Source organism: Pelobates fuscus, chromosome 6 (assembly GCF_036172605.1).
Source record: "Pelobates fuscus isolate aPelFus1 chromosome 6, aPelFus1.pri, whole genome shotgun sequence".
Classification (NCBI taxonomy): Eukaryota; Metazoa; Chordata; class Amphibia; order Anura; family Pelobatidae; genus Pelobates; species Pelobates fuscus.
Genome location: NC_086322.1, coordinates 97,498,967 through 97,571,055, shown reverse-complemented (window position 1 = coordinate 97,571,055; position 72,089 = coordinate 97,498,967). Strand labels below are relative to the sequence as shown.

The 72,089-nt window shown below is 43.6% G+C and overlaps 2 protein-coding genes across 2 annotated transcripts in view; both read left to right on the top strand.

Moving 5' to 3' along the window:
* Positions 1-24,654: 24,654 nt before the first annotated feature.
* FRG1 (FSHD region gene 1) lies at positions 24,655-55,164 on the top strand. The gene is made up of 10 exons (XM_063459988.1): positions 24,655-24,724; positions 25,636-25,735; positions 30,233-30,300; positions 36,075-36,197; positions 39,387-39,444; positions 43,135-43,249; positions 43,431-43,535; positions 48,076-48,167; positions 52,770-52,880; positions 55,037-55,164. Exons 2-10 carry the CDS (start codon positions 25,677-25,679, stop codon positions 55,071-55,073), a joined length of 768 nt encoding a protein of 255 aa, XP_063316058.1. The 5' UTR covers positions 24,655-24,724; positions 25,636-25,676; the 3' UTR covers positions 55,074-55,164.
* A 16,618-nt stretch (positions 55,165-71,782) lies between these two features.
* ASAH1 (N-acylsphingosine amidohydrolase 1) overlaps positions 71,783-72,089 on the top strand; it is a 22,661-nt gene continuing 22,354 nt past the window's right edge. Inside the window, exon 1 of the mRNA XM_063458081.1 lies at positions 71,783-71,921. Within this exon, the coding sequence (XP_063314151.1) occupies positions 71,844-71,921 (78 nt within the window). The 5' untranslated portion in view covers positions 71,783-71,843. The remainder of the gene's footprint in view (positions 71,922-72,089) is intronic.

Sequence of the window (72,089 nt, the reverse complement as noted above, 5' to 3'; positions counted from 1 at the left end):
TTATTTCTACCAATAGTGGGAACATTCTTAATTCTAAAGCCTCTAGGGATTTTCTTCATACGGTAGTAGTCTGATAAATAGATTGCATGCAGTTCAAGATCTATTTCTTTCTGTTTAAGTTTTTGTAACTCCTGGATAATATCTTTTGCATCCGATGATGCTGGTAAGTCAGCGTCCGTCTGAGACCACAATATAGCTGTGGCTTGTTCATCTGTGATCTGTATAACTTCAGCTTGTTCCAGGTAAGCTCCTGCTTTCGTCACACATATATTTATGATCTAAGTACTTTTTATTTAATTTAAAAACTGTTTTATAACTTTAATAAACGTTAACAAACTTTTTTACAGGCATGAGGGGGGCAGCCTGAGAGCTCAGGCTCTCCCCCTGCAAGCACTGCACAAGCCGGCTATTCCGCCCATGTGCCAGGCAAGTCCTCATATTGTGATCGCCTGCGGGGATCGCCAGCGATCAGGTAAGTGAATAATTTGGCACAGATGTTAACGACCATTTTTTTGTGGGACGTACATGGTACGTCGGAGGTCGGGAAGGGGTTAAGGGAATTTGCAACCCCTTTACCCAGAGATCTGTTGGTATGTCTGCCTGCCCTTTATTACAGGGGCAATGTCAGCTATGACCAGTAATAATGAATGTCATAGACACTGTCACCCCTTCAATGTAAAGTGTTACTTAAATTAACATGATTTTGGAAGCAATAGAACTTCTAAGGCATTAGATGTGAAATGCATAGCATGTTTGGTATATAAAATTAAGCAGAAGTAACTGTACAAACAATATATAGCTATTGCATATTTTCATCATGAAGAGTGGATACGGATACAGGAGAGTGGAGCTATCATCAGCACCTACTCTACATGGAAGACTTCAAGTTGTATGCCAAAAGTGAGCTGGACATTGACTCACTGATCCACCTAAATAGGATACACAGATACAAGGACATCGGAATTTTCAGACTAGATAACTGTGTGTGGATGATAGCCAAAATGTAAAAATTTATCAGGACAGAAGGAGTTCAAAAAAGAGTGGTATTCAGGGCCGGACTGGCCCACCGGGATACCGGAAATTTCCTGGTGGGCCGAGGCACCTGGTGGCTGCACTGGGAATGTATGTGCCACTGGGTGGCCGGTCCGGTGGCACACACTCTGAGGGGGGCGGCCGCATTGCACGCTGAAGCCGCCGGACCGGGTGGCAGCCTCGCCGGTCCGGCGGCACTCCTGTCACTAATGCTGGGGGCTGAAGGAGGAGGGAGGAGCATGTCTCTCTACCATGCTCCCTCGTGGTTCCCACAATTTCCAGCACAGGAACCGTGAGGGAGCATGGTAGAGAGACATGCTCCTCCCTCCTCCTTCAGCCCCCAGCATTAGGAGTGCCGCCAGACCGGCGAGGCTGCAGCGTGGAACGCGGCCGCCCCCCGTGACTTCTCTCAGGTGGGTGGGGGGGATGGGGGGGAGAAAGGTAGAGGGTACAGAGAAGAAAGAGACAGTAGGAGAATAGAGAGACAGAGGGGGGAGAATAGAGAGACAGGGGGGGAGGGAGATTGCCACAGGGAAAGGAGGGCACCAAGCGGGCAGCCGGCTCCTCTGCGTCCTTCTCGCACGAGCACAGAGCGTTGCCCTGGAGCTATGGGCTAGAGTTCACTCTCACCACTGAGAGTGACACACTGCCCCCACACACACACCATACACATTCACACACTGCCCCCATGCACACATTGCCCCCCACACACATACACAGCCACCCACACACACATTCCCACCCCCCCATACACACATTTGCCCACACACCCTACACATTCACACACTACACCCCCCCACACACACATACACTGAACCTTTCACACACACACTGCACCCCTCACACATTGCACCACTGCTTCTATACCCTACTACAGCCCCATATCCCAGCAGTTCTTAAACGGTTTGACTTCTTACTCTGTGAGGGGGTCCCGGCACTCCTTGCACCATAACCACTACACAGAGCAGTAGTGGTTATTGTGCATGGATTTTTTCTTTAAATAATCTACAAGTGCCCCTCCCGGGATCAGGCTCTGGATCCTCCACTGGTATATGACATGTATATTAATGTGTGTATTAGTTATATACATATATATATACATATATATATACATATATATATATATATATATATGTATATCTACATATATACATATAAATACATATATACATGTCCTATACCAGTGGAGGATCCAGAGCTATATATAAAATTATGCCTTTTATATTTACACATATATTTATGTACATTTATATATGCATAATACACAGAGAAATGTCATTAATATGTACCAAATGTAATGAGCAGATATTGGCCCAGTCTTGTTGCTAGGTGCATACTCCAGCACAATAACATATTTAAAGTGAAGAGCGCACCCACAGGACTTCAATATAAATAAGATAACGTCAATTTCTTTACAGTTTTGCCCTACATACATTCACCATTTCAGTCCCATTACCAAGCTTTCCTTAATATGTCAAGGTAGTTGGACTGAAACATTGATTACTAGTGATGTCCCGAACTGTTCGCTGGCGAATAGTTCCTGGCGAACATCGCTTGTTCGCGTTCGCCACGGATGGCGAACACATGCGCTGTTCGGTCCGCCCCCTATTCGTCATCATTGAGTAAACTTTGACCCTGCCTGTACCTCACAGTCAGCAGACACATTCCAGCCAATCAGCAGCAGACCCTCCCTCCCAGACCCTCCCACCTCCTGGACAGCATTCATTTTAAATTCATTGTGAAGCTGCATTCTTAGTGAGAGTAGGGACAGTGTAGCTGCTGCTGATTTGATAGGGAAATTGATAGCTAGGCTAGTGTATTCAGTGTCCACTACAGTCCTGAAGGACTCATCTGATCTCTGCTGTAAGGACAGCACCCCAAATAGCCCTTTTTAGGGCTAGAACATCAGTCTGCTTTTTTTTTTCTGTGTAACGTAATTGCAGTTGCCTGCCTGCCTGCCTGCCAGGCTGTGTGTCAGGCTCACAGCATATACTGTGCCCACTTGCTCAGTGCCACCACTCACTCACTGGTGTCACAATAGCTTGCATTTAAAAAAAACAAAACTTTTTTGACTGTAATATAATAGCAGTCAGTTTCCTTCACTAGTGTGCATTTCAGGGCCTGCCCAGTGCCACCACTCACTCACTGGTGTCACAATAGCTTGCATTGAACAAAAAAACAACTTTTTGCACTGTAATATAATAGCAGTCAGTTTCCTTCACGAGTGTGCGTTTCAGGGCCTGCCAGGCACCGTGTCACACCAGTGCAACTCATATCTGGTGTAACAGTAGTGTACATTTAAAAAAAAAAAATTTTTGACTGTAATATATTGAATAGAAGTTAGTTGTCTGCCAGCGTGTGTGTCAGGCTCACAGCGTATACTGTGCCCACTTGCCCAGTGCCACCACTCATATCTGGTGTCACAATAGCTTGCATTTAACAAAAAAAGAACTTTTTTGACTGTAATATAATAGCAGTCAGTTTCCTTCACGAGTGTGCGTTTCAGGGCCTGCCCAGTGCTACCACTCACTCATATCTGTTGTCACAGTAGCTTGCATGCATAGTACCACTAATCCAAAAAGAAATTACAGGCAGAGGCAGGGCACCCCGCAGGGGCCGTCGTGGTCGTGGTGCTGTGATTCCCTTTGACCCTAGAATAATGCCCAGTGTTCAGAGGCCACGTACCCTAAACTTGAAAAGTTCTGAGGACATAGTTGACTGGCTAACACAGGACACCCAATCTTCTACAGCTTCCGCTCGGAACATCGATGCACCATCCTCCTCCAGCTTAGCTTCGGGCACCTCTCAAGTTACCACTCACCCGCCTGCCGCCACCACCAACACTAGCACCACAGCCGCTTCACTTGGTATGTCAGAGGAGTTATTTACACATCAGTTGGAAGAAATGAGTGATGCGCAACCATTATTGCCAGAGGATGCAGAAAACAGGGATATGTCTCAGTCAGGCAGCATTACACATGTACGGTGTGATGATGATGATGTTGTACCCACTGCTGCTTCCTTTGCTGAGTTGTCAGATACAAGTGAAGCGGTTGATGATGACGATGCATCCGTGGATGTCACGTGGGTGCCCGCTAGAAGAGAAGAAGAACAGGGGGAAAGTTCAGATGGGGAGACAGAGAGGAGGAGGAGGAGACGAGTTGGAAGCAGGGGGAGGTCTTCAGCCACGTTAACCACTGCTGTCCTCCTTGCCCCCTCTCAACCATCCGCCCCTCCGTTTCTCGACTTGAGCAGTTCCTGCTCATCTGCCCACAGTCAGGTGTCTGTCAAGGACATGTTTGAGCGTAAGAAGCCAATGTCACAAAGTCACCCCCTTGCCCGGCGTTTGACAGCTGGCTTGACTGAACTTTTAGCCCGCCAGCTTTTACCATACAAGCTGATGGAGTCTGAGGTGTTCAAAAAATTTGTAGCTATTGGGACACCGCAGTGGAAGGTACCCGGCCGAAATTTTTTTGCACAAAAGGCAATCCCCAACCTGTACTCGATTGTGCAAAAGGAAGTAATGGCATGTCTGGCACACAGTGTTGGGGCAAGGGTCCATCTGACCACTGATACCTGGTCTGCAAAGCATGGTCAGGGCAGGTATATCACCTACACTGCGCATTGGGTAAACCTGCTGACGGCTGCCAAGCATGGAATGCGTGGCTCTGCAGAGGAGTTGGTGACACCACCACGACTTGCAGGCAGGCCTGCTGCCACCTCCTCTACTCCTCCTACTCCATCCTCTTCCATAACCTCCTCGGCTGAGTCGTCTTCTGCTGCTGCGTCTTGCTCCACATCAACGGCACCCCCCCCAGCTCCCCAGGTACTGTTCCACATCCCAGATACGGCAGTGTCACGCCGTCTTTTGGTTGACTTGCCTGAAAGCAGAGAGTCACACCAGACCAGCACTCCTGTCCGCCCTGAACGCACAGGTGGATCAGTGGCTGACTCGACACCAACTGGAGATCGGCAAAGTGGTTTGTGACAACGGAACAAATTTGTTGGCGGCATTGCATTTGGGCAAGTTGACACATGTGCCGTGCATGGCACATGTGTGTAATCTGATCATACAACGCTTTGTGCATAAGTACCCAGGCTTACAGGACGTCCTTAAGCAGGCCAGGAAGGTGTGTGGCCATTTCAGGCGTTCCTACATGGCCATGGCACACTTTTCCGATATCCAGCAGCGAAACAACATGCCAGTGAGGCGCTTGATTTGCGACAGCCCGACACATTGGAATTCAACACTCCTAATGTTCGACCGCCTGCTCCAACAAGAAAAAGCCGTTAACGAGTATTTGTATGACCGGGGTGCTAGGACAGCCTCTGCGGAGCTGGGAATTTTTTTGCCACGTTACTGGACGCTCATGCGCAATGCCTGTAGGCTCATGCGTCCTTTTGAGGAGGTGACAAACCTAGTCAGTCGCACCAAAGGCACCATCAGCGACATCATACCATTTGTTTTCTTCCTGGAGAGTGCCCTGCGAAGAGTGCTGGATCAGGCCATAGATGAGCGTGAAAAGGAAGAGTTGTGGTCACCATCACCACCAGAAACAGCCTTATCAGCATCGCTTGCTGGACCTGCGGCAACGTTGGAAGAGGATTGTGAGGAAGAGGAGTCAGAGGAGGAATGTGGCTTTGAGGAGGAGGAGGAAGACCAACCACAACAGGCATCCCAGGGTGCTCGTTGTCACCTATCTGGTACCCGTGGTGTTGTACGTGGCTGGGGGGAAGAACATACCTTCAGAGAGATCACTGAGGACGAGGAACAGGAAATGAGTAGCTCAGCATCCAACCTTGTGCAAATGGGGTCTTTCATGCTGTCGTGCCTGTTGAGGGACCCTCGTATAAAAAGGCTGAAGGAGAACGACCTGTACTGGGTGTCCACGCTACTAGACCCCCGGTATAAGCAGAAAGTGCCTGAAATGTTACCGAATTACGGCAAGTCGGAAAGGATGCAGCAGTTCCAAAATCAATTAAAAAGTATGCTTTACACAGCGTATAAGGGTGATGTCACAGCACAACGGGAATCTAACAGGGGAAGAGGTGAAAGTAATACTCCTCCTCCCATGACCACGCCGGCAAGGACAGGACGCTTTACAGACGTGTTGTTGATGGAGGACATGCGGAGCTTTTTAAGTCCTACGCATCGCCACAGCCCTTCTGGGTCCACCCTCAGAGAACGACTCGACCGACAGGTAGCAGACTACCTCGCCTTAAGTGCAGATATCGACACTCTGAGGAGCGATAAACCCCTTGACTACTGAGTGTGCAGGCTTGACCTGTGGCCTGAGCTATCCCAATTTGCGATAGAACTTCTGGCCTGCCCCGCTTCAAGTGTCCTGTCAGAAAGGACCTTCAGTGCAGCAGGAGGTATTGTCACTGAGAAGAGATGTCACCTAGGTCAAAAAAGTCTAGATTACCTCACCTTTATTAAGATGAATGAGGGATGGATCCCGAAGGGACTGACAGTGGGCGATACATTTGACTAAAAAAGGCCTGATGAGGGGGACTACTTAACACACCACTCCTATCTGGTGGCACATTAGATTGCACGCGCAGTGCCCCAAATTTGAAGTAGGAGGACCGACCAAGCATCTTTTGTCACTGTGAAGCCGTGGAACCCTTACACTACCTGATCGATACAACATCATACCTGATGTTTTAAAGCACGTTATTCCAAACAATTTAGGAATGTTAGGTGATTTATGCCCTTTATGAATTAAAACCAGACTCTGCATCAACTATGTAATTTTCCATGGGAGTTTTGCCATGGATCCCCCTCCGGCATGCCACAGTCCAGGCGTTAGTCCCCTTGAAACAACTTTTCCATCACTATTGTGGCCAGAAAGAGTCCCTGTGGGTTTTAAAATTCGCCTGCCCATTGAAGTCTATGGCGTTTCGCCCGGTTCGCCCGTTCGCGAACATTTGCGGAAGTTCGCGTCTGCTTAAAATAAATCAGCACTTTTGTTTATTTTGAAGCCTATGAGTGCTTTTTTTTTACGTTGGAGTAATAGTTTTTAATTTTAAGTTCTCTTTTCTAACTCTGTATCTGCACACTATGCTGGCGCGACGCATTATGGGGCTGGTAAATATTTTTTTCCAGGGCTGCTTTTAATTCCCAGTCCGGCTCTGGTGGTATTTAGGGAATGTAGTGTGTTTGCTTACAGGGGATCTTGTTTGTGCACAGGGGAAACAGAGTGTGTATGCCAGAAATGTAGTGTAGTGTGTGTGTGTGAATGGTGCAGTGTGTGTGTGTGAGTGAAATGTGCACTGTGTGTGTGTATTTGGGGTGCAGCGTGTGTGTGGGTTGCAGTTAGAATGTGTGTGTTTGGGGAGCAGTGTGTGTGAGGCGTAAAGTGTGTGTGTGTGTGTGAGGGGGGCAGTTAGAGTGTGAGGGGTGCAGTTAGAGTGTGTGTGTTTGGGTTGCTTGTGTGTAAGGAGTGCAGTTAGAGTGTGGACATTGACTCACTGATCCACCTAAATAGGATATACAAATACAAGGACATTTTTCTCAGACTAGATAACTGTGTGTGGAATGTAGTGTGTGGCGGAACCCGCCTCACCACTGGACATTGGAGGGGCCGGGCTGCCTGCCTCCTACCTGCTGACTATGGCCCCTGGAAAATTGGTACGTTTTAAAGAACTATATTTGGGCATGTAATATTTTATATTACTGCTACTGGGCCTTTAAGGGCCATCCGTGGACCTATTGGGACTTTTTGGGATACTGTACCTTTAAGACTGTGGAGCATATTACAGTAATACTGCCTTTAATATTATATATGTATTTATGTGTTGAGTTAACCTGGGATATGTATGCAGCATTCATCTGATTGTTTGGTAGAATCACTCCATTCATTATATTGAGTGAAACTACCGAACAGCCAGACCACCCAGGAATAAGTGTGCCTCCAATTACCGTGTGCAACAATGTTGCAAACGGGTAATTGGCAATCCGTGCAGTGTGGTCTTTGTCCTCTGGGTGGCCGCCATTCGGGAAACGTACACGTGGTGGCGGCCATCTTAAACTTCCGAACAGCGGTGTTTTGCCGTCGAGTGTCTGGAACTAAAATCGGACACTCGACTAGGCAAACGCTGCTGAGACCTCCAGACTTCCAGTATTTTGTGTGGAAACTACCGAACGGCGGGCCCCACGAACTAGGGGATTAATTTGAATCCTCCTTAGGCTCCCTAACCCAGGCAATTCGTATGCTTTTATTCCCTTTTCTGTTACCGACCGCAGGGCCAAAATGCATGGAACTGTTTTCGGATACTTTACCCATGCGGTCGGTCAAATCTTTGCCTGCTCCTAACTCCCGAACCCCTGGTCCGTTCTGGGTGATTTTTGAGTATGTTGCTCACCCAGATCAGGGCTATCATATGTATTTGGGGTACATCCAGGAATGGGGGAAAGTGTGTACTGTATAATTGTGTTAAGTGTTAATCTAAGGGGAGGAGATGTGTGGGAGGTAACATCTATGCTATTGGATATTTTACACCTCCCCTGTGGGCAGTCTTATATGTGTAAGATGGAAATAAAAGCCAGGCTGGATGTGCCAGTCCAGAGTTCCTGTTTAACCTTCAAAGTGAAGTGTTGTCTCATTATTGGGGGAGGATTTATTGCATGCTGTTCCAGTTTGACTGCTAGGAGTGCAAACCTATTCGTATGGTTCCTATTCAACTGTCTACAGCATTCAGAGGCTTGAGAGGATTCATATGCTTCTCTGATTCGGTGATTGTGGTGTCTGCCAGAGTGCTTGGAGTCCTCAGGAAACGCCAGGAGCATCCTTTAACGGAGGTACCCAGTCGGGGTGCCAGGCGATCCGTTACATAGTGTGTTTGCTTACAGGGGATCTAGTGTGTGCACAGGGGATTTAGAGTGTGTATGCCAGAAATGTAATGCAGTGTGTGTGTGTGTGAAGGGTGAGGGGTGTGTGTGTGTGTGTGTGTGTAGGGTGCAGTGTGAGTGTAAAAGGCACTGTGTGTGTGTGAAGGGTGCAGTCATTTTGTGTTTGTGTGTGTGTGTGTGTGTGTGTGTGTGTGAGGGGTTCAGTTAGAGTGTGTGTTTGGGGTGCAGTGTGTGTGTGTGAGGGGTGCAGTTAGAGTGTGTGTGTGTGTTTGTCGTGCAATGTGTGTGAGAGGTGCAGTTAGAGAGAGTGTGTGTGTGTGTGTGTGGTGTTCAGTGTGTGTCTGTGTGTGAAGGGTGCAGTTTGTGTGTGTGTATTTGGGGTGCAGTTAGAGTGTGAGGGGTGCAGTTAGAGTGTGAGGGGTGCAGTTAGAGTGTGAGGGGTGCAGTTCTAGTGTGTGTGTGTGTGTTTGGGGTGCAGTGTTTGTGTGTGAGGGGTGCAGTTAGAGTGTGTGTGGGGGAGGTGCAGTTAGAGTGTGTGTGGGGGGTGCAGTTATAGTGAATGTCTGTGTTTGGGGTGCAGTGGGGGGAAGATCATATATATATATATATATATATATATATATATATATATATATATATCCGGGAAAAGAGTAGAGCACTCCAGAGGACTTGTTTAAAGTAGTTTATTCCGTGTAGAAAAAATCGACGTTTCGACCCTCAGGTCTTTATCAAGATCTTGATAAAGATCTTGATAAAGACCTGAGGGTCGAAACGTCGATTTTTTTCTACACAGAATAAACTACTTTAAACAAGTCCTCTGGAGTGCTCTACTCTTTTCCCAGATATATATTTACGCTCTGCAGCACCGAGGCTTTTTTTTCCATTTTGGATCCATTTAAAGGTAGAGTGCCAGACTCTGAACATTTTGTATATATATATATATATAGACTTTGCTGACAGCCCTGGTGGTCCGGTGGGAAATCCATGGTGGCCACAGTGGTGAGTGAGGTCACAGGTCCTGGAGTTCACTCTCGCAAGAGAAACCCGGATGAGCTGTGAGCTAATACCTCCCGGGTCCTCCGCGCTCTCCCTTCCTCCCGCCGGCTGTCCTGTACAGTGCCTGTGGGCCAGTGAGGGAGATCTTTGATCTCCCCATCGGCCCATGCAGGCACATAGCACGGCCGGGGCTCTGATAGCGCGTGCTCTGTATGGACCAGCAGAAAAGATCTTTTGATCTCCCTTGTCGGCCTCGCCCCATGGCCATCGCGTCTCACCGGCATTCTCCGGTATGCCCGATGGCCAGTCCGGTCCTGCCTACCAGTCATCAGGTACCCAGCAGGAATAATAACCTGGCCAAGAGAAGAGCTGGTCACCATGGATGTCAAGACCCAACTACTCACCATGAATAGAGGATTCAAACTGAAATCAAGCACCCAGAGACTGTACACCAGCCAAAAGAAATGAGATTGGGGCCTGATGAGTGTCAAGGCCACAGTCCTGGATGAAACACAGAGCATCCACAAGTACATCACAAAGATGTCTCCGAAAGATGAACTTCTAAAGGAATGCCCGAGACAAGTCAACAACAAAAAAAAAAGAATGGATAAAAGGAGGAGGTCCATGGCAAGACAAATCTCTCCATGGGGTGTACCACCGGCAGATAGTAAATGTGGCTCATATTACACAATTCTACCAGTGGTTGGAAAATGCAGGACTGAAAGATAGCAGGGAAGCACTAATTCTTGCAGCAAAGGAACAGGCAATAAGCACCAGATCAATCGAAGCAGGGGTCTACCACACCAGACAAGACCTAAGGTGCAGAATGTGCAAAGAGGCCCTTTGAGTCAAATCAGCACATAGTAGCCAGGTGCAAGATATTAGAAGGAACAGCATACACTGAGAGGGACAATCAAGTTGCTGTGAAATATCTGCACAGAATATAGTCTGGACCTGCCTTAGTACAGATGGGAGATACCACAAAGGGTAGGTGAGAGTGACAGTCAGTGGCGTACATACCGTGGTCATGGGGGTCGCAACTGCGACCGGGCCCTTCACTCCAGGGGGCCCGGCCGCCCTGCGAAGCCCTGCGAACCCCTGCGACCGGGTTCCCGCCATGTGTTGCGGCCCTGGCCGCGCTGTATAATTGCCGGGGCCGCACGTGAAGGGGCCCATCGGGTGGCCCATGCTGTTAGAATGTCATCATCAGAGTGGGTCCGGTAACAGCGCAACTGGGCCCCCTCTGATGATGTCAGATGCTGGGAGGAAGGGACTGCCCCGGTCAGTGATGTATTTTGGATTTGTGCTGCCCTAGGCATGACTATATTCGGGCACCCCCAAAATCTAAATTTGACCCCCCCAATTCATGTCACGGCCACTTTTGTGACTGACAGGCACATGCCCTCATTGATACATGCACTTATATACACGCACTGACAGACACACTGTTTAACCAACACACACTTTCACTGACAGACACACACTGACAGGCACACACTCTTAAATACACATAAAATGACATACACACACTGACACACACTCACAGGCACACCCATTCTCACTGAAAGACACACACACTTTCACTCACTCACAGACACACACTGACAGCTACACTCACTCACTCACAGTAAGGTGGACAGCCCCAGAACACAAGGCGAGCTTGAGGTGGCATTTTTTGGCGCCCCCGCCCCCCCTGAAAGTGCCGCCCTAGGCAAATGCCTTGTTTGCCTTGTGGTAAATACATCCCTGGCCCCGGTCACTCCTCCCACCATCCACCGGGAGCCACGCGGGAGGAAGGTGTCAGGGTACCTGAAGCCTCTACCTCTGAGAGAGGTAGAGACTTAGAAGTTTATCCGTCCGGACGGCATGTCTCCTCGGTCCCTCGCGGTTCACCCGGTCTTGCAAACGCCGGCCGCGAGGGAGTCACTTCCTTTTATAGCAGGAGGACCGGAGGTCGACGTCATGACGCTAACCCGGAACGCCCTGTCACTCAAATCTCTGGAGACGAATCAGGACTCGCCGGAGGCGTGCCTTCTCTCCCTAACCAGGATACTTAACAGTGGTTCTCTCATTTACTCATTGCCCTGTCGTGGTTCTAGTCTGCCTAGTCACACAGTGCTCTGTTATTCTCTTGTCTTTTGGTTCCGACCCGGCTTTGGTATTTACTCTCCTGTCTTTCTGTTATCCTTGACCCGGCTTGTCTCTCGCTTACCTGTCTTCCCGTTCCCTCGACCTCGGCTTGTCTCTGACCATTCTATACGTAGTTTTACGTTAAGTCCGGCCATTCTAAGGACCGGTATACGTATCTGCTACTCTTTGTACTCTGCGTGTTGGATCCCTGACCCGATCCTGACATTACGACAGGGCCATGGATCCTGCAGGTACAAATTGTCAGCTTGGTTCTCCTGATCCTAGGTTTGACGCCATGGATCATAGGATGGATCAGATGGCTCTAGCACTACAGGCGCTGCTATCACGTCCTATTAATCCACCTGAGGAGATGCGTAATACGTCTGCTTCTTCTGTGGGTTCAGGGCTAGAGGTAGCTACTGTAGGTGCTTCTTCCCAAGTTACCCCACCTGTACGTTATGCTGGTTCTCCTGAGAGGTGTCGTGGGTTTTTGAACCAGATCAGTATCCATTTCGAGCTACAGCCTCGTTCCTACCCTACTGATAGGGCAAAAGTGGGATTTATTATTACCTTACTCATTGAGAAAGCTCTGAGATGGGCTAATCCGTTGTGGGAGAATGATAATCCATTAGTCTATAACTATAATGCCTTTGTAGCTGCTTTTAGAAGAACTTTTGATCCCCCTGGCAGGAAGGTCAATGCAGCCAGATTACTGTTGCGCCTTAGACAAAACAACCAAACACTGGTGGATTACGCACTAGAGTTCAGGTCTTTGGCGGCAGAGGTAAAATGGAATGAACAGGCCTATATAGACGTATTTTTAAATGGATTATCCGATGTAATACTTGACGAGGTAGCAACAAGAGAACTTCCCGAGAATTTGGAAGACTTAATTTCCTTTATCTCTCGTATTGACGAACGTCTAAGGGAGAGGCAGAATACTCGAGATAGAACCGGTAGATCTTCCTTTAGACTAGTACCATCATTTCAAATTTCTGAAACCAAAACTCCACAGTTTTCAGATCCTATGCAGTTAGGCATTACTCGTCTGTCGGAGGAGGAGAGACAGTACAGGAGAGGGGAGGGACTGTGTTTGTATTGTGGAGCCAGAGGTCATGTACGTTTGAGCTGTCCCAGTCGTCCGGGAAACGCTCGCACCTAAGTTTCTCTAGAGGACAGACCTTGGGTGTTTCAATTTTGTCCTCTACTCATAACTACAAAGAACATAGACTCCTATTACCAGTCTCTTTAACTTGGGAGAAGGGAACCTTAGAGACTTTGGCATTGATAGACTCCGGCGCTGCTGAGAGTTTTATCGACCAAAAGTTTCTCACCAAACACACTATCCCATCCCAGTTAAGGAAGACACCCTTGGCTGTTGAAGCCATTGATGGTAGACCTTTAGTTGAGCCTGTGATTTTCCGGGAGACCACACCTCTTAACTTAACTATTGGCATTCTACACAAGGAGGAAATATCCCTACTCCTCATTTCATCTCCTTCTGTTCCCATAGTCCTGGGATACTCCTGGCTTAAGAGACATAACCCCGTTATAGATTGGAGATCAGGGGAAATAGTTTCGTGGGGTCAGGATTGTCAAGAGAATTGTTTAAAGAAAGTGTCACCTCTCTGTAGTGTCAACGCACTTAATAACGCTACCGACTCTACCAAAGTACAGATACCGTCCTTGTATCAGGATTTAAAGGCAGTATTTGACAAAGGAAAGGCTGATACCTTACCACCACATAGGCCTTTTGATTGCAAAATTAATTTACTTTCTGGTACTATGCCCCCCAGGGGTCATGTATACCCTTTGTCTACGAATGAGAACTTAGTTCTTGAGGAGTATATTCGTGAAAACCTAGACAAGGGGTTCATTAGAAGATCCTCCTCTCCTGCTGGGGCTGGATTTTTTTTTGTTAAAAAGAAGGATGGTTCTTTAAGACCCTGCATTGACTACCGAGGTCTTAACAAGATAACCATTAGAAATGTATATCCGATTCCCCTGATCACCGAGCTTTTTGATCGATTAAAAAGTTCTAAGATTTTCACTAAGCTAGACCTTAGAGGTGCTTATAATTTGGTGAGAATTCACGACGGAGACGAGTGGAAAACTGCATTCAATACTCGATATGGGCACTATGAGTATACTGTAATGCCTTTTGGTCTCTGCAATGCCCCGGCGGTATTTCAGGACCTTATTAATGAGGTTCTTAGGGAGTTTCAAGATGACTGTGTGATTGTATACCTTGATGATATACTTATACATTCCAGGGATATTGAAACTCACCACGGACAAGTCAGAAGGGTTTTACACAAACTTCTTCAGCATGGCTTATACTGCAAATTAGAGAAATGCAGCTTTGACCAATCCCAAACTACCTTTCTTGGTTACGTGATTTCTGGAGAGGGGTTTGAAATGGATCCGGAGAAGCTCCAATCCATATTAGATTGGCCTTTACCTAAGGGTCTCAAGGCTATCCAGAGATTTATTGGTTTCTCCAATTACTACAGACGTTTCATTAAGGGATACTCCTCTATCATTGCTCCCATCACCAATATGACCAAACAAGGGGCTGATACTAAGAATTGGTCTACTGAAGCACTTCTGGCTTTTAAGACACTCAAGGAGCTGTTTGCTTCCGCACCAATTTTAGTGCACCCTGATACTACACTACCTTTCCTACTCGAAGTTGACGCTTCTGAGACAGGTGTAGGTGCCGTTCTGTCCCAAAGGTTGGGTGTAGATAAACCATTACATCCTTGTGGATACTTTTCCAAAAAATTGTCAGGTACTGAAAGCAGATATGACATTGGTGACAGGGAACTCCTAGCGGTTATAATGGCCTTAAAGGAGTGGAGACATTTATTGGAGGGTACTTTGCATCCTGTTACTATTTTGACAGATCATAAAAACTTATCCTATATTGGGGAGGCTAAACGACTATCATCTAGACAGGCTCGTTGGTCCATATTTCTCACTCACTTCAACTACGTACTCACATATAGGCCAGGTTCTAAGAATTCTAAAGCCGATGCCTTGTCTCGCCAATATGAACCTGCTGCCATATCTGAGCCGGTTTTGTCCTCTATAGTACCCAAGTGTAACATTATCGCTAACACTACTCTCAAAGTCCACTCTCCGCTGCTTGATCAGATAAGGAGCTTGCAGCATCTGGCACCTAGACTGACTCCTGCTTCCAGACTTTTCGTTCCTCCTGAACTCCAACTGGAGCTCTTACAGTGTCTTCACGAGAGTAAGGTGGCTGGTCATCCGGGTGTTCGCAAGACGTATTCTTTGATCTCCAAAGATTTCTGGTGGCCTTCGTTACGGAAGGATATTAAGGATTTTATCGGAGTTTGTGAGGTCTGTACTAAAACTAAACTTCCGCATTCACTTCCTTGTGGTCTTCTACAACCTCTGGAAATTCCTGACAAACCTTGGTCCTGTGTGGCAATGGACTTTATTGTGGATTTGCCTGTTTCTAAAAGGCACACTGTTATCCTCACCGTAGTCGATAGGTTTACCAAGATGGCACATTTCGTACCTTTGCCTAAACTTCCGACTTCTCCTGAATTGGCGGAGATATTTGCTAAAGAGATTTTTCGTTTGCATGGGATTCCTTCGGAGATCACTTCTGATAGAGGCTCCCAATTTGTTTCACGTTTTTGGAGATCATTCTGTTCTCAATTAGGCATCAAATTGAATTTTTCTTCCGCCTATCATCCTCAGTCTAACGGAGCTGCCGAACGAACCAACCAGAAGATTGAGCAATACTTACGTTGTTTTGTTTCCGAACACCAGGACGATTGGGTCGGTTTGATTCCTTGGGCGGAGTTTGCGCACAACAATCTCGTTTGTGACTCTACGCATTCAAGCCCCTTCTTCATGAACTATGGTTTTCATCCATCTATTCTTCCCTCGGTTTCTCCTTCCCAAGGAGTGCCGTCGGTTGATGTCCATGTGGCCAATTTGAGGAAGTTGTGGGATCAGACTCGACAGATTCTTCTACACAATTCTATGCTGGTTAAGAAACATGCTGACAAACGTAGAAGGGCGGCTCCGAATTTTGTTCCAGGCGATAGAGTTTGGTTGAGTACTAGGAACATTCGCCTTAAAGTTCCTTCCATGAAATTCGCTCCTCGTTATATTGGTCCCTACAGGATCTTGACTCGAATTAACCCGGTAGCGTATCGTCTAGCTCTCCCAGCTACTTTACGCATTCCGAACTCCTTTCACGTGTCATTGCTGAAACCTCTAATCTGTAACAGATTCTCCTCCACAATCGCCCCTCCGCGCCCTGTTCAGGTGGAGGGTCAGGAGGAGTATGAGGTTAACTCCATTATTGATTCACGTGTCTCCCGAGGGAGAGTACAATATTTGGTTGACTGGAAGGGTTATGGTCCTGAGGAGAGGAGTTGGGTACCACAAGAGGATGTTCATGCTCCTCGCCTTCGCAGGGCATTTCACTCCCGCTTTCCATCTCGCCCCGGCTCCTTCCGCCCGGTGGGCGTATCTGAGAGGGGGGGTACTGTCAGGGTACCTGAAGCCTCTACCTCTGAGAGAGGTAGAGACTTAGAAGTTTATCCGTCCGGACGGCATGTCTCCTCGGTCCCTCGCGGTTCACCCGGTCTTGCAAACGCCGGCCGCGAGGGAGTCACTTCCTTTTATAGCAGGAGGACCGGAGGTCGACGTCATGACGCTAACCCGGAACGCCCTGTCACTCAAATCTCTGGAGACGAATCAGGACTCGCCGGAGGCGTGCCTTCTCTCCCTAACCAGGATACTTAACAGTGGTTCTCTCATTTACTCATTGCCCTGTCGTGGTTCTAGTCTGCCTAGTCACACAGTGCTCTGTTATTCTCTTGTCTTTTGGTTCCGACCCGGCTTTGGTATTTACTCTCCTGTCTTTCTGTTATCCTTGACCCGGCTTGTCTCTCGCTTACCTGTCTTCCCGTTCCCTCGACCTTGGCTTGTCTCTGACCATTCTATACGTAGTTTTACGTTAAGTCCGGCCATTCTAAGGACCGGTATACGTATCTGCTACTCTTTGTACTCTGCGTGTTGGATCCCTGACCCGATCCTGACAGAAGGAGAGGGAGTCAGGTGGGAACTCTGACTCCCATCAACCTGAGCCACTAGTCCCCAGGGAAGTCACCCTCCTGCACCTAAAAGGTAGGTAATAGGAGGGTGACTAAAATATTTAGCATGTGTGTGTTAGTGTATGTGTGTGTGTCTCTGTATGTATGTGTGTGTATATGTGTGTGTCTGCATGTATGTGTTTGTGTGTGTCTGTATGTGTGTGTCTGTGTGTCTATGTATGTGTGTCTGTATGTATGTGTGTCTGTGTCTATGTATGTGTCTGTATGTATCTGTCTGTGTGTGTGTGTCTGTGTGTCTGTGTGTGTCTATGTATGTGTCTGTATCTGTCTGTGTGTGTGTCTGTATGTATGTGTCTGTATGTATGTGTGTGTGTGTGTGTGTATGTATGAGTGTGTCTGTCTATCTGTATGTATGTGTCTCTGTATGTATGTTGGTGTGTATCTCTGTGTGTGTCTGTATGGGGTGGCATGGGGGTGGGTGGGGGCCATCGATCAGTTTTGCACCGGGGCCCCATGGATTGTCTGTACGACACTGGTGACAGGGCTAAGATCCTGTGGGACTTTAACATCCAGACAGAAAAAGAAGTAATGGCTACCCAACTGACATTGTGTGGTAGACAAGGAACGGAAAATTGCAGTGGTGATGGATATGGAAAAATCGAGTAACCATAACATCAGAAAGAAGGGACATGAGAAGGTGGACAAATACAAAGGACTGAAAGAGAGATTAAAAAAGATGTGTAAAGTGAAGACAATAGTAGTCCCAGTTGTGATAGGAGCACTCAGCGCTGTGACCCCCAAGTTGGGGGAGTGGCTTTAGCAGATTCCAGGTGGGATATCTGAGATTGCGGTCCAGAAGAGTGCAGAAGATACTCTGGTAAAGGACCAGAGAATGATGAATACACGAAACATACCACTCAGAGTGAGAAAGTAAATTCTTTATACTATATAGGTTGTGTTAAGCCCCTAATTCTCAGTCACCCTTAGCAATACAGTACAGGTTTTTTTGGCATGTTGAGATGGGAATTCTGGCGAAGTTGTGGAATCATGTGGATTTGGAAATAATGTACTTTTTCCAGTTTCTTATTTAAGATATGCAGATGATGAACAACTGGGATTTTTGAATTTGCATAAATGTGTGGTTTTATTGTTTGGTCTTATCGCACATTATTTAGTACTTTGTTAAATACTGAGAGAAATATTTTAACTACGAGACTAAAACTAGTGCCATCCTGATCCAGAAAGCTGACACTGTATATTCCTTGGTTTTGTTTCTGGTCATTTGCCCTTTGGATCATAATTTGGGCTTTAGATTAAAAAGCTTTGTTTAAAGCGAGAATTGTGGAAGCATAATTTCCCAGAGTTGTTGTTCCAGGGTCCTACTTGGGATATGTAAAAGATGCATAACATTATTTTGTTTTATTTTTATGTAACTTGCATTTGTATATATAAATATATATATATATATATATCCATATATATATATATCCATATAATGTGTGTTTGCTTTTATATCACACTATTAATTAAATCCCAAAAACCTTGATGGTTCAAAGTTTTATATATATATATATATATATATATATATATATATATATATTTATAAGTCTGTACATTTACATAGTTGCATAAAAAGGTAGCACATGTACCTGAATATTTAAAGGAAAACTAGAATGTTAGAAATAAAAACCTATATTCCTAACGTTATAGTGTCCCTTTCCTCATCTGATTTAGTGCCCCCACCCTATTTGCCATAAAATTATCATTATTTTTTAATTTGATTTACCTTTTTCCAACACTGAGACTTGCACAGACTGTCCAGAGAAGGGCTGTTGTGATAATGTAATGGAGGGTAGGTCTGCCCAGAAAATGGAAAGTCACATCCAAAAATATCTAATCAAGGGCTTCATTAGATGCATGATTGTGCATGAGCTGGAACACTTGAATACTTGAACTGACTAGGGGTTTGTTGAGTGTTACATTTGACTGCATGTTAGAAATATTTCCAAGTCAAACGAATTGTCCACAAAACTAAGAGAGGAGATCAACGTCCTTCACAAACAAGGAGCAGGATACAAATAGATAGTGAAGGCACTGAATGTTCCTAGAGACACCTGTGGAAGCATAGGTCACAAGTTCAGACTTTAAGGAACATTAGTTACACTACCTGGATGGGGCAGAAAAAGGAAGCTATCAATGGCCGCAACCAGTTTTCTGAGAAGGCAGGTGTGATAAACTCTCCTTTCCATGTATGTTTGCCACAAACTCCTGGAGGAGTGTGGACGCTGGCCTCCTGCCCACCGACTATGGTCAAGGTCTGGGACACGGTTTGGGAGTTACCTTGCCCAGCTGCCATTAGTAACTTTCCCTTAATGCGAATGGAACCGAACGCTAGCTCTCTGGTGGTCGTTCGCATGAACTAAACTCACAAATAGTCCTCAGCGGTACTTAACCGTGACCGCTATGGAACTAATTTCAGCACAAGGACTTTGTGGGTTCCCAGTCACCTCAGCGGGACTTCGCCGTGAATGTTATGGCATTGTTTTCGGCATGAGGTGACCATGCGGTTCCTGGACAACTTGGTTCGCGGTTTTGAACCACTTTGAAATCCTCCAGAAGGGCGCTTTTTGGAGGGAAGGTACCTAAGACTAAGAGGAACAAAGAGGAACAATGCTAAGAGCCCAACGGAGCACCCCATATTGCGGCCGCAGGAGCTCCCGAAATTTGACCGGCAAAGGCACCAAACACCCTGGAACTATTTTGGGTATAGGATCACGTGTGTAGCTGGTCCGAACTTTAACACGGTGGCGTTTCCCCTAAACTGCATGGATCTGAAACTGGAACTTTTTGGCCCAATGGATCAGTGGTATGTCCGAAGGAAGAAGATTGATGCATTCATTGTGTTGAGCTATTTCAAGTGCTGCTGTTTGATGTGTTCATTGCAAACAGCTGAAATTCTGAACATTTTGACAATAAACCTGATTTTGAATAATTTTGATTACAACTGTACAGAGTGCAGATACACACACTGAAACACATGCAAATACAGAGAATTACATGCTGATAAACAGACATACAGACACACAAACAGATACACATGCAGATACATAAATACAAACACTGACACAAATACAGATACAAACACTGAAACACATGCGGCTGTAAAGACACACAGATACAAACACTGACATACATACAGACACACTCAAAATCACACACAGATACAAACACTGACACAGATACAGAGACACACTCAAAATCACACACAGATACACAGACACACACATTGACACACATGTAGATACACAGACACACATATACAAGTACTGACACACATGCAGATGCACAGAAACATAGATACAAACACTGACACACATACAGTTGCACAGACAAACTGCTACACACACTGACATGTACAGATACACATACTGACACACATACAGATGTACAGATACACAGATACATACACTGAAACACATGCAGATACACAGACACACATATACAAACAGTGACACACATACAGATGCAAACAGTGACACACATGCAAATACACAGACACAATTCAGATCATGGCCGGAGCTTCCTATAAGGCGAACTAGGCAGCTGCCTAGGGCGCCATATAGGAGGGGGCGCCCTGCGACCCCATCGCCTGCCCTTTAAATGCTACAGCCGCCTGAGCTCTCTATAGAGAGCGCTCCGACGGCTGCCGCACTGCCTCACCTCCCCTTCCCTGTAGCGTGGCCGAGCTCCTCTCCGGTCCGTGACTCGGCCGGACTGACAGGAAGTGCACACTGAGAGTGTGCACTTCCTGTCAGTCCGGCCGGGTCGCGGACTGGAGAGGAGCTCGGCCACGCTACAGGGGAGGTGAGGAGAAGATTGGAGGGGAGGGTGGAGAATATTACAGGGAGGGAGGGGGGGAGAGTATTACTTGGAGGGAGGGAGGGGGGGATATTACAGGAAGGGAGGGGGAGAGTATTACAGGGAGGGAGGGAAGGGGGAGAATATTACAGGGAGGGAGGGGGAGAGTATTACAGGGAGGGAGGGGGGAGAGTATTACAGGGAGGAAGGGAGGGGGAGAATATTACAGGGAGGGAGGGGGAGAGAGTATTACAGGGAGGGGGAGTATTACAGGGAGGGGGGAGAGTATTACAGGGAGGGAGGGAGGGGGGAGAATATTACAGGGAGGGGGGGCAAGTATTACAGGGAGGGAGGGGGGAAGAATATTACAGGGAGGGAGGGGGGAAGAATATTACAGGGAGGGAGGGGGAGAATATTACAGGGAGGGAGGGGGAAGAGTATTACAGGGAGGGAGGGGGAAGAGTATTACAGGGAGGGAGGGGGAGAAGAAGAGAAGATTACAGGGGGGGAGAAGAGAAGATTACTGGGAGGGGGGGAGAAGAAGAGAAGATTACCGGGAGGGGGGAGAAGAGAAGATTAGGGGGGAGGAGAAGAGATTACAGGGAGGGAAGGGGGGAGAAGAAAAGAAAATTACAGGGGGGAGGGGAGAAGATTTCAGGGGGGGAGAAGAAGAGAAGATTACAGGGGGGGGAGAAGAGATTACAGGGATGGGGGGAGAAGAAGAGGAGAACACAGGGAACACATGCATCCCTATACACACAGAAACACAACATGCTTCCCTTACACACAGAGAAACACACAATGCATCCATTATACACACACACACACACACACACACACACACAATGCAACCCTTACACATAAAGACAATGCATCCTTTGCACATATACACAGAAACACACAATGCATCCCTTACACACATGCAAACACACACTGCTTCTCTTACACATACACAGAAACACACTTTGCATTCCTTATGCATACAAACACAGATTCACACAATGCATCCCTTACACACAACAAGAAACACACAATACATCCCTTATACACAAACACACGCTGCTTTCTATCCCTTACACAAAAACACACTGCTTCCACTACACACAAACACACTGCATCACCTACACAAACTGGTATCCCTATACACTACATTCCATAAGCACACACATTAGATTCTCTACAGTAACACATAGCACATCCCCTACACACTCCACTCCCTGTGAGCGAACTCATGGGTGGAACATGTAGGTGGACTTATGGGTGGGCCTTATGGGCATACTCACCGTCAGGCCCTGGGGCCTAGACCTTGAGCTGTGTAAGGGGCCCCAAAAAATTGAGCTGCTTGCCGTTCTCCCAGAACATTGAATTTTGTGACCACATTTACAAACAGCCTCCAGAGATCCTGTTCTACACCAGACCAGTGGAACCAGACTGCAGCCAGAGCCCATCACCATCCTCATGTGATTGTAAGTAGGCAATCTAGTATATTATTAGTGACACTAATTCTATAATTAGTAATCTATAATTTACCTCACATTAAAGGGACACTATAGTCCCCAGAACCACTGCAGCTTAATAAAGTGGTTTTGGTGTCTATAGTTTGTCCCTGCAGGCTTTTTAATGTAAACACACACTGTGTGCAGCACTGGCGTTAGTTCATATGGCAGATCATATGGATGGGGCATTGCGATGTCACTGGGGGGTGGGTGGGAGAGGGAAGGGGGGGGGTAGGAGAGCGGGGGGGGGGGCGGCAAATCCTTGCACCGGCCCTGATTCAGATACACTGTTTTACATACACTAAAACACATACAGATGTACAGACACACAGATACAAACACTGCCACACATGCAGATACACAGACACACACTGACACACATGCAGATACACAGATACATACAGATGCACACACTGACACACATACAGATACAAGCCCTACCTGCATACAGACACACAACGACACACATACAGGTCAAAATGGGCCACACGATTAACCTTCACCCTGTTGTTCCTAATCTGTGTGGTGCATAGTAGAGCCCCCATTACCGAATTTTTTATTTTATTTTGCGTACCTCTGGGGGAACTAGAATGTACCACGTTTGGGAACCCCTCTCCTGAAGGATTGAAGTGTTCCTTTTAAGTTTATAAGATGCATTATTTGAACCAATGAATTAGGAGATACATGACGTTGTTATAGAATTATTAAAACCCTTATTAAATTTCCTATTAACTCCATTAACTTCATTACATGACAGATTTTCCTAACAGCATTTAAGAATATTAGAAAGAGAATGTATTTTCTAGAAGGATATGAGTAACACCGGAATTGTCAAGTTCCTGTAATATGAAACATTGTATGCCATAGTTAGATCATAAGAACTGTACTAATGAAATGTGTATTCACTAAGCCTGAGAAACTAACCTTGAAGCTAAAAGGTGCCAAGTACTCAAAATGGCTGGCTGCCAGATCCCCCCTCCCATCGAGCGAGCCTCGTGCTAAACAAGAATGGCGCTTGTATCTTATGTCCACTCCCGTGTCGAAGATGACGACATCCCATGATGGGAGGATGCCCAACTGACCACTTAACCCCTAAGCCAATTAATAATATAGATGGGAGGGCATTTAACTTACCACTTAACACATAGACCAATTAATGATGTTTATTTGTTGTTATCTTGATATTCTATGATGATGTAATATTGCCTTTAAAAGGGTCTGCATACCCGCTTTTTAACCAGATGCCATTAAATTTTCTCGAAGTTCTTTTAACCTGAACTCCATGTGTCAGTGTGAATTTACTTCTGCGTATACGCAATTTAATCATCTCAGATTTGGACAGGAACAGATAGTCATTCAAACATATTTGTTTGCTTAAAATAATCTATATCAACGTTATTACAATATTCTCTCTCTTGGATTCTGGAGAAACAAATGTGGGTGAATTGAATTTCAAAGGACAATTGTCACCTCAAAATATTTTAATGCAATAACTGATTCACTGCCTGCACAGAATTAGGGAAGACCACAGAGTCTTTCACTGTTAATGCACTGTCTGACCCAGGGTGATTGTGAATGGCTGAACAATCCTGTCATGTACTTCATTTAAAAATATATAAACTTGACGAAAGGGTCATTAAAAAATATATATTATTATTATTTTAGTACCAACTTATTGCCCAGCGCTTTACAAAAGTATAAAGGGGGACATTTAACAATAAACAAGACGATTACAAAATGTTACAGGAACAATAGGTAGATGAGGACCGTGCCAAGGGAGCTTACAATCTGACTCTACACTTATTAAAATAAACTTTTGCTTTGACAGTTGTCCTTTCACTTATTGTGATGGGAACTATGGACAGTAATAAAGTTTGATAAACATCTTCTCAGTATATAACCAAAGTTCGAACTACTGGCGCTTTGAACTATAATTAATGGTGTAAGTTTAATTAAAAAAAAAATAGAACAGAGAGAAAAGATACCGCCCAGTATGGAAATCAAGGGGCGTGTCTTTCGGGGGTATTCTCTATCCGAGGGATAGGTTATGGTTGTCCCGTGCTCTGCCTTGTTTTTTAGATAATGGCCAGCGTCCTCGCTGTGTTTCCCTGGGAAAGCCGAGAGCCGAGCGCCAGCTGCTTTACTATTCTCCCAGGGTGCGTCGTTTGTTGTCCCGGACGCTTTGTTGTGAAGTCAAACGTGGAATAACCGGAAGCGTGCGTTCCAGGACCTGTGTGTCTCTGTGCAGCAGGCAGGTATTCTCCCAATAATAACCGTGATATTCTGTGTTCTAGAGTGTGTGCACTGTGTACTAGTATGTCTGCTTCACATACAGGGTTTACTAGAGGAGCATGCACGATGCTGTGGTTACACAGCTAAAGACAGTGCAATATACAACATTTTGGTTTTATACAGTTTATGGAAAAGGAGCTGTGCATAAAGTAATTGTATACTGGTGGTGCTGTTGGTGGTGAGGCTGCATGGCCATTATTTTATAATATATGTATATATAATAGTAGGGAGTTGGGGTCTGGGTGGTAGGGGTTTATGAGTACTAGAGGAAAGAGATCTGCTCATAGTAAATACCATTTAATATTGGATAATTTTGCAGCATGGTGCTGGTAGTTACTGAGGGAAAGGCTTGCTTTATGTTGGTGTTTAAAGTAGGAGTGCTACTGCACTAGATGTGACATTTCCTGCGTACACATTTTTTATAAAATATATATATATTCCATTTTTTTAAAAAATATTGAAACGTATAAAGTGCAACATGCAATGCTTTAGGTTGTTTATGTAAGCTATATATGCTTGAAGGGTAACCACAAGCACCATGACCATTTCAATGATTTGCATACATTGGCTAAGAGTGGTCAGTTTACTCTCTCAGCCAATGAATGGCTGTGGCTTTAGGTGTCTGTAGCTCTGCAAAAGCCGGAAGTGCGCCTCTGGACGACCAGGGAGCACCAGAACCCGACAAACTATTGCTAAATGGTTTGCTCCTTTACCGCGGAACCGGGCCAGAATACTCCTGCCATCGTAACCACTGCTGTGGGCTGTATGTTTATGATGCTTGGAGAAACTCTTTAAATCTATATTTGCTACTCCTTTATGATACATTTTACCATGTGATGTTTTTGTAACCCTTACATAACTTTCTCGTCAACAGCTGTATCCCATTGGTCACATTACTCTTACCAAATCTACATTATGGCTGAGTATGCCAGGGTAAAATCCACTAAATTGGTGTTGAAGGGAGTGAAAAAGAGGTAAGCAGTGTCTTCATTTCTATGAGTGAACGTCAGACTTTTTCCACCTAGGATCATGTCTGCAAGAATAGCTATAGCTATTTGTAGTGCAGCCATGAATATACCCGTGAAATATCTTTCCTATTACTGATTTTCAAATAGTTCTCATTCTATTGCAATGAGTCTTTTGTTACTAAGGAACCCCTCATTTCGCAAAAGAAATTACAGCATTAAATGTCTATTTAATTCTGAAGTATACATGCCATAAAAAGAATGCAAATTTTAAAAAAGATACAGTGTTGGTATGTATCGTGTTAATATTTATAAGAAATCTAAAGTAGAGGTAATTCCTATTTGATTGCCAAGCGCATCAGTTACTAAAACAGCCTTACTTGCAAGACATAACATTGCAGGGTCTGTAAAAAGAAAATCCTGCAGGCCACTAGCATACCTAGAGATTTGCCGCCTGGGGAGGTCCCTAAATTTGACCCTCCCTCTCAGCCTGGTATCATCACGAATCCGTCGCCATGCTTTGAGGAATGCAGGGATATGAGGTGATTCATATCTCTGCCCCCTCCACACAGCTTGCAGCATGCTCCAGAGCCAGTGGGCTGGACGTGTTGGTGAAGTTTGGATACGCTAAATGTATTGACGGACAGAAGAGGAGCGCATTGGGCCCCACAGAGACGCAGATACACAGACATACAGATGGATACACATGCAGATATATCTGTCCTGAGGAAAGTTCACACTGGAACTGAAACGTCGACCTTTTTTTATTTTCAACAACCTGAATAAAAGTAAAGTTTTACTTTTTTTTTACCTTTAACAAGACCTTTAAATGCTATAATTTTTCACATGTATATATTTTTGCGTGCAAGCACCAAGCTCTAACGAGAACACATACTGGAGTGCAGGCATACAGACACTTTATAAACCTCAGAATACTGTATGGATATGGATGGCTAAAAATGTACATTTTACATGTTTGTGTCTTGGTGTGTATCTTTGTATCTGTGCATCTTTGTGTGTAACTGTGTCTATATGTGTATCAATCAGTGTGTATGAGTGTCTACTTGTGTGTGTATATCTTTGTGTATCTGTATATACAGATACACACTGACATAAAGATATATATATATATATATATATGTGTGTAGACACTCTTAAACACAGATACACACAGATTGTGTGTGTATATATCTGTGTCAGTGTGTATCTCTGTATGTGTATCTGTATACACATGCAGATATATACACACACAAGTAGACACTGTTACACACAGATACACATATCTGCCCAGATACACAAAGATGCACACCAAGACACAAATCTGTAAAATGTACATTTTTAGCCACCCTCCTGTTTCCTACGTTTAGGGTGCAGGAGGGTGGCTTCCATGGGGTAAGATAAATTGGCTCAGAATAGTGGGAGTCAGAGGATCTTCCAGGATGTGCTCCCCCTCTCACTGTCTTCCTTCTGCACGGCTCTTTGATTCAGAGGATGTCTAGGTTTGAGGATATGGGTTTGGTTGAGAGATGGAAGCAAGAAATTAGAGTAGGCTATGTGTATTCTTATAAATGCTTCCTCCAGCACCAACTTTGCTTAGTATTTTCTGTCGATCAGATTCTGTAATTAGGTCCATCATAATTACAGTACCTGGCCCTGCTCCAGACTACATCTCCGCTGAGGTTTTGCCAGCATTGTTGTCCGTAAGAGCATTAAGGGAGATGTTGTCCACAATATCCGAAGTGTTGAAGGTTTCCTACTCCTATTCTAGATCAGAGGCGGCTCTAGACTTTATGAGGCCTTAGGCGAAACACAAACATGAGGCCCCACTAACAAAAAAGTGTCACATATACACATTGATGCACTGTCTACCTGTGTATGTGCCTGAGAGTGTGTCTGACAGAGAGTATCCTTGTGTGTGCGAATGTATGTCTCTGTGAGCATGTTTGCGTTTTTGTCTGAGACCCTATGTGTATGGGGTAGCTGATGGTGAGAGGGAGCGGGGGGTGTGATGGTGAGAGGGAGCGGGGGGTGTGATGGTGAGAGGGAGCGGGGGGGTGTGATGGTGAGAGGGAGCGGGGAGTGTGATGGTGAGAGGGAGCGGGGGGTGTGATGGTGAGAGGGAGCGGGGGGTGTGATGGTGAGAGGGAGCGGGGGGTGTGATGGTGAGAGGGAGCAGGGGGTGATGGTAATGTGAGAGGGAGCGGGGGGTGATGGTAATGTGAGAGGGAGTAATGTGAGAGTGAGAGGGGGTAATGCGAGAGTGAGAGGGGGTAATGCGAGAGTGAGAGTGGGGGGCTAATGTGAGAGTGGGGGGCTAATGTGAGAGTGGGGGGCTAATGTGAGAGTGGGGGGCTAATGTGAGAGTGGGGGGCTAATGTGAGAGTGGGGGGCTAATGTGAGAGTGGGAGGGCTAATGTGAGAGTGGGGGGGCTAATGTGAGAGTGGGGGGGCTAATGTGAGAGTGGGGGGGCTAATGTGAGAGTGGGAGGGCTAATGTGAGAGTGGGGGGGCTAATGTGAGAGTGGGGGGGCTAATGTGAGAGTGGGGGGGCTAATGTGAGAGTGGGGGGGCTAATGTGAGAGTGGGGGGGCTAATGTGAGAGTGGGGGGGCTAATGTGAGAGTGGGGGGCTAATGTGAGAGTGGGGGGGGTAATGTGAGAATGGGGGGTAATGTGAGTGGGGGAGGCTGAGGGTGGTGACGGAGGGTTATGCTGAGGGTGGTGATGATGAGGGTGGTGGGGGGCGATGCTGAGGGTGGTGAGGGGCGATGCTGAGGGTGGTGAGGGGCGATGCTGAGGGTGGTGATGCTGAGGGTGGTGGGGGGTGAGGCTGAGGGGGGTGATGTTGAGGGTGGTGGTGGGTGGTGAAGCTGAGGGTGGTGAGGGGTGATGCTGAGGGTGGTGGGAGGTGAGGCTGAGGGTGGTGGGAGGTGAGGCTGAGGGTGGCGGGGGTGAGGCTGAGGGTGAAGGGGTAATGGTGAGGGTGGTGGGGGTGAGGCTGAGGGTGGGGAGGGGTGATGGTGGTGGGGTGAAGCTGAGGGTGGTGGGGGGTGATGGTGGTGAGGCTGAGGGTGGTGATGGTGGGTGATGGTGGTGGGGGTGAAGCTGAGGGTGGTGGGGGGTGATGGTGGTGAGGCTGAGGGTGGTGATGGTGGTGGGGGTGAGGCTGAGGGTGGTGGGGGGTGAGGCTGAGGGTGGTGGGGGGTGATGGTGGTGGGGGGTGATTGGTGATGGTGGTGGGGGTGAGGCTGAGGAGGGGTGATGGTGGTGGGGGTGAGGCTGAGGGTGGTGGGGGGTGAATCTGAGGGTGATGGTGGTGGGGAGTGAGGCTGAGGGTGGTGGGGGGTGATGGTGGTGGTGGGTGGTGAGGCTGAGGATGGTGGGGGGTGATGGTGGTGGGGGGTGAAGCTGAGGGTGGTGGGGGTGATGGTGGTGGTGGGGGTGAGGCTGAGGGTGGTGGGGGGTGATGGTGGTGGTGGGGGTGAGGCTGAGGGTGGTGGGGGGTGGTGGTGGTGGTGGGTGGTGAGGCTGAGGATGGTGGGGGGTGATGGTGGTGGGGGGTGAAGCTGAGGGTGGTGGGGGGTGATGGGGGTGGTGGGGGTGATGGTGGTGGTGGGGGTGAGGCTGAGGGTGGTGGGGGTGATGGTGGTGGGGGGTGAGGCTGAGGGTGGTGGGGGTGATGGTGGTGGGGAGTGAGGGTGGTGGGGGTGAGCCTGAGGGGGGTGGAGGATGATGGGGAGGGAGAGCCTACCTTTCCCTGGTGGTCCAGTGGGCTCCCTGGTGGTCCGGTGGCCACTGCTCACGGTCTGCAGCTCCTCAGAGCTGCAGACTGTGTAATCTCGCGAGATTTCAGAGCGTTGCCATGGTAACCCGCGGCAACGCTCTGATTGGCCAATTCTCGCGAGTCACATGGTCTGCAGCTCTGCACACTGCGGAGCTGCAGACCAGTGTCTGCGGTGGCTGGCCGGGCAGCCAGGAGGGGCCTCGCACCCGGCGGCATACCGGGCAAGCCGCCGGGCCCCCTCCTGGTGTCAGGTCCTCGGTCACTGACCGAGGACCTGACACACTCTGCCAACAGGCGGTTTAGGCGGCCGCGAGGCCCCCGCCAGCGCGAGGCCTTAGGCGGCCGCCTAAACCGCCTAATTAGAGAGCCGCCTCTGTTCTAGATATTATAAGGCTGGTAAAAATCAGTGTCATATAGATTACAATTTTAGCCAGTAGTTTTCTATGGGGAAAAAGCACATATAATTTTAACTTGTCTGAATTATTTACATGGATATCAGGATATTCAATCTTGTTAGCAGAAATCATGGAACTGTGTTTGCGGATCATCTTCATTTTTGTGTTGCTTCACCCAAATAAAACATAACACACATTTATTCTAGAATGCATGTTGCATATGTAAAATATGTGAAGTGACCTTTAAATTTGTATAATATTCTTTTGTATGCGACTCAAACAAATGCTAATTTAACAAACATTTAATATAAATCCATCTGTTGCACAGTAAGAAAAAGAACAAAGATAAGAAAAGAAAGCGAGAGGAGTCTGAAGAGGACAAGCTGGATATTGTTGGTGAGTCTCCAAGAACGGAATGTATTAGGGATCGACCGATATTTTAGAGCCGATAACGATAATCTGTGAACTTTCAGGCCGATAGCCGATAACTTGCCGATATTATGTACATTTACCATTTTGAAAAAATAAACTATTTCTAAAGGTAAATGCACAAAATATGCATGCCACATGTAGTGGATGCAGTGTGTTTAAACAGGGCAGCTGTGTGTGTTTGTGTCGTGTGTGTGTGTGTGTGTGTGTGTGTAGTGGATGCAGTGTGTATATAATGAATGCAGGGAGTGTTTGTGTAGTGTGTGTATAGTGAATGTAGTGTGCGTAAACCTAGAATGGACGGTAGATAAGAACCATTCGGCCCATCTAGTCTGCCCAATTTTCTAAATACTTTCATTAGTCCCTGGCCTTATCTTATACTTAGGATAGCCTTATGCCTATCCCACGCATGCTTAAACTTCTTTACTGTGTTAACCTCTACCACTTCAGCTGGAAGGCTATTCCATGCATCCACTACCCTCTCAGTAAAGTAATACTTCCTGATATTATTTTTAAACCTTTGTCCCTCTAATTTAAGACTATGTCCTCTTGTTGTGGTAGTTTTTCTTCTTTTAAATATAGTCTCCTCCTTTACTGTGTTGATTCCCTTTATGTATTTAAATGTTTCTATCATATCCCCCCTGTCTCGTCTTTCCTCCAAGCTATACATGTTAAGATCCTTTAACCTTTCCTGGTAAGTTTTATTCTGCAATCCATGAACCAGTTTAGTAGCCCTTCTCTGAACTCTCTCTAAGGTATCAATATCCTTCTGAAGATACGGTCTCCAGTACTGTGTACAATACTCCAAGTGAGGTCTCACCAGTGTTCTGTACAATGGCATGAGCACTTCCCTTTTTCTCAATCACACAAAAATAAATTCAGCGCGAAAGCAAAGTGATAATAGTCCAAAAGCAGCTGGAACACCAATGCGGAGTCTCTCTTTTCCGATCAGAAAATTGGATAAAAACAGGGGGGGGGGGAGCGCTGCACCTACCCCCTTGTTTTTATCCCACTTCCCTCTTTCTACTGCTAATACATCTCCTTATACAACCAAGCATTCTGCTAGCATTTCCTGCTGCTCTATTACATTGTCTGCCTACCTAATAGTGCAGTGTGTGTGTGTAGTGTGCGTAAAGTGAATGCAGTGTGTGTGTAGTGTGCGTAAAGTGAATGCAGTGTGTGTGTAGTGTGCGTAAAGTGAATGCAGTGTGTGTGTAGTGTGCGTAAAGTGAATGCAGTGTGTGTGTAGTGTGCGTAAAGTGAATGCATTGTGTGTGTAGTGTGCGTAAAGTGAATGCAGTGTGTGTGTAGTGTGCGTAAAGTGAATGCAGTGTGTGTGTAGTGTGCGTAAAGTGAATGCAGTGTCTGTGTAGTGTGCGTAAAGTGAATGCAGTGTGCGCAGGGCCGGTGCTAGGATTTTTAGTTACACAGGCGAAGATGCATTTTGGCGCCCCCAACCCTCATTTAAAAAAAAAAAAATGCATCTTCACCTGTGTGTCTTTCCTCCCAAGCCACAGGCACACAGGCATCATTTTTCAGTCACACAGTCAAAGTCATACAGGTACACTGTCATACAAAGACAGCAATAATCATACAGAGACATACAGTCAGAGACATACATGCATACAGAGACATGCAGGCATATAAAGACATACATGCATACCATCATACAGACACATACATACAGACAGGCATACAGAAACATACATACAAAGACATTCAGGCACATACATACAGGCATAAAGAAACATACATACAGAGACATACAGGCATGCAGACACATACATACATACATACATACATACATACATACATACATACAGGCATACAAAGACATACACACATACAGATGCATGCATACAGAGACATAACGTCATACAGACACATACATATAGACAGGCATACAGACACATACATACATACAGAGGCATACCGTCATACAGACACATACATACATACAGAGGCATACCGTCATACAGACACATACATACATACAGAGGCATACCGTCATACAGACACATACATACAGAGGCATACCGTCATACAGACACATACATACATACAGAGGCATACCGTCATACAGACACATACATACATACAGAGGCATACCGTCATACAGACACATACATACATACAGAGGCATACCGTCATACAGACACATACATACATACATACATACAGAAACATGCATACAAAGGCATACAGAGACACACACATACGTACATACAGAGACATAAAGGCATACAGTTGCATACATGCATACAGAGACATATATACAGACATTCAGAGACATATATACAGACATTCAGAGACATATATACAGACATTCAGAGACAAACATACATCCAGTTACATACATGCATACAGAGACATACGTACAAGACATACAGGCATACGGACACATACATACATACAGAGGCATACCGTCATACAGATACATACATACAGACAGGCATACAGAAAAATACATACACACACACAAACTCACAGACACATACTCGAACACACACACACTGACAGACACACATACTCACATGCGCACACACACACTGACATACTCACACACACCGACACACACTCACTCACACACACTGACAGAGACACACACACACACACACACACACACACACACTGACAGACACACACACACTGACAGACACACACACACACTGACAGACACACACACACACTGACAGACACACACACACACTGACAGACACACACACACACTGACAGACACACACACACACTGACAGACACACACACACACTGACAGACACACACACACACTGACAGACACACACACACACTGACAGACACACACACACACTGACAGACACACACACACACTGACAGACACACACACACACTGACAGACACACACACACACTGACAGACACACACACACACTGACAGACACACACACACACTGACAGACACACACACACACTGACAGACACACACACACACACTGACAGACACACACACACACTGACAGACACACACACACACTGACAGACACACACACACACTGACAGACACACACACACACTGACAGACACACACACACACTGACAGACACACACACACACTGACAGACACACACACACACTGACAGACACACACACACACTGACAGACACACACACACACTGACAGACACACACACACACTGACAGACACACACACACACTGACAGACACACACACACACTGACAGACACACACACACACTGACAGACACACACACACACTGACAGACACACACACACACTGACAGACACACACACACACTGACAGACACACACACACACACACACACTGACAGACACACACACACACTGACAGACACACACACACACTGACAGACACACACACACACACACACTGACAGACACACACACACACTGACAGACACACACACACACACACACTGACAGACACACACACACACTGACAGACACACACACACACTCACACACACTGACAGACACACACACACACTGACAGACACACACACACACTGACAGACACACACACACACTGACAGACACACACACACACACTGACAGACACACACACACACACACACTGACAGACACACACACACACACACACTGACACACACACACACACACACTCACTCACACTCACATATACACACACAGTAATTAATAATAAATTAAATTTAAATGTCCCACCCAGCCTCCCTACCTGGAGTGCTGGCGTGGGTCTCTCATTGGTGGTCCAGTGAGGCTGCTGGGAGGCGTGCGGCTGAAGTTGATTAGGAGGCGTCGAGGGAGCTCTCTGATCTCTCTGACCGGCTCCCTCGCAGGCTGTTTTCTGATGCCGCGGGAGCCGGAATATGATGTCATATTCCGGCTCCCGCGGCATCAGCAAAAGGCGCGCGAGGGAGCCGGTCAGAGAGATCAGAGAGCTCCCTCGCCGCCTCCTAATCAACTTCAGCCGCACGCCTCCCAGCAGCTCCGGGGATCCAGGAGGTGACCAGGCAGAAGGGAGCACTTCCCTCCTGCCGGTAACTGGAATTTTGCGCCGCCAGAGCCGGTGCGCCCTAAGGCGGCCGCCTGTGCCGCCTTATGGACGCGCCGGCCCTGAGTGTGCGTATAGTGAATGCAGTGTGTTTGTGTAGTGTGCGTATAGTGAATGCAGTGTGTTTGTGTAGTGTGCGTATAGTGAATGGAGTGTGTGTGTATAGTGAATGCAATGTGTTTGTGTAGTGTGTGTGTGTTTCTGAACGGATGTAATTTGTGTAAAATGGGGGCCAGGGAAGGGGGCTCTGGCATTCCTTGGTGGTCCAGTGTCATGGACTGAGCAGTGGGGGGGTCCGCAGCAAGCTGTTACTTACCCTCCCTTCAGCTCCCCTGTGTAAATCTCGTGGACTGCGTGCCGCGCGGAGCGTTGCCACGGTAACCCGTGGCAACACTCTGCGGCCGCGGGACTCGCAAGATTTACAGAGGTAGCTGAAGGGAAGGTAAGAAACAGCTTGCTGCGGGCCCCCCAGGACCGCTGGGCTTGTAATGAGCCCGGTCGTCCTGGTTTGTATTATCGGCAATATCTGTATCTCTATTGGCCGATACCGATATTGCCAAAAATACAGAATATCGGAAGATAATATCGGTAAAACCGATAATCTGTCGATCCCTAGAATGTATCTATATATTAATGTTTTATTGTGTACCATTCATGGCGCAGTGATGTCAACTTGACTAATTCGTTCATAAAAATTGGTGGTTATTCTTCAACCGGCAACTTTAACCACTGACTGGTAGCCTACAGCTTCAATGCATTACATTTTATAGAATGTATACTACTCCCTACACTGGTTCGGTCAAGACTGTCTTTAGGGTAATCTGAATAATAGCAATTAGGAGTGGGTTATATTCAATGAAATGCAACTAGAAGTAGAAGCCTTTAGAATCTTACCTTTTAGTATTCTCAGACATTTCTCCTCGAGTGGTAGAGATTATGACAAGGCTAGACAAATTTGCTTTGAATCTAAAACTGGCCCCCTAACTTTCATCTAACAAAGCTTTATCTTCAGTGACAAAAATACAACTCTTAAAGAGATATTAGTCACCAGAACCACTACAGCTTAATGTAGTAGTTCTGGTGTCTGTAGCATATCCCTGCAGGCTTTTCAATGTAAACACTGCCTTCTCAGAAAAAAGGCAGTGTTTACATTGCTGCCTAGTAACACTTCTAGTGGCAGTCACTCAGGTGGCCATTAAAGTGTTTCCTATCGCAGTGCTGCCAATGTACAATGTGCAGCACCTACATTCACCGTCTCCACGCTCTGCATGGAGGCGCTGAGCATCCCCCATAGAGATGCATTGATACAATGCATCTCTATGGGGAGATACTGATTGGTGCAGCGTTTTGCACAATATCCTCCCAATGCTTTACTGCTGGAAAGCACTGGATTGGGCGAGATCAGCAAACTCTTTAGAACTGGTACTTTAAGGGAAAACTCCACATATATTTTTGCAGGTAAGCAACGTGTAAACAGAATAGATTTCCAAAATTGGTTTGCACTGATTATTTTTCCCTCTTACCCTTGGCTTTCTGACATCACTTAGATTTTGTAACAGGGTTTAGTGGAGAGGTATTTTGGTCAATGTGTGTGTGTGTATATAATTTGCACGGAATCTAGCAAAATTGAAGTCCCTATTTGAATGGCTTTTTGAAGATTGATCTTTATTAATTTTGTTTCATCCTCTTTCAGGAAACTGGTGGACTGTCAAAAACTTTGGTGAAATTTCAGGAACAGTTGCTATCGAAATGGACAAAGGAGCTTACATTCATGCTTTAGACACTGGTCTCTTCACAATTGGAGCACCACACAACGGTTAGTATTTAGCCGTTTGGGGGGTTGTTGGTTTTGTTCGAAGAACATTTTTTTTTTTGGTTTTTTTTTATATTATTATTATTATTATTATTGCAAATTTCATAATTCACCTTTTTTGTCTATATTCCTGAAACTGAAGTGCATTCTATGCGTAATGTGTAAAAATATACCTAAACCTGTTGTGCCGCTATATACTCCCGGCGGGTCCTCTTCAGCTTCTGGCACTTCTGCTCAAGAAGACAATGTCACTGCTGAACTCTCATGCATGCGCCAGTATGCAACATCAAAGTCCTAGGGATCCTCTGTAAATAATGCTAAATCCTTGCAGCCGTCACTGTGACAGCAGGTGGAATGACACTTCCAGACAGTAATAGTTCTGCGCAGTGTGTAGAAGTGTTAGGCGTAGGAAACATCCCTACTTTGTCTTTATCCCTTTACCGGATTGGAATTTCTTTTTTTGTAAATTCTTTATTATGACGATCAGGTGAGTACAGAATCATATACATACACCACAACAGTGTAAATGTGCATAGAATCAAGTCGGATAGTGGTATTGATAATAAGCATTATTGTCTTTTGACCACCTGACATGCATCAAGCATCATGAAAGCATTCAATCAATAGGATATAGGTAATTCTAACAATTTTAGGTGAGTGCATACTTTGAAGCAGAAGCAGTTTCAATAACAATAATAACAGAATACAAACAAGGGGATATTTCCGAGCCCTATTCTATGGTTCTTCTGGAGAATGAAGCGTATAGATCTGACAGCAAAAAAAAACAAGGTAATAGCTTCAATATCAAAAATATGTGACATATTGAGCAGAAAAGCCTTCACATCCTCGATTAGAGACACCTGACCTATAGGCTATAAAGCTTATGATATGAAATTATTCGCTTAGCTAGGTGTATTGTTATGGAATCAAGAATTCGGGTTCCAATTACACTTCACTGTTGAAAAAGCGACTCCCCAATTCCGAGCTTTAACTTGGGATCCCCTATAGAAAGTAGCCCCAGGGGTCACTTGTGCAATAGAAGTAGCTTGGTTGTGTCTGTCTGTTGGTATAGCCCTTCAGTCAGGTGCCTGTTGTGTCGCCCTGAGATATCGTGGAGCGGGTGTGGAAATCCCATCCTCCCGTCAGTTAGGGTCTACGTAGAGCAACATGTGTTAAAGTGCGCCCAGGCATCCTCGAACCCAATGTGTTGTGGTGTGCGCTATGTCCCTCCAGTTCCTGGTCGTGAAAGGTAGACATACCACGGGGTCCAGGTGGCGACGTGTTTGGTGCTCCTCCCTAGCAGATCCGCGTACCGCGCCTCAGCCGTATGTATTTCCTCCACTCTCTGAAGCATTCTGCTATAGTCGGTGGTTGGGTCTGTTTCCATCTAGCTGGTATAGATGCTTTCGCCGCGTTAAGCAGGTGCCGTAATATCGATCGCTTGTACTGGGCTATCGAGCCTTCCATGTAATGAAGTAGGGCCCGGATTGGAATTTCAGTAAAGCTCCAACACAGTCAATTTGAGTATTTTATTTTTTTTGTTTTGGGCAGTAATTGGTCCCTCGCCTTCCCACTTATATTAAAGTAAAATCAGTTTTACACTTACCTGGAATTCCGTGCTGGGGAAGATTCCCTTGCTGGTTTCCATATCCTCTCCAACATCACTGCTTTCCTCGCAAGGTCCATTAAATGCATTTGATTGGTGCTTGGAGTCTGTATGCGCAGAATTTTGATGCTGGAGATTTGACAGCGTCATTATGGAGTTATTGGTCAGCTAGGAACAGCAAACCTGGGCTGTTTAATATCAACTTTGTGCTTTCTGACGTTAGTTTGCACAACGTGCTTGCGACAAGCGATCACCCAAGTTCTCCCCACAGCCTGTCCTTCTGGATGTCCCTCCAGCGAGGCATTGTGACATCACCAGTAAAGGATTGGGATGCTCGAAGAACCTGCCCTCAAGGCTACAGTTCTAGCATTATTTATTTATTTTAACATTTGGGAGGTAGATGGTTCGGATTGCTCTGGCAAAAATGTTATTTTATTAAAATAATATTTTTGGGGGTTGGAGTAACTCGTTAAAAATATGATGTACTTTTGGCATTAGTTGATGTATCACATTAAAGGACCACTCTAGGCACCCAGACCACTTCAGCTTAATGAAGTGGTCTGGGTGCCAGGTCCAGCTAGGGTTAACTATTTTTTTTATAAACATAGCAGTTTCAGAGAAACTGCTATGTTTATCAATTAATTAAGCCTTCCCCTATTTCCTCTAGTGGCTGTCTCACTGACAGCCGCTAGAGGCGCTTGCGTGATTCTCACTGTGAAAATCACAGTGAGAGCACGCAAGCGTCCATAGGAAAGCATTATGAATGCTTTCCTATGTGACCGGCTGAAGCGCGCGCAGCTCTTGCCGCGCGTGCGCATTCAGCCGACGGGGAGGAACGGAGGCGGAGAGGAGGAGGAGAGCTCCCCGCCCAGCGCTGGAAAAAGGTAAGTTTTACCCCTTTTCCCCTTTCCAGAGCCGGGCGGGAGGGGGTCCCTGAGGGTGGGGGCACCCTCAGGGCACTCTAGTGCCAGGAAAACAAGTATGCTTTCCTGGCACTAGAGTGGTCCTTTAAATGTGTAGCCTACCTGATATGCAATATTAATATTTGGAATAGATTTAAACTTTGGACGTTGTTTGTGGTAAAAGATCAGTATTTAGTCACGTTGGGTGCTGCTAATCCCAGGTACATCTTCTATATAAAGGAATTGTTTTAGATTGTGTGTTGCTTGGCTTCAGTACTGAACCAACCCAGCTAAGGAAATGAATTGACCGTGCATATTGTCGCATATGTAAAACGGCCTGTTTATCCTAGCTTTTATTTAGTGAGCCAGTAAGATCAGAGTAAGCACTAGAGCTAAATCCTCCAGTAGCATAAAATTCATATTTTCTAGATTAAAAAATAAATACATTCTCAAAAGGAAGAGGCAGATGTAGTTAGTTACGATGCCATGTTAGTAAAGAAAATTGCATACCTTCTGTTTGGTTAGGAGTAGATTTCATTATTTACCGTGTGAAAGAGGCTATTTTGCCCTGTTAAACATGCCATTTCAAATGTAGACTTCTGAATGCAAAATGCTAGTTTTTTTTTGTTTTGTTTGTTTATATATATATATATGTGTATAGTTTTTGATCTCTTTTGCCGACAGGTGATGAAGGACCTTCTCCACCAGAGCAGTTTACTGCAATCAAGTTGTCTGATACCAGGTCATTTCTGACTTTTATTTTTTTTATTCTTTGGTTTCACTTCACATAAAAAGCAAAAACTGTTATAAAAGGTAAGGTAAGTATGCTCAAAAAGTTAGGTCCCTAATGAAGGCAGCATATAAATGTAAAATAAAGTACATGAACTGAATCATTTTGTATTTTTGATAACTTCTCAATGTTCCATGGAGGCGGTATAATACTGAATAAGAGATATGGTCTGCGTTTGTACCACCTGAGGCAGACTGGTACGGCTATATCATCGTATGTTACTGCATAAAGGCAGCTATTAATAAGGTTGAATAACCTATCTAGCTGAGGGTGGACAGGGTGTAAGTACCCTGTACAAACTATGACCTTAAAACAAAAGCTGAATAAAAAAGAAACGTCAAAGTATGAGCACAGTGTGCCCCAATGAGTGAGTCAGGTAGTGTCAGCTGCAGGAGGGTCCAGAGGGGACATCCTGAGAATGTTTCACTTGTGGGGTGTTTGATCTATTGCACGGAGCCCCGTGTTTGCAAGAGAGTCCTGAGGTATGTTCAGAGAGGTCAGCAGCGCCTTCACTTCAGTCATGTCGTGTATCATGTGTTTATCTTCATCCTTGAGGACCAGGAGCATATGTGCTGAGTGCCATCGGTATTGAATTTGATGTTTTCGGAGCAAAGTCATGCGGGGAGCTAATGTGCGCCTCCACGCCATAGTGCCACCTGAGCTATCGTCGTAGAAAGTGAGAGACATAGCCTCAAAGGCGTAAGGAATATGGCCACAAACTGCTGCTACCACTGCAGCCTTTTCTTTATGTTGGAAGCGGACCACCAGGTCTCGAGGTGTCTCACCAGGAGCTCTGGACGACTTGGGGACACGAACGAATCCCTACAGCCCCACTGCTTTTCCTTGTCTTGGGGGCCGTAGTGCAGCAAACAGGCGCCTCAGGATATGGGGCAGCTCTGCAGCTGGTATATCCTCCCTGATGTCTTCAATTTCTGCTAATTGTCGGCCTTTCGTTTTGGTTCTGCAGGTCTTTGATCTTCTGCTGTAGAAAGGTGAGTTGTTGGGCTTGCTCCCTAGCAGTAGTCTCCAGGGTCCCCATTCTGCTCGACAGTCCCTGGATGTCTCTGCTGATTTTGGTGGTGTCCGGTAGAATAGTGACCTGGAGGCCAGCCAGTAGTGTCTTTAGCACCATTGTGGTCACCGGAGTGGAGTCGGATGTTCACAGGTGCTGGGTCTGGAGGGCGCGTAATGGGAAGTTCCTCCATGTCCTCCTCAACTGAGAAATCATCAGAAAACTCAGAGTAGGCCTCAGGCTAGGTGGCCATATTAGGCCCAGCCGTGCCGCTTGCTTGGCGGAAGAGATCCCCTATGTGCAGACCCGGTTGCGGCTCTTCCAGCTAGGTAAGTTGGGTTTTAGGGTCGTGAAAAGTGTAGAAATATCTCCAGTTGCACAAAGCTTTCTAAGATCTTATCTGCTCAGCTTGGGTGCCCATGAAGGCACAATAGGGAAAGTTATTATCAGTTAGATCTATTTCCCTTTACCTCTGCCATTCTTTCCTCCCCTGTCACTCAGCACTTTATCAGTTCAATTGTAACAACATCGCTAACAAACTTACATTTTCATCTATACAGTAACAAAATGTTATTGTTTATACACACATGAGCACATATAGATTGAACAAGTGACTTAGCCACTTCTATACCTCTTCAACATGAGTGTGATATAACTTTTTTTTTTTTTTTATCTTGGACAACCCGCAGTACATCCCTATTTAGGAGGCTATTCTGCTAATAATACCTAAATTAGTACTGCTATCTGTTCAAATTATTTTTGGATTGTTGTATTGTCTATGTTGTTTTAGTATTCTTCTGATCAGTCTAAGTTAATTAGTAGAAGCCCATCAGTTGGACTTTTTTTATCCAGTACCTAGTAAAAGTTAATTTTTAAGTACTGTGTTTTTTTTTTTCCATATGCAGTATCTGACTAAATCTACCTGTCACATTGGAAATCCTCTTTTCTTTTTTTTTTTTTCTTTTCCTCTCTTCTTTCTGTGTTACAAACTTTTCTCAGGGGTTATCCCCCAATTTGGAGGACACGCCAACATCTTCTCCTGTCTTCTTTTTCTTTCTTTCTTTTTTTTTTTTTTTTTTTTAATCTAAATAGACTCCAGTCACCCTCACAACTACAAATCACTGAAGTAGTCATTTTGGGCCTCAGTTACATGCTGTACTGTACTAGGCACTTGAGCATACATTCACAGCTCATGCTAGCTGTATACAGAGCTGGCTACTCCAGCCTTCAATAAGTCACAGCAGTGTCCTGGGGCTGCTAGACTCCCACCATGGTATCTAAGCTTGATCAGTGCTATCCCTACAGCTTGCTAATAAATGATTAATTAGTATTATTTTAAAAACCCATCATCCCACATAAGCGGCTCCTGGACATCTGGTTAGTCATCGTTCAGCTTCCTAAAATCTTTACAGAATGTCTAAATAAAAAAGGCATTTTTATAATTATTGGTAAACTGTTAAATTCACATTTTTTTATACTTTAGTATCATAATCATTTTTAAAAAAAGGGATTATGGGGTCAAACTGGAGTGCCAATTGAAACATTGCTTACTGGTAGGATATAAGAAAAGGAAGAGACTGAAAAGGGATTACAGAGAGGTCCTCCCAATTATCAGTCCCTATACCCCAAGAGAAGATGTGTTCATAATTTATGGCTGAAAATTGCCAGTGTAGAACATAAATGAAATATATGAAAAATAATAATTTTTTATTAATCCCTCTTAGGGAAAAGAAAATAATAAACAACAAATATTAGTAATAAAAGTGTATGTACAGTGAAAGAGTGTAAAAAAAATAGGAATCATCTGTTATGTACTAAATATGCAACACACCCTAAAAGCACAGCTCCTAAAAATGGTTGCTGAGATAGAAGTGTAGATTGTAGTATGATTGCAACAATGTCTCAGCAGCCAATGTAGCTATTGGTGTGTGTAAAGAGAGGAAATAAGTATCTCCCTAAAATATATCAGTAAGTAACCAAGTTACTATAAAGGGGGAAATAACCAGAATCAAGGGTGGACTGGGGGTGATAGGGTATGAACAGAAAATGGCAACATACTCTGACTAAAACAAGATCGTCAGAGTAGTAGTTGGTAATGCTATAGTATCAAAGGTACCCCTCAGCCGAAAAAAAAACCCTGTATGGTGGATATATAAAGCATAATCTAGATCCCCAGTATAGTGGATAATAGGATGTAAGTTAAATAAGCTTATCATCCCATAATAGGGATCTGAAATGACGAGAGAGCCTTAAAATATTGTCAACTCCTAAGACTCTGTCAGTTAGGATACTCAGAGAGAAATAGTATAAACGCTGCTCATATGTGTTAATGCAGTCCTGAATTCTAATATCAAGTATAATTGCTAAAGTAGCGAAAAACCAGGAGGAGCAGACTTAAAATCCTAAGTCCTAGTGCGTGAAAAAGACCCTCTCCTAATTAAAGTACAGCAGGCAGATTCCTAATCTAATCTATGACCAAGTGGTCCCGGTAAAAGCTCAACGCGCGTTTCGGCGCTGGCGTTGCGCCTTTGTCAAGAGCGTAGGATCTACATACGTTTGCTTAGATTTTATGTAGTAACTACAACATGCATAGTATCCATAATTAAACAGGGTTTATTATTTCATTAAAGGATTGCACTGAAATCTGGTTATGGGAAGTATATTGGTATAAATTCAGATGGCCTTGTTATTGGGCGTGCTGACGCCATTGGAGCAAGAGAACAGTGGGAACCTGTGTTTCAAAATGTAAGTATTTGTGTTTGTCAAGAGTATTTATGTATATATGTAAATTTAAACTTGTGACCAATCTAGCTGTTATTGTAATGAACTTTATAGTATATATTACGTTTTATATACTGGTATGTTTTTTGTAATTGTTTTTTTTTTTCTAAATGTCTAACTGTAAATATTCCTGTTTTATTTACAGGGTAAAATGGCTCTGCTTGCTTCCAATAGCAGTTTTATCAGTTGCAATGAAGAAGGGGATTTAGCAGCACAGAATAGAACTGCTGGAGAAGGAGAAATGATAAAGGTATTTGCATTTATAGCTATATTTTTTTCCTCTTGGAGTAGTGACCTAAAATATAAACTCTAGGAAGATATTTTAGATAATACACTCTAGAGGAAATGCAGTCCACCATGCATTTGTGTTTTTTATTGGAGATAATCGAATTTTCCAGCATATCTTTCTCAAATTTGGGCTTGACGGACCAATACATACCTCCTTATTGTCCAATCTTTGCAAAACAAGCATGGCACAGAAAACCGAATGGTAAATATTCATTGTGTGTACTTACCATGCAGCCCTGTCTCATTCACCCTGTAGAGTTCTTGCTTCCAAATAGGAATGGACTAAAACAAAAGAAGAGACTAGCAACTACTTCCTAATATAAAGCTTCAATGTGCACAATGCAAGTCAAAATGAAAAAAAAATTATTATATGTTCTAAAACAAAACCACAAAAGCAAAAACATACAATATTTGAGAACAGGCAAATACTTAATAGCATGTTCTTCAGTTTGTCCCCACTCAGGTCTCAAACGAATTTTGTTCACATGCGCCATTAAAAAAGAAAATCTTAGCCTGTCCCACCTACAAGGGTAATCCAGATCCAAAATTCTGTCAGGCTCTCTGCGCAAGATATTCTCTGGTCTCCTGAGATGTAGCTGGTCTAAGCATTGTGAGCACTTGGTCCACCTCTAGATCAACCTTTTAACATGGGGACACAATAAACAAGAGCTTTTACCTTAAATGCTGCTATTTTTGTTTGCATACAACATGCTAGAAGCCCTTCTTTTGATTGATCTTCTCCTACCAGAAATATGATTTCTTCTTGTAGACTAAATTATTCTTACGATGTTAAAAGAACACAACTAGGATAATTGTTTATGCGTTTTAAAGTCCAGTCTTTCCAAAATCCAAACGGACTGTGTTGGCATTATAAGCAAGGGAAACTAGGCATTTTGTATTGCAGGACTAACAGGACCCTTCTCCCAGGCCTGGGTGCCTATAGTGGACTTTTAAATTGTTTTTGAGGCTTGGTCAAGCCTCTTTTTTTTATATAAGTATTATCCCCCTTTATTTTTTATTTCTTACTTTCTTTCCTTTTCTCTTATTTCTTTTCTTAACATTTCTTTATAATTAACAAAGTACAAGCAAATAGTTAGATTTGTATGAAAAACAATACTAAATTAATACTACATACATTCAGCATTCTCCCAAGGTCCTTATCGAGGGGGAGGGGGGAGTAGATTACATAATGTTCCCATCTAGAATAAGCTTACATTGTTCTCCTTGAATTGTTTCCATGGAGCCCACAGCTTCAGATATTTGAAGTATTGAGATTGGTCTAAATGAAAAGAGGCCTCCATTCTGTGTTGGTAATCTATTTGTTGCTAAATTTCTGTCCAACCTAAATCACCCTTAGATTTCCATTTTCATGCAATACAAATTTTAACTGCTAACATTATGTGAACCATTAGACAGTTCTGAGTATGATTTCCAGGTATCAAAATATTAAAAAGAAAGATCTGAGGAGTTAGAACAAAGTTAATTTTCAGTAGAGACTTAAGAAAATTCTGTAAGGACTTTATAGTTTTTGTTTTTTTTTTACACTCAGGACATCCCCACCAGATATGTAAGACGGAACCCAATGTTTGATTCACATCTCCAACACATTTGTGATCTATTGGGATAAAGTTTGTGCAGTCTAATTGGGACTAGGTACCAGCATAAAGTTATTTTATACTGAGTTTCTATTGGTCATGCTGTGAACATTCTTCCTAACACTCGTCAAACCCTTCAACCATTCTTCATATTGCAGTTCAATATTCATCTCCTTTTCCCATTTGATCCATGGAGAATTTTTTGTGTGTGATTGTAATAGGGTGAAAAATTGAAAACCCTAGAGGTTATCTTATGTTTATGGTGTTAATCAAAAAAAAAAAGATTACAGGGTTATCCGTTACATTGGGGGGTTTGGGGTTTTTTTTTTAATGACATTTTTCAATCTAAGATAACTGAAATCTTCTCTGGATGATAAATCAAAACTCGTCTGGAGCAAATCAAAAGTAAGAAGAACCCCTCTGGTGCTAGATCTTTTAGAGTTGTGATGCTCTTTTCTCTCCAACTTAACAAACTGTCACCTATATCTAGTTAAATAGTTTCTAATGGCATATTATGCAAGAGGGAATTTCGTAAACCCAGCACTGTAATATTTAGATATTTACACAATAAAAGGTTGTGTAAATATCTCCAGTTATAGAGTTATGAATAGAAAAAGCTCTACTTCCTTTCTCCTTAAGGTCTATATTGGACCAGAGTAGACAGAGGTTCTCGTTTCCCTAAATCTTGTTTTTTGATCTCCAGCCAAATGGGTCTGGAGATTGACATGTTGTCCCAGGCGATAGCATGCACAAACATATTGTTTTTATACAAAGAGACTATGTTAGGAAATGATAGCCCCTCACCCTTTTAAAATCCCTATATAAAGTATCTGAGAAAATTCTAGATTTCTTGTCCTGCCAAATAAATTTATTAATCATTAGTTGGATTTCCTTAAGTATTAAATTATTAATTCTGAGAGGTATGTTTTTAAACAAATATAACATTTTAGGGAGCAAATAGGATTTTACCACTTCTGCTCTTCACATCCAAGATCGTTCCATCCCTTTCCAATTTCTTAAAGTATTTCTAAGATCTCAAAGTTTAAAGGAACACTATAGTCACCTAAATTACTTTAGCTAAATAAAGCAGTTTTAGTGTATAGATCATTCCCCTGCAATTTCACTGCTCAATTCATTGTCATTTAGGAGTTAAATCACTTTGTTTCTGTTTATGCAGCCTTAGCCACACCTCCCCTGGCTATGATTGACAGAGCCTGCATGAAAAAAAGGTTTCACTTTCAAACAGATGTAATTGACCTTAAATAATTGTATCTCAATCGCTAAATTGAACTTTAATCACATACAGGAGGCTCTTGCACGGTCCAGCAAGCTATTAACATAGCAGGGGATAAGAAAATCTTAATTAAACAGAACTTGCAATAAAGAAAGCCTAAATATGGCTATCTTTACAGGAAGTGTTTATGGAAGGCTGTGCAAGTCACATGCAGGAAGATGTGACTAGGGTTCATAAACAAAGGGATTTAACTCCTAAATGGCAGAGGATTGAGCAGTGAGGCTGCAGGGGCATGTTCTATACACCAAAACTGCTTCATTAAGCTAAAGTTGTTCAGGTGACTATAGTGTCCCTTTAAGATTATTATTTTCTGATATAGTCTAAATCCATATATAGTTTAATCCCCAAATAGCCAGTCAAATTTAAATTTTGATTTAATGTACTCAAGATCCGCAAAAGATACATTTATTCAATAGTATTTGAGTTTTATAAAAGTTTAGTTTAAAATTTGAAAAACGGCCATATTCTTCAATCAAGTGGATGACTTTGGGGATAGAACATTTGGGAACTACTCTGACAACAACATATATCCTGCAATCCTAGCTGTGGGGCAAGTGTACAAAAGCATAACACTATTCCTACATGCACACTCGTTGCTAAAAGCTCCCAAAACCTCATCTAAAAAAACACCAATACACCCGGTCGAAAGATTTTTCGGCATCTAGAGCCATCATGGTCGCATCCCCCTTTTGTTGGTTTATATGATATATATATATAATAATTATCACTTTTCTAGTGTTATCATTTGTGCACCTGCCCTTTTATAAACCCGCATTGGTCTAAATGAGTCAAATCAGGAAGAACTTCTTTCAATCTTTCGGACAAAATTTTAGAATAGATTTTAATATACAAATGAATGAAAGATATTGGGCTTCAGTTTGAAATAGAGGTGATCAGCCCCTGATCAACAACTTTAAAGGAGAACTGTCACTGGCTGGTGACTTGCCAGAATTTGCAAAGACCAGCAACAGTGACCTCATCACAGGGGGGCCAGGGGGACAGGTAGAGGTGAGTTCTATGTACCTGAACCTGTGGTTGGTGGGAGCACCATCATCTTATAGTGGGTCCTCTTCCTCGCATTCAGGTCTATGGAGAATCCCACAAGAATGTGGGATCCGCCATAGATGGATCCAATTCCCTGCCGCCTTAACTGTATTGATACATCTGGTGGTAGCTCCACCCAAACTTTTACAAGTGTCTGGTGGAGGAAATATACTAAGACAAAGTAAGGACTAATTTGTCTTAGTATATCTCCTTGACTGGGTTGGAATTTCAGTGAAATTCCAATACTGTCAATATGAGTATTTCATAAAGATTGCCGCTTTAAGTGTTTTTTATGGCAGAGTAGAAAAGCTTACTGCCCTATAGATATAGATAGATAATCTAAACTGTCAAGTGTGCTACCAGAGGTGTCCTAATTTTTTATGTTGTTCGTCAAACTGTTGTTCCGAAAACCTGAATATCTGCAACCAATATTTACATTTTTAGTATTTATAATTTTTATGTTTCATGCTTTTATTTTTTTACCATTAAAGTTATTAAAGGCTTCAATTTTCTTTTTTCATGGTTTTAATTCTATTTAATTCAATTAAAGGCATTTCTTCCTATTGTAGATCCGTTCTTGTGCAGAAAGAGAAGCAAAAACAAAAGACGACATCCCCATAGAAGATAAGGGAAACGTTAAGCAGTGTGAAATCAATTACATGTATGTATTGTCTGCCAGCTCCATACTGTACATCTCTAGTGTCTCCCTGGGAATTGATTGTTTGATAACCAATGCTTCTTGGGAGAAAAGAACCATGTTCCACTCTATAAATAATCTGCTGTGCTGCAAGGTGGTTTTAATATTTTATACTCCTTCAGATAAATTATGTTTACTATTAGCTGCATCTGCTTGGTGAAGTTAGTTCGTAAATCTTTTAACACGTATTCCCCAGCTGGACCAATTATTAATGAAGGTCAAAATATGCTAATTTACTACATGGTGTAAAACCTTAAAGTGAACCTGTCATGCGCATGTTATGGTCATTTTGAGGCAGCAGTTGCACGTAACTAAGAAAACCAAAATGTTTTGAGATGAGTTCATTTGTTTTAACAAATCCTGTTTCAGTATGTAAAACACTGACATTGGCAGCTGTGTTGCTAGGCACTAAACTGGCAATTCACCAGAAAATCATAAATCTTAGACCTAAATGGAAACTGCATTGTCCCATCTTGGCTATAATGGTACACAGTTTTCTGGTCTGTTCATTATTTAGTGAATAATCCTAATCGTTCTGGTTAATAGCATGAGTTGTTGTGCTATTAGTGGAGGGGGGGAAGGGGGGAAGGGTCCTAGGGTTCTAAAATCCGGTTCCAGCATACCCATTACTTCTAGGTACCCCTTCTATAAATGCAGTGGTTAAATTGCCTTTTGATGCAGAATCCTCACACTCCTTTCAGAAGACTGGCTATTTTGTTTCCATTTCATACAATTTTTCTTATTAAACGACTGTCTGAGCCACTTTAGACCAGAAATTTTTTTTTTAAATGAATAAATCTAGATCAAATACACTGCAACCTTCATATTTGTTAAATAAACATACGAACGTCCACCATAATAGCTGTTTGGAAAGCAGTGTAATGTTTGACTTCTTCCTAATCTTTTCTGTTAGACATTCGCCTTGCTTGTCAAACAAGCACTTTTCTTGAGTGCAGTGCAAGCATAGCAGACTTCAAAGTGGCTTAAACAAACGGTTATCCTAAACGGTTTGACCTATGATCGCCCTCACCTGCTGTACGTTTTCAGTAATGTTACTGTAAAGACCTGATCTGTGTGACATGATTACAGTGCAGCATTTTGCAGTTGATTGTATTTTTAGTGGAACATTATAATAAAAAGTAGGCAATTTGCTACTACCTAATAGCTTTTCAAATTCGTTTATAGCATAGATAACTGAAGTGATATTTTGTGTTTATCTACTATAAGTGTTTTTTTTATTTTTTTATTTTTATATATATATATGTATCTCTATCTCATCACATTCACAGAAGAAATTGTAATTACTTCAGTTTTCCTAAAAAAATTACAGATTGCTTGTCAATTCAACAGCAACAAAGAACATTGGTATAGCAAGAGCCTAAAATACATGTTACAGCTAATGGTGACATTAAAGTCTGTAACTAACTTTAATAAAAGCAAAGCATTTTTCATAGTTTGCACTTACCAGATAGCAATAAGTCTTAACGGGACAGTATAGGCCACCCAGACCACTTCAGCTCATTGAGCACCAGTGAAATCCCCAAAGGAAAGCTTTGAAGCAAAAGCCAAAGGGACAGGATAGCGTTGGGAATACACTTTTGTATTCCTAACGTTATAGTGTTGTGTAAGAAAGAGGATTGTAACAAAACACCCCAATTGTAACTTAACAGATTGTCAAAGTAGAGAAAAGTGGAGGACAATTCAACCGTGCAGCCTGGTGGCCATGTGCAAAAAAAAAAAGTTGGACAGTGGGGTTATACATGAACTATTGTGCTACTGTCTAGAGGAGACTTTCAAAATTAGATGGACATGCGCAACATATTAAATACAGTCAGGGATTAGGTTAATTATTGCAAACCGTATGTTGCATGTACTGGGGGTATAGTGCTTTTTGTTATTTATTTTTTTTATACTCTCCCATGTTTATAATTTTAAACTGTTCTTCCAAAGAGAAATATATATTTAATCTGAATAATTAGTATTCTTTTTGTCTGTGCCCCTTATGAAATACGTAGGGATATCTGATTTTTCAAATGTTGGTGCAGTTTTAGATTTTATAACTCCTTTTCATTAAGTTGCAATTGGCTCTAAGATAAGACCAGGAACTAATGAAAGTATTTAGAAAATTGGGCAGACTAGATGGGCCGAATGGTTCTTACCTGCCGTCACATTCTATGTTTCTTTTAAATGTACAAGCACAGTAAACCAAATCTTAAAAGCTTCTAGCTTTACAAAAGTAGTACATTCTTTGTAGTACATTTTCCAAAATAGATAAAAACTGTAGCCATATGAGGACTCAAAACATCTAGACAAACAAATAATTTGTGGTCTTATGTATTCAACCTCTGAAGTGGTTATGGTGCTTGAGGTGTCTTTTTGAGGGGATTATTGCAGGGCTCAACAAATCCCTGGGATCTGCGAGACTGTTCAGCCTCTGAGATGAAGGGGGGAGGGAGGGGGATAGATGATGGTTTTAACACTATAGGGTCAGGAATACATGTTTGTGTTGGTGGGTTCAATTCCAGGAAATAATGAGCTCAGTATTTTAATTCTTTTTAAGTCAATAACATGAACCATTAAGTACATCCATTAGTTTTATAAAGTATCTATAGTGAAAGTCAATCTTTTTCACTGTGTTTTTGGATTTATATTTTGGGGCAAGAAAAACAATCATAGCACCGTTCCTAGAATTGCACGCCTCCTCACTGTCTCTACTTAGAGGAATAGAATCCCTTTTAAGCCCAAATCCCTCTTTTCTAGAAACTCCATACAGTGTATTACCAAGACAACAGCAACAATACTTCCTGTAATGTACTTTTAAACTACAGTGAATGTGTTTAGAAAACTAGTCTGTGTTCTAAAGAAACCTTGTTCATGCACTAAATTACATTTTAGTTGCTTAGATTGTTATTAGTAAGCTAGCTATTCAATGAAAATCCACACCCTGAAATTAAACTGTCCATTTAAAAAGTTGGAAGGTATGGGTTTGTATCTTGTTTTTGTTTTTTCTTTCAGATTTTGCTTAATTTTTCATAAATGTGTTGTTCTTGGCTGTTTAATAGTTCAGAATTTCACTGTTATGTTACAGCAAAGAAAGCCTTGTTTAACCCGCACATCCTGTAAGTGTTATTTGTCTATGAATATTTTCAGTGGCGATTGTTCAAAGGGGGAGTTTAAAATGAAATGTTGAACTTTATCTGGAGTGGCAGTCTACAAATGCAGAAGTAAATAAATAAGAGCAGGAGTTGTTTGGTAACTGCAGTGTATGTATATGACCTGCCTTCACAGTAACCTAAGGCACAGACATTTAAACCACCTTGCAAGATCTCATGACATATTGGTGGTGGTTGATGACTCAGACACACAAGTCTTTTGCAAACATGTGAATGATTCATGTTTAGACTGTAGAATCTGTGTTATGCACGGTGCGTCAGTAATTTAATTATCTGGGTAAACATTTAAACTGAATATTTTACAAGAAACAGCTATGTAGGCCATTTCTACTTAAAACCATGGATATTTATTTGCTATCCCAAGAAAATAGCATGACTGCACCATCAGAAAATATGAAATATTTGAACTTGGTAAGAATTTACCAAGAATTTAACTTGAAGAATTATGACCGAGAGTCTAGGTCTAAAAAGCAACATCTACTTATACTCTACTCATGCCATTGACCTAAAAGCTTCTGAAGAATTGAATGCTTAAAGACTTACTCCAAGCAGCAGCATCATCACTACAGCCTACTTTGGTGCTTATGATGCTAGGAGTACTCTAGCATTGTTTTTTGGTATTGGAACATACAACTTTGCAACGGTTTGCCCTCTTATCTGGTTTCTGCAGAGCTGCCGTAGCTGGACACCAATCCTGACCGCTATTTAATGGTTGCGTGCATGTTGAGTGAAGAAATATGCACAGAATTCACATTGGCCAGCCTGGGAATTCTTGTTCTAGACTGGCTAATGATGCCCAATGACACTTTTGACACGAAAGGGGTTAAAGTTTGTATGTGCAGAAATTCCCTATGAAAACGTTGCACATACAGACTCCAAGCACCATGCCCACTTCAAATCACTGAAGTGATCATGTTGCTTGGAGTAACCTTTTACATTTACAAAATAGTAGTGCAAACAATTTGGCAATTCAAAAGTTGTTTGGTATGGACAAAAAATAAATAAATATGTTTTTCTTTTCCAGTTTCCCAGTCTTCCCACCCCTTTCCATCCATCTCCTTCCCTATTTGTTACATATCTAAATGCCCTAATGAAAACAAAGCATGACGGCGACAACAATCTCAGTGTAACAAACTCACCCCTCTCCCCAGCCCCATTGAGTGCTATACCAACTAAAAATAAAGTATGAATGTTCCCTTTAGCCAGAATCACCAAAGGTGGACAAGGTATATTGACTGCAAGCCTAGTCAACCACGGCTTGTGTGAGAAGACCATGAGAGCTCCCTGTTGTTTGAAGTTGTGTCTTGAGAATTTGAACCAATGAACTGTCCAGTTTTCTGTTTTACATTTTGAATATGCATGAAAATAATTACATGTGGGGTTCTGTTTACAGAAAGAAATTCCAAAGCTTTCAGGATCGTAAACTAAAAGTGAGCCAGGAAGATTCCAAGGACCTCAAAAAAGCCAGAAAAGAAGGAACTTTTCATGAGAGTCTTCTAGACAGGTAATACAAGAGTGTTGTTTTAGAAACATCTACCGTATGTTTGAGAAATGTGGGCATCCCTTGTTTTGACATTATTATTTTAATGAGAATTTTGCTCAGAATTTTAGAGGAAAACTAATCTGAGTCTTCCTCTCTATTTAGCGGTTAGTGCACATGTTGGAGGAGCTTGTGGTCCCTCCAGATCAGAGCTGGTCAAATGGTAGATTATCAGATGTTGTAGAAATAAAATTACAATGATGCTTTGCCAGCCTTTAGAATGGCAAAGCATGATGGAAGTTGCAGTTCTATAACAGCTGGGGAACTACCATTTGCTCAAGATCCTAAAGAGTTCCTTACTTTTAGAGCAGGATAAAATGGTTAATCTAGTTAAAATGTAGCCCTATATTTTATTATATTATATAGATAATGTATTTAAAAAAATGTATTGTATTTATAAAGTGTTAAATGCCTTATTTTCTCTCCCATGTTGAACTGCTTAGACTTCTCCCACGCCATGATAAGATGCTCCAATTAGGAGCCTCTCATCCTGGTATGTGGGAACTGATCTTTTCCCAAAATTCCCTGTTAGCGCCATAAGCACTATAGTCCACTGGTAATTTCCCATGGTAACTAGTCAAACCATTTTTGACAAATTTACCTGGACACCCATGCCGCATATGGTCTTTTTTTGCAGAAAAAGCTATATATCTCTGGTTCAAGGCAATGCTCTTTGGATGAGAGTGTTTAAAGGGACACTATAGTCACCTGAACAACATCAGCTTAATGAGGTTGTTCAGGTGAGAACTATAGCTCCCTGCAGCCTTTCTCATGTAAACACTGTATTTTCCAAGAAAATACAGTGTTTACATTGAAAGATAGGAACACCTCCAGTGGCTCTCAAAGCCTCCATCCACTCAGATCTGCTGTGCACGAGCATCCTGTGATTCAGTATCTCCTCCCTCTGCATGCAGACACTGAATTTTCCTCATAGAGATTCATTGATTCAATTCATCTCTATGAGGAGATGCTGATTGGCCAGGGCTGTGTTTGAATCATGCTGGCTCTGCCCCTGATCTGCCTCCTTGTCAGCCTCAGCCAATCCTATGGGGAAGCACCGTGATTGGATCAGGCTATCACATGTCGGCAGACTGCTTGTTTTTCCTGAGTCTAACAGCATGCAGATTTACAGCTTCTGGCTTGAATACAGTAAGATTTTTACTATATTTATGGAGACTTGAGGGGCCCAGGGGGGGGGGGCTAGATGGTCGTGTTAACACTGTAGGGTCAGGAATACATGTAGTTGCACTGGTGACTATAGTGTCCCTTTAACTTTTGCTCTCAGCCAATGAGCCCGGCCAAATATGGCCATGTCTGACTTAGTAGAACTAACCAGATTCTCCTGCTGGAAAATCCAGAAGCAGAGCCTGCTGCAAGAAGCTGGCTGGTCCTAGGTAAGTTGTCAAACTGTTCTAAAATAGGTTGACAAATTACACTGAGATGGAGCTAGGGCAATCCTGGCACCGTAACAACTACATAGAGGCTGTAATGGTTATGGTGCTTGAAGTGCCTCTTTAAACTACTTACCTAATATCCTCCCTGATTATCTCCAAATTGTATAGGAAGACTGGAGCTGCTCAATAAATCGATAGCAGCCCTATTGCAGTTGCTATCAGTTTGTGCACAGCCCGATTCATAGTTTAGTGAACTGCTTGTTTTTTAAGTAGCTGAAGGAGAGGAGGAGTGTAAGAGCCTTCCCTGTGATGTGTAGTTGGCATACACAACAGGCACAAAATTGATATTTATAACCGAAAACTTGGTTTTCAGCTAGCTGATAGTTTTGGTGGGGCTGCTTATAGCATCAGCAATTTTAAATAATTATACAACTTTTCCACAAATCACTAATAGTATTGCATAATGTCGGTGCACTAACATTATGCATAATTTTTATAAAAACCCTATAACATTATTAGAGGGGCAATAACATTGTTTTATTAGAATAACCGTTTAATGTTACTTGACTCTCAATGTGATAATATTGATAACCTACAGTTTGCAACACAAAACAGATCTAGGGGACTACTAGGTCACCTTGACATTTTGGGAGTGGAGGGGTCTTTAAATACATACTTCGTGCATGAGTTACAACTTTAACTTTTTTTTTTTTCTTTTTTCCCTAGACGATCGAAACTCAAAGCTGATCGATACTGTAAATAAAAATAATTTGCTTGCAAAGAGCGAGAAAATCTGCTTCTGTTTAAGTGAACCATCCTGTTAGAATGTACAGTATATATGTTACAGGTTTTGCATTTGTGTCATTTTAAAAAAAGTGTGTGTGTGTGTGTGTGTGTGGGGTACCCTTGCGCCATCCCTCCATCTAATGTTAAACCTTTTTGAATGGTTTAAAGGGACACTCCACTGCCCATTAAAAAAAAATATAAAATGTATTGTTCAGTAGATATACCCCTAGAGAAAACATTTATGTTGGGGGTGTATTAGAAACGGCTTGGAAGAGCTGCAGATCTTTGTCTGAAACTTTAGCAAGCCCTCCTCTTCTACCCCTGCCCAGATTGTCTGTGTGTGTCCAATCACAGACTTCCCAATGCAAATCAATGAGAGGTTTTTTGCTCTGGGCAGTTGCCTGCCCCTTGAGTTAAATTCCACTGAGCCAAACAACCAGGAAGTAACAGGACTGTTTGCCAGAGTGTGGTTTATTACGGTTCATTTATAGAAGTGCCAATTTATTTTGAAATCTGCATTTGTGTAATGTGAGGGAAAAAAACACTCATAAAGCAATTCAACAAGCTGAGTTATTTTTTTGGCTATTGAGTGTCTTTTTTTTAATACTGAGAGAGCTTGGCTCTCTGACTAGTACAGCCATTGATTGCTGGTATGGATAAGGCGGAGTGTAGTCTCTGCCTTACCCGTACCTCCAGTGAGGGCTGGGCTGTGGCTGGCCATTTGGAAACCGTGTAACACTGTACAGAAAGAAGGCATCAGGGTACTCCAGGCAATATAACCACTTCAGCTAGATGAAGAGATAATACCCATTAAGTATATATTTTAAAAAAATTTCTCCAGAAATCACACACTTGGTTTTAAAATGAAGTTAAGTAAGATTGATATTGTTTTGCTGTAAATGTGTTTTAATGCGAGCCTGTCAGGATTTTTAATAAAGATAAATTCTTTATTAACAGCAGCCTATTATTTGATTTGTACTGTTTAAACTACCAATAAGAGATTGGCTATGGTTTATTATTTCAAGTGTTCCATAGAAATACCACTGCTACAAATGTGCTGAAAAAAAAAAAAAAAAAAATACAGATGTCTTTGTAATTAATATTACATATTTTGCTAAGCTATTGCATTAAGTAATTATACCTAAAAAATAAGTGGCTCTTTTTACCTCGTTCTGTAAACTGAATACAGTTGCCATCTACAGCTCTATTTTACACAAAATTCCTGGGGGGGGGGGGGGGGGGGGGGGGAAGATGAACTTCTTAATCACGTTTCGATGTTTCATGCAGTCCTAAAGCTAGTGGGCTCTAACTTCGCTAGGGCTACATGGAAGATACTCTCACTTTGGTGTGAGCAGGGTTAAATCCAATATTAAAGGGTTGCTCCAACCAAAAAACATGTTTTACTAAAACATAGACATGAAAGGCATCTACATTAGTCTGCCAGGAGAATGACTAGAAGGTGAGAATAACCTGACCCTAAAGTCAAGGGATGGACTTGATGGGTAAAAATTAGGGCATAACCCAGTTACTTAATATGACAAAAGAAAATTCCTTAAAGCCGGTATATTGGAAATAAGGACCCAAGTCTTGCTCGGCTACCAAATCTCAAAAACCAGCCAAAGGTTTCACCCATACAGAAGATAGACAACTCAATATAAGGATAGGATCAATATAGATCTTTTTGATCTTGTGTATACCCTGATTAAGGTTGACACAATCTGACCTAATAGCTACAAGTGTATCTATATACAGAGATACTTAATTGTATGCACTTGCATAATTATATGAGCAGCTGCTTTATATCTTAGATACCTATTTAAGCAGCTAGACTTAGGACTTATCAGGGAGGCTTCTTACACCCACCTTTTAAACACTTGCACATACTGCACTTAGTTTTTTTGATCACTGTTTCTGTTTTGTTCACATATTAGTATTAAGTGTCTAAACATTAAAGTTTTTAAACAATTGTAACTACCTATCCTTTCTATGTATGTTCTAGGACTTGGGGGTGGGGAACCTTCGGCTCTCCAGATGTTTTGGACTACACCTCCCATGATGCTTTGCCAGCATTATGTGTGTAAGAGCATTATGGGGGATGTAGTCCACAACATCTGGAGAGCCGAAGGTTGCCTATCTCTAGGTTGTTTTTTGTTACATCGTTCACAGCATCACAATGTGACATGCCTTAGCTGTTTGATTTATTAACTTGTTTGTTTATGCTAAAACTGTTGTAAGATTTCACACCAGGTACCCTTAAGGCTCACTGTGACACATTTGCTTCAACTCTGCACTATTTTTTATGAAAATTAAAAAAAAAACACACGTGTGTGTGTATATACACAGACATTTCTTAGTAACTAAAGGTGTCTGGGTAGTTGTACAGGAAATAAAAAAATAAAAAAACACGTCTAATCTCTTCACTACCAACAGGCTTGCAAAAAAACTACCACCAGAATAATTTGGGTCCCATGGAAAGTAATGTTTAAATGTATTATTAGTTTCCTTATACAAAGATAGCATAAAAAATTAGTTTGGACAGAAAAAAAAAAAAATCATTGACCAAATAACTTGCATATTAAAACAAATCTGTGTTACATAGTTACATAGCTGAAAAGAGACTTGCGTTCATCAAGTTCAGCTTTCCTCACATATGTTGTTGCTGTTGATCCAAAAGAAGGCAAAAAACCTAGTCTGAAGCGCTTCCAAGTTTGCCACAAACTAGGAAAAAATTCCTTCTTGACCCCAAAATAGCAGTCAGATGTCTCCTTGGATCAAACCGCTATTACCCCACTAATTAGAAATTATATCCCTGTATGTTATGTTTTTGTAAGTATTTATCCAATTGCAGTTTAAACATCTGTAGTGACTCTGACAAAACCACCTCTTCAGGCAGAGAATTCCATATCCTTATTGCTCTTACTGTAAAAAAACCTTTTCTTTGCCTTAGATGAAATCTCCTTTCTTCCAGCCTAAACGTGTGACCTCGTGTCCTATGTATAGCCCTGTTTATGAATAGATTCCCAGATAAAGGTTTGTACTGGCCCCGAATATATTTTTATAAAGTTATCATATCCCCTCACAGGTGCCATTTTTCCAAACTAAACAGATTTACATTTTTTTACTTTTCTTCATAACTAAAATGCTCCATTCCTTTTATCAATTTTGTAGCTCGTCTCTGGACTTTTTCTAGTGCCATGATATCTTTCTTAAGAACAGGCGCCCAAAATTGCACAGCATATTCAAGGTGTGGTCTTACCAGCGATTTTATAAAGAGGAAAAATTATATTTTCATCCTGAGAATTTATGCCCCTATTTATACATGACAAAACCTTACTGGCCTTAGCAACTGCAGATTGAAATTGCATATTGCTGCCTAATTTGTTGTCTATAACAATTCCCAAATCCTTCTTGTGTGTGGTTATCCCTAATACACTACCATTTAGTGTGTACGTTGCTTGTGCATTCTTAACCCCGAAGTGCATAACTTTGCATTTCTCTATGTTAAATTTCATCTGCCATTTTTAGTGCCCAGTCCCCCAATCTATCTAAATCTCTCTGCAGCAAAGCAATATCACATTTTATTACTTTACAAAGTTTTGTGTCATCTGCAAACACTGATACATGGCTTTCAATGCCTATTTCAAGATCATTTATAAATATGTTAAATAGAAGTGGTCCCAAAACAGAACCCTGAGGGACACCACTTACGTCCAGCCTGAAAATTTACCATTAATTACAACTCGTTGTACTCTATCCTTAAGCCAATGTTCTACCCAAGAACAAAAATATTCATCTAGACCAATTTCTTTTAGTTTGAAGACTAACCTATTGTGAGGAACCGTATCAAATGCCTTGGCAAAATCCAAGTAGATCACATCCACTGCAACACCCTGATCTATATTTCTACTTACTTCTTTGTAGAATTGTAAATAAATAGAATTTCTGAATATGTTGCCTGCTGTTGCATACATTATAAAGTGCTGCTGGGTCCACCTGATATAACATTCGGAATCCAGAGCATTCACTCTGCTATAATCCTTTGACATTAAGATGTGCCATTACGTCTACAAAGAATGGCCTTTAACTCAGTTAGGGCGACCTGTCACTTCCTAACTTTGTCATGTGAGCAAAGTTATATCCCTGCTCACATTAGGGAGATCCTGGTATCAATCAATACCTGAGGCTCTCCTCTGTCAGCTGTGGCAATATTTAGTGTCCACAGACTGACAGAAAGATGAGCTGTATGCAGCACTCAAAGTGAGCATACAGCCCTTTAAAGGAACACTATAGTGTTAGGAATACAAAGCTATATACGCCCCCACCCCCACCCCCACCCTTACAGCAATGAAAGTGTTAAAAACCCTTTAAATCACCTAACTTATTCCAGCGGCAATATTCCACAGTGCTGGTTCCGCCGCTAGAGGCACTTCCAGGTTGTTAGGCGTCTTTTGGTCAACTGACGCTGGACATTCTCACGCTATGCATGAGGACATCCAGTGTCAGCTAAAACTCCATGGCAAAGCAGTGATTCAATGCTTTCTTTCATATGTGGTTGTCCTCATGCTGCGATCGCGGCACTCCCCATGCATGTGATCCGAGACATTACGAGAGGAGGTGGAGTCTAACCCAGTGGTAAGACCTCTGTGCTTGAGGATAAATGACAGAATGGATTTTCACCCTTTCTGTGGCGTGGAGGGAGGACCGAGCAAGGGGGGTAAGATAGGTTATTATAATGCTAGGAATATAATTTTGGATCACTCGCCTATAGTACCCCCTATAAAGGGACAGGGTCACTGCACCCAGAACACTTCAATTAGTTGGGGTTTGGGTTAGTGGTTATAGCTATTTTAGGGTTAGGCATATTGTTAGTGTAAGCATAGTTGTAGGGTTGGTATATGGATAGGGGGCTTCAGTGGCGGAACTACAACAGTCGCAGGTGCGATTGGGCCCATCACTCCAGGGGGCCCGGCCACACTGTGGATCCCTGCGACCCGGGTGCCTGCCAGCCATGTAACGTGGCCCAGGCCCACGCGTTCAGGGGCCCATTGGGTGGCCCTAACATCACGGGCTACCCAAATGCAATGAATTTCCAGGGGGCTGGAATGAATTTAACAGCGTGACCGGGCCTCCTGTGATGTCAGACGCTGGAAGGAAGCCTCCTGAGAGTTTGTCATTAAGTGTCTGTATCTGCATGTGTGTCTGTATCTGTAGGAAGTTTCATTCGGTGTATCTGTGTGTTAGTTTGTGTGTCTGTATATTTGCATGTATGTCAGTGTGTGTCTCTGTATTAGCTTGTGTCTGTGTGTCTATGTATCTGCATGTATGTCAGTTTGTGTTTGTCTGTTTATCTGCATGTGTGTCTGTAACTGTCACACCTCCACACACACACACTGTAACCCCCTTAACCCTGCCACACTCACAAAAACTACCCATATACTGTCACTCACCCATGCCATACTCGCCTACCATCACTCTGCCTTATTCACCCTATTGCACACAAACTCGTTTTCCTGGCACTGTAGCATCCCCTTCTGTCAAAGCTACCTCCTGCGGCACTGAAGGGGTTAATAAACCCCTTCAGTCACTTACCTGAGTCCAGTGCCGATGTCCCTCGGCGCTGGCTCCGCTCTGCCCACTCTCCTCCCCTGCCGCCAGCTGCTGGTGTGGGAGACCTAATGCGCATGCGTGGCAATGGCGGCGCGGGCGCATTAGACCTCCCCATAGGAAAGCATTATTCAATGCTTTACTATAGGGATTCCGGCAACATCTTCATGCAGAGTGTGGGGACATTGAACGTCATTTAAAACAGTTTTCGTGCTCTAGGAATGGTTGGAGAGGTGGGATTAGCCATGTAATCAAAACACTGCGGTTTCTCCAAAACAGTAGTGTTTTTGACTAGCAGGGCTAAGGGGAGGAGGCAAGGCACCCGGACTACTCCAATGGGCAGAAGTGGTCTGGGTGCCTACAGTGTCCCTTTAATTAAACAGTTTTGTTGTATAGATCATGCGTTTGCAGTCTCATTGCTCATCTCTGCCATTTAGGAGTTAAATTGCTGTTATTTCTTCCTATGCAGCCATAGCTATACCGACCCTGGCTGTGACTCACACAGCCACAATAAAAAATAAATAAATCATTTTTAATCAAGTGTGAACGCAAAGAATGTTGTACATATTGTGCAATAAAGAAAGTTTAAATATTAGATCTCTCTTTATGGGGAATGTGTAGGGAGACTGTATAGGGCACATGCAGGGAGGTGTGACTAGGGCTGCAAAAACAAAGTGATTTTACTCCTAAATGGCAGATAATTGAGCAGTGACACTGTGGTGGAATCTCGGTAAAAATAAATTTAGTAGGCCGAGATTACCACGTGGCATGTGTACGTGCATATGCTGACGTATCGATCAGTTGGTTGCACGAGGCAAGATACGATCAGTAGTGTACGGAGCATGTGCAAGAATACAGGATGTAGTATTCCCCTCCTCCATTGTGCTGGACAGGCCATGCGGTCAAGCAGGAAGTTAATTCTTATTTGTATTGATTGGTCAAGAGAATGTGCGGGTGGAGCTTAATATGGGAGGAGTTATGTGCCTATATAAGGAGCCTGCACTATTGTCCGGGGCTCAGAACTTGCTGTATTTTTGGTGACATTAGTCCCTCTGAGTCCCGATCGGTGATCCAATAAAGAATCTCTTCCTTCCTGAAGAAACCTGTGTCCATCTCTCTGTGCTTGGCTTCCGTCAGTTTCTCCGGTATCATTTGGTGCATTGGCCGGGAAGCTCATCGTTCAACGGTAGCTGAGAGGCAGAGGCGTGAGACGGTCTATCTTTGCCCACGTTCTCTACGGCTGCACCCCTGAACTTCTGCGTGGACCTCCCTTCGTCTCGGCGCCACTGGTCTGTTGTCCAGGAGATCATCGGCCTCTACGTAAGAAGTGCTGGGGTGTCCCCGTCGATGAGTGTGAACTCAGGTTCAGGAACGAGGAGGTAAGACAACTGCTGTTTTAGACGGCAGACCCACTAGGGGTATACCGATTATGCGGTAGGCCCATAAGGGGTTATTTGTGTATGGAATCTGCCCCCTCTGTCGGAGGGAAGGAGCGAAGGCGCACCGCTCAATCGAACGCTCTTTAGTCAGACCGTTTGATTTGGTTAGTCAGGCGGGGTTCTGGTGTAAATAGCCGTAGCCGGACACCGGTGTCTTGTCTAGACTAGCGTTCTAGGGTGTATATTACGTTCGCTAGGTCGGAGGGACCGGGAGACTAAGCGGCGCCTGTGTAAATTCGGTTCGCTAGCTCTCAACCTATCTTGGCTAAGTGGGAAGGCGTGTAAATTTGGAACCCACTAGATTTTTGATAGTAATCGACTAAGAGGCGTCTGTGTAAATTCGGTCCTCTAGCTCGCTATATGTGGTGCTTGGGCAGTGTGGCTAACCAAAACGGGTGTACATAGTTTTAGGTAGTCCATTCAAGGTACTGGCCAATAGTTTAGTTGGGAATTGTAAATGTGTTAAAGATTGTTTAGTAAAGTGTATATCTTGTTAGATAGCGCGAGCTCAGCCGTCTAGCGAGAGTGTTAATAGTGTGTTGCTGTATTATAGTGCACGGTACCATAACCCTGTATATTTACTGACACTGTATATAAGTACTAATAATTGTCGTCCATTGCATGTTTAACACCATAACCACTAATAATTGTATTGTGACCTTAAATTGTGCTTTGACCTATGCTAACCGTACTGTAACCGCTATTTGTAAAAGACGATGTTACTGGGGTGTGTTATAGACCGGTAATTCATATATAGAGAATTATAGCGTGGGTGACTGTATAGTTTCGCCATAATATTGATTATCTAGTGACTGGTGTAACAGCTGTGTGTGTACGGGAATTCCCTGAGTGTTTATTGTTATTGTGTACGTTTCACTTGGTAACCGTACCACTTGGTGCTGTTGCCAGAGGAAACGGGTGTGACTGTTGAATAGTACGTGTGCATAGTATTCGTTGTCAACGACGTTCCATTGATAAGTATGGGCGCGTCGGAGTCAACGATTCCGGATCCCTTAGGTTGTATGGTGAAGAATTTTAAAAAGGGATTCAAAACATGTGATTTTGGGGTTAAAATGTCTCCTGTACGTTTGGTCACTTTGTGTACTAGGGAGTGGCCTACTTTGGTTGCGGCATGGCCGCCACGTGGCAGTTTGGATCCAACTCTGGTACAGCGCTTACACGTGGCTGTATCAGGTAGGCCTGAACTTTACGGGCAGTTTCCTTATATTGATTGTTGGAGACAGGCCGTAAATGACTCACCAAAATGGATTCAGACATGCCACGAGGAGCAATGTCGCCTCATGGTGGCTAGGACTTGTTTGTCCACTAGGACTGGTGTTAGGCCCATTTTGGACACGCCCCCTGAGTCCGAGATCCCTTTGCCGCCCCCTTACTTTCCTTTAAGAGGAAGTGACGCAAATGCAGGAAGTCCTGCACCCCTTCCCCCATTGCCCCCATCAACTTCCGCTTCCTCCTCCAGTACAGAATCCACCCCCTCTCGTACTAAATCTCCCCTTCCGGAACCAGAAGCAACCCCCATTAGATCTGAATATCCTGATTTGGCGCCACTTCAGACTTCCGGTCAAGCTTCTTCTAGCTCGGCTCGAAGTGTTCTATTTACTAACTTTTCCCAAAACCAAGCTCCCACATCCTCATGCCTTATTACCCCCCGACCGGAACCTCTAACTGACGCCCCTCTACGTAGCCCCATACTAACCCGACAACTGACCGGTACCCAACAATTAAAACATTATCAGATGCCTCTTCGTCTGAATCCCGGGTCAGCCTATATCGATGCCGCAGGTCAAATGGCACATGCTGACCCAGTCTTCGTATATGTCCCGTTCACGACTACCGATCTCTTGAATTGGAAGACCCACAATTCCTCGTATACTGAGAAACCACAAGCTATGACTGATCTGTTCACCTCAATAGTTCAGACACATAACCCGACATGGGCTGATTGCCAGCAGTTATTAATGACTTTGTTTAACAATGAGGAAAGGACAAGGATTAATCAAGCGGCCATTAAAGCGCTAGAGGATAGAGCCCGTGCTTTGAATCAAGCCAATCCAGCAGCATGGGCCGCAACACATTATCCTAACACCGATCCTGACTGGAATGTAAATGGTGCTGATATGGTTCAACTCAGAGCCTATAGAGACGCTATAATTGCTGGCATGAAAGCCGGAGGAAAGAAAGCTATTAACATGTCGAAGACAGTTGAGGTGATTCAGAAAAGTGATGAAGCGCCCAGTGTCTTTTATGACCGATTATTGGAGGCATACCGCTTGTATACCCCCTTTAATCCGGAAGACGCAGATAATTCCCGAATGGTGAACTCCGCCTTTGTCAGCCAAGCTTACGGAGATATTAAGCGCAAGCTACAGAAGTTAGAAGGGTTTGCAGGTATGTCTATCACCCAACTAATGGAGGTAGCGAATAAAGTATACATGAACAGGGAAACAGAAAGTAAGAAAGAGGAAGAGCGCAAGATGCGTAAAAAGGCTGATATGCTAGCGGTAGCGATCGCAGGCGTAGATAGACGGGGCCCAGATAGAGGCGATAGTAGATGGAATAGGGAGCCTTTGAGTAGGAATCAGTGCGCGTATTGCAAGGAAGAAGGGCATTGGAGGAACGAGTGTCCACAAAGAGAGCAGTACGAGAGAGACCAACCCAGGGCAGGTTATGGAAACTTTAGAGGCAGAGCGAGAGGTAGAGGAGGCCCCGGAGGGAGTAATGGTAATAGAGGGAGCAATGGGAATAGAGGAAGTGTACGGAAGATAGGTATTTCCCAGCAGCGCAAAGGTCCCGCGATAGAGAAGGTAGGGACTTTGTAGGATTGGCTGACACGGTCATGGAGGACTATTGATACCGACCGGGCTCCATCCCCCTTGGTCGAGCGGAGCCTATGGTCGATGTATCAATAGGGGGAAAAAGGAGTGCGTTCATGATCGACACTGGTGCTGAACATTCAGTGGTGACTAATCTAGTTGCTCCTCCATCTGGAAGAACTATTACTGTAATAGGAGCAACTGGAAGAAGTGCTGAAAAACCGGTTCTTAAAAGTCGACTCTGTACATTGGGAGGCCACGTAGTAAAACATCAATTCCTTTATATGCCTGAATGTCCAGTCCAATTGCTGGGACGTGATATGCTATCTAAGTTACAAGCGCAGATTACGTTCCTACCAAATGGAACAACATCCTTAAAGTTTAATGGACCTTCAGGTATTATGACATTATCCGTACCAAAGGAAGAAGAGTGGCGACTTTATACAGCGTTGACTAGCCAAAACCCTAGGAGTGATGAATCCTTATTCAACATACCAGGAGTTTGGGCAGAGAACAACCCACCAGGACTGGCCCGCAATATTCCACCTATTAAAATCGAACTAAAACTTGGGGTTTATCCAGTGAGCCTAAGACAATATCACATCCCGCAGAAGGCTAAGAAGAACATCCAATCTTATCTGGATAAGTTCATACGGTATGGTATCCTAAAATTCTGTACTTCCCCCTGGAACACCCCATTGCTGCCTGTTCAAAAGCCCGGTACAGATGAGTATCGACCTGTGCAGGACTTGAGAGCAGTCAATGATGCGGTTGTTAGTATACATCCAGTTGTACCCAATCCATATAACCTGCTTGCTTTAATTCCGGGCGGGGCTACTTACTTTACAGTCTTAGACCTCAAAGATGCCTTCTTTTGCCTCCGAGTTGCCGCAGAAAGTCAATGTATCTTCGCTTTCCAATGGGAAAATGCTGTAACGGGCTCAAAACGCCAAATGACCTGGACAAGACTGCCCCAAGGGTTTAAAAATTCACCTACCCTTTTTGGTTCAGCTCTAAGTCAAGATCTACTGGATTTCGAGTCCATCCCAGGAGAGTGTGTATTGTTACAGTATGTAGATGACTTGTTGATAGCAGCAGTTACAAAGGAAATATGTCAGCAAGCAACGCACGATCTACTACACATTCTCTGGAAGGCAGGATACAAGGTGTCTAGAAAGAAGGCTCAGTTGTGTTTGCCAACTGTCAAATATCTGGGATTCCATATCTCTGAAGGTCAAAGAATTATGGGGCCAGAGAGAAAAGAAGCTGTGTGCCAAATACCGATACCCAAGAATAGAAGACAAGTGCGAGAATTCTTGGGGGCAGCAGGCTTCTGTAGGATATGGATTCCCAGCTACGCGATACTGGCAAAACCTCTGTATGCAGCTATCAAAGGTACAGAACACGACCCCTTCTTATGGACTCAAGAACAGCAAACGGCATTTGAAGATGTGAAGAAGGCTTTGATGAGTGCCCCAGCATTAGGTCTACCTGATCACACACGACCATTCTACCTGTATGTACATGAGCAAAGAAGAATGGCTGTGGGAGTATTGACACAGTACTTGGGATCATGGCAAAGACCTGTTGCCTACATGTCTAAGCAACTGGATGCAGTGGCCAGCGGACTTCCACCTTGTCTAAGAGCCGTAGCTGCAGCCGCCCTGCTAGTAGCTGAAGCCGATAAACTCACTCTGGGTCAAGAACTTTATGTACGAGTCCCACATGCAGTACAGACGTTGTTGGATTACAAAGGAAATCATTGGTTTAGTAACAGCCGTATGACCAAGTATCAAGCAATGTTGTGTGAAAACCCAAGAGTGCATTTAGAGACTGTAAACACCTTAAATCCAGCTACCCTTTTGCCACAACCTACTGAAAGTCAACATGATTGTTTGGAAGTAATGGATGAAGTATTCTCAAGTAGACCAGATCTTCGTGATTTTCCCATCCAGAACCCCGATGTTCAATATTACACCGGCGGCAGTAGTTATGTGAAAGAAGGGATCCGCTATGCAGGATATGCAGTAACAACAATAGACAAGGTGATAGAAGCTCGGCCACTGGCGAAAGGAACATCAGCACAAAAGGCAGAATTGATAGCACTGACACGAGCGTTACAATTGGCTGAAGGTTTAAGAGTGAACATCTACACGGACTCCAAATATGCGTTTTTAACCACTCATGCCCACGGAGCTTTGTATAAAGAAAGAGGACTATTGAATTCAGAAGGCAAAGAAATCAAATATGCAGCTGAAATCCTACAACTATTGGAAGCAGTGTGGGAGCCGAAAGAAGTCGGTATTATTCATTGTCGAGCGCATCTGAGAGGAGATGGTGATGTAACCAAAGGAAATCGGATGGCAGATAGTGCAGCTAAGCGTGCCGCTGAATCGGGAAGACAAGAGTATGTGGGGCATATAGCTGCTCTTATACCAACTCCACTGTCTCAATGGACTCCAGTTTATACAGCTCAAGAAGAGGAGTGGTTAAAGACTGAATCTGGAAAGTATTTGGAGAACAAATGGTATCAGTTAGAAGATGGAAGAATAGTCATTCCAGCATCACTAGCGGTAGAAATTGTCCAAAATTATCACAACGGGACACATTCTGGGAGAGACAGCACAGAGGAATCTCTCAGAAAACATTTCTACATACCAAGATTGTCCAACTTGACTCAGGCCATTGTACGAAGATGTGTAACGTGTGCTAAAAATAATGCAAGGCAAGGACCAGTAAAGCCACCAGGAGTCCAGTTTATGGGGGGACTCCCCATGTCCGATTTACAAATAGACTATACAGTGATGCCTAAATCGGGTGGACATCGTTACCTGCTGGTAATTGTGTGTACCTATTCAGGCTGGGTAGAAGCATGTCCTACTCGTACAGAGAAAGCAGGAGAAGTTGTGAGATTCCTGCTATGAGAAATAATACCCCGATATGGACTACCCTGCTCTATAGGATCGGACAATGGTCCAGCTTTTGTTCATCAGTGCCTACAACAACTGACTCATATGCTTGGTATAAAGTGGAGGCTTCATACGGCATATAGACCCCAGAGTTCTGGTAAGGTAGAGAGAATGAATAGAACTATTAAGAATCAGTTGGCTAAAATGTGTCAGGAGACCCAACTTAAGTGGAACGTTCTCTTACCCATAGCTCTATTGCGAATCCGCAGTACCCCTACCAGAAGGATGGGCCTCTCTCCTTTTGAAATTATGTATGGGCGACCACCTCCCGTACTTGGTAACTTAAGGGGGGATTTGAGTCAGTTGGGAGAAGGAATTACCCGGCAGCAGGTTGTAGAGTTGGGTAAGACTATGGAGGAGGTACAGAAATGGGTACAAGATAGATTACCTGTGAATATTTATCCCCCAGTTCATAGTTACCACCCAGGAGACCAAGTGTGGATTAAAGAGTGGAATAATGTACCGTTAGGGCCCAAGTGGAGAGGTCCTTATGTTGTTCTTTTGTCTACCCCTACAGCGATAAAAGTAGCCGAAGTGACTCCGTGGATACATCACTCCAGGGTTAAACCAGCAGCAGTCGATTCTTGGCAAGTTACAGCAGATCCAGAGAATCCCTGCAAGATCCGGTTAAAACGCACGACTCAGTCGGAGTGACGAGGAACTTTGTGGATTACAACATTTTATTTTTTCAGAGATTTGGTACGTGAGTGAGAGGGCCATAATAAAGCCTGTCCGCCCACCGACGTATAGTGTATAAGCCAGGAAAGTCTCGAAGGGACTCCTGTGAAGACGAGCAGAACTCCATTCCCTGCAGCCCTTACATCCTGGAAGCTGAGGTGCCTTCGCACGGACGAAGACTGAGGATGACGACGAAAGATGTGTTCTTGTATGTTTATTTATGTGTATTTTTATATTCAGGAAGGTAGAGGTACCGACACTCCTAGCTGTGAGGTATGCATTAAGACTACAAGAACAGGTAACCATATTTCCCAAACCCTAATTTGGCATTCACAATACGAGTGTAAAGGAGATGTATCAAGATGTAGATACCTAAATATAGAATATAGTGTGTGCCATTTAGGAGTAGGAGAACCTAAGTGCTTCAGTCCAGAGTATCAACCTCGTACAATTTGGTTGACTCTCAGGAATGGAGATCCTCAGGGGACCCTAATTAACAAGACAGTATTAGAATCCGTATATTCTTCGGGTGTTCTGCTATTTGATGCGTGTAAGGCGATATCAAGTGGTAGAAAGCCGTGGAATGTATGTGGGGATCTTAGATGGGAGAGGACGTATGGGTCTAACGATAAATATATTTGTCCCAGTAGTAAAAATAAATATGTGAGTCCTAGATGCCCAAATAGAGACTATAACGTTTGCCCATATTGGTCTTGTGTGGGGTGGGCAACTTGGGGACAGACAGTAGACAAGGATATGATTGTGACTAAGTTGCCTACCAGCCCATATTGTAAGTCTATGGAATGCAATCCAGTCCATATACTTATAAATAACCCCGACAAGTTCTTAGACAAGTATGGTAATTTGTTTGGGTTTCAAATATATGGGACGGGTTTAGATCCTGGGACAGTATTGTTTATAGGGATAGAGACTGATACGGTATCCTCCCAAACTCATCAAGTATACCATTCCTTTTATGAAGAGATGAGTATAGATAATAAGATCCCCCATAATGCTAAAAACCTGTTCATTGATTTAGCCGAAAGTATTGCCGGTAGTCTTAATGTTACCAACTGCTATGTGTGTGGAGGTACTAACATGGGAGACCAATGGCCTTGGGAAGCAAAGGAGGTAATGTCCGGTTCTGAGGCAGTTGACCAATTAATATCTACACAAGCCGATTATCATATGAGTGTTAGAGGTAAATCTGAGTGGAGATTAAAGACCTCCATCATAGGTTATGTTTGCATAGCAAGGAAAGGAATGACGTATAATACTTCTGTAGGAGAATTAACTTGTCTAGGGCAAAAAGCTTATGATGATGATACAAAGAATACAACTTGGTGATCGGCTTCAAATGTCTCAGAACCATCTAACCCGTTTGCTAGATACGCCAATTTAAAGGATGTGTGGTTTGATCTATCCATCACATCTACCTGGAGAGCCCCAGCAAATTTGTACTGGATCTGTGGTAAGAAAGCCTATTCGGAGTTGCCACAGGACTGGGAAGGGGCATGTGTGTTGGGTATGCTCAAACCATCCTTCTTCTTGTTACCTATTGAAACAGGTGAGACTTTAGGTGTTAAAGTGTATGATGTGAATCATAGGAAGAAAAGGGGACCCATAGAAATAGGCGCCTGGGAAGATAATGAATGGCCTCCCCAGCGTATTATAGATTATTATGGGCCAGCCACGTGGGCAGAAGATGGTACCTTTGGTTATAGAACCCCTATTTATATGCTCAACCGTATTATACGATTACAGGCGGTGGTTGAGATTATTACTAACGAGACATCACAAGCGCTCAATCTTCTAGCGAAGCATAATACCAGGATGAGGACAGCAGTCTACCAAAATAGATTAGCCTTGGATTACCTTTTGGCAGTAGAGGGAGGTGTATGTGGGAAGTTTAACCTGAGCAATTGCTGTCTTCAAACAGATGACGAAGGGCAAGCAATAGCTGAGCTTACTAGCCATATGGTTAAACTAGCGCATGTGCCTACTCAGGTATGGAAAGGGTATAATCCAACAGTTGGTTTGGTAGCTGGTATGAGTGGTTTGGAGGGCTTAAGGCAGTGGTAGGTGGAGTCCTACTGATTTTAATGTTGTGTCTACTCCTGCCGTGTCTTATACCCTTAGTAGTTAGGTCTGTGCAAAGCCTGATAGAAAATATAGCAGAGAGGAAGGCTGCTGCACAGATAATGGCAATTTATAAATATAAGGCTCTAGATCAGGGAGAACCAATGCAGGAAGATGAGTGTTGAAGATTCACATCATAAGATAAGTCTGGTCTGGTTCAAGGTAACTTGCGGTGTATGCAAACTAAGGTTAAGTGATGCCTCAAGTAATTGTGAAATATCAAGAGGCATCAAAGGGGGGAATGTGGTGGAATCTCGGTAAAAATAAATTTAGTAGGCCGAGATTACCACGTGGCATGTGTACGTGCATATGCTGACGTATCGATCAGTTGGTTGCACGAGGCAAGATACGATCAGTAGTGTACGGAGCATGTGCAAGAATACAGGATGTAGTATTCCCCTCCTCCATTGTGCTGGACAGGCCATGCGGTCAAGCAGGAAGTTAATTCTTATTTGTATTGATTGGTCAAGAGAATGTGCGGGTGGAGCTTAATATGGGAGGAGTTATGTGCCTATATAAGGAGCCTGCACTATTGTCCGGGGCTCAGAACTTGCTGTATTTTTGGTGACATTAGTCCCTCTGAGTCCCGATCGGTGATCCAATAAAGAATCTCTTCCTTCCTGAAGAAACCTGTGTCCATCTCTCTGTGCTTGGCTTCCGTCAGTTTCTCCGGTATCAACACTGCAGTGGCGTGATCTATAAATATCCATCTCCCTAATTTTCCCTATGTCATAACAATCTTTAAAAAAAAAAAAAATAAAGCTCTTTAGTACACTTTGCATTTTTTTCAGAAAATGACACTTGAGTGAATGACCCAACCTCTAAGTAAGGCAGTCTTATCCTAGTGTCGGTGTTCCCTGACTGAGTTACACAATCTGATAATCACCGTTATTACACTGTCTCTCTTACAATAGGTCACCATGTGACATGGCTTTAACTGACAATCTGCCCAGTCACAGCCTTACTGATTTGCTGATCGAACTCACTGTCTCAGTGGGTGTATCTCTACCCGCCCATCACATGACGAGCTCTCCTTGGCCGGTCATGTGACAGGGAGCTGGGTTAGAACTTTGCTGCTGTCAGGATGGTTCGGCTAAGACTGTTCTCATCTCTCCTCCTGTTGGGGTATATTGTGGGCAGCCTGGCACAGGATGTGCCCCCGGTGAGTTGGTCACTCTGCGCATCCTGCTATAGTGCATACTTCCCAAAACAAGGCTCCCTTAACCCTTTCAGTGCCAGATTGCCTGCCCCTAATTGAGAGCAACGATTAATATAATAGGATAGTGGCTCTGCAGGGATGATATTTAATATGTGTTCATTTTTACCAGTG

Coding starts and splice junctions, on each gene's coding strand:
- FRG1 (XM_063459988.1), top strand. CDS start 25,677: ATGGCTGAGTATGCCAGGGTAAAATCCACTAAATTGGTGTTGAAGGGA. Junction 36,198..39,386: donor AATTGGAGCACCACACAACG/GTTAGTATTTAG, acceptor TTTTGCCGACAG/GTGATGAAGGACCTTCTCCA. Junction 43,536..48,075: donor GAGAAGGAGAAATGATAAAG/GTATTTGCATTT, acceptor TTCCTATTGTAG/ATCCGTTCTTGTGCAGAAAG.